The sequence below is a fragment of the Bidens hawaiensis genome, unplaced genomic scaffold (assembly GCF_021521415.1).
Source record: "Bidens hawaiensis isolate Kalapana, Puna unplaced genomic scaffold, B.hawaiensis_p1.1 tig00040574_1, whole genome shotgun sequence".
In the NCBI taxonomy this organism is placed as follows: domain Eukaryota; kingdom Viridiplantae; phylum Streptophyta; class Magnoliopsida; order Asterales; family Asteraceae; genus Bidens; species Bidens hawaiensis.
The window spans coordinates 7,575-79,663 of record NW_027505667.1 but is presented as its reverse complement, the minus strand read 5'-3'; the positions used below and the strand labels follow the sequence as shown (position 1 = coordinate 79,663).

General features: G+C 35.5%; 4 protein-coding genes and 1 pseudogene across 5 annotated transcripts; 2 read left to right on the top strand and 3 right to left on the bottom strand.

The window, feature by feature from the left end:
- Positions 1-7,817: 7,817 nt before the first annotated feature.
- On the bottom strand, positions 7,818-11,344 carry LOC143614614 (NAC domain-containing protein 73-like; annotated as a pseudogene). The gene is made up of 4 exons (XR_013150313.1): positions 10,609-11,344; positions 10,319-10,508; positions 8,012-8,367; positions 7,818-7,963 (listed from the first exon to the last, which is right to left on the bottom strand). The product of XR_013150313.1 is annotated as an NAC domain-containing protein 73-like (transcript).
- Positions 11,345-23,957: 12,613 nt separating this feature from the next.
- On the top strand, positions 23,958-25,714 carry LOC143614617 (NAC domain-containing protein 6-like). Its single transcript, XM_077088003.1, has 3 exons — positions 23,958-24,130; positions 24,230-24,498; positions 24,960-25,714. Exons 1-3 carry the CDS (start codon positions 23,965-23,967, stop codon positions 25,569-25,571), a joined length of 1,047 nt encoding a protein of 348 aa, XP_076944118.1. The 5' UTR covers positions 23,958-23,964; the 3' UTR covers positions 25,572-25,714.
- A 963-nt stretch (positions 25,715-26,677) lies between these two features.
- On the top strand, positions 26,678-28,787 carry LOC143614621 (uncharacterized). The gene is made up of 2 exons (XM_077088006.1): positions 26,678-26,969; positions 28,313-28,787. The coding sequence occupies exons 1-2, from the start codon at positions 26,790-26,792 to the stop codon at positions 28,484-28,486; spliced, it is 354 nt and encodes a 117-aa protein (XP_076944121.1). The 5' UTR covers positions 26,678-26,789; the 3' UTR covers positions 28,487-28,787.
- Positions 28,788-29,676: 889 nt separating this feature from the next.
- On the bottom strand, positions 29,677-32,851 carry LOC143614620 (putative flavin-containing monooxygenase 1). Its single transcript, XM_077088005.1, has 5 exons — positions 32,397-32,851; positions 31,376-31,613; positions 31,126-31,301; positions 30,541-30,899; positions 29,677-30,126 (listed from the first exon to the last, which is right to left on the bottom strand). Exons 1-5 carry the CDS (start codon positions 32,823-32,825, stop codon positions 29,784-29,786), a joined length of 1,545 nt encoding a protein of 514 aa, XP_076944120.1. The 5' UTR covers positions 32,826-32,851; the 3' UTR covers positions 29,677-29,783.
- Positions 32,852-35,017: 2,166 nt separating this feature from the next.
- On the bottom strand, positions 35,018-40,450 carry LOC143614618 (DEAD-box ATP-dependent RNA helicase 53, mitochondrial-like). The gene is made up of 8 exons (XM_077088004.1): positions 40,050-40,450; positions 39,135-39,262; positions 38,640-39,051; positions 37,835-37,932; positions 37,529-37,754; positions 36,449-36,610; positions 35,349-35,791; positions 35,018-35,246 (listed from the first exon to the last, which is right to left on the bottom strand). Exons 1-7 carry the CDS (start codon positions 40,398-40,400, stop codon positions 35,360-35,362), a joined length of 1,809 nt encoding a protein of 602 aa, XP_076944119.1. The 5' UTR covers positions 40,401-40,450; the 3' UTR covers positions 35,018-35,246; positions 35,349-35,359.
- Between the last annotated feature and the right edge of the window lie 31,639 nt (positions 40,451-72,089).

The following is a 72,089-nucleotide window of genomic DNA, read 5'->3' as shown; positions in this document are numbered from 1 at the left end:
CGTTTCCAGAGATAGTGATTTGCTAATACGGTTCCTTTAGCAATGGAACATCTCCTATCTAGGTGTTGTCCATTGAGAAGCGTGTCATGACTTCGCTTATGTATGTACTTTGACTTAGCCCTAGAAGCCGCTTAGATCTATCTCGGTAGATCTCGATTCCCAGAATATAAGCAGCTTCTCCAAGATCTTTCATTGCAAAACTAGATTCCAATATGTGTTTAACTCCCTTAAGCATAGAAATGTTGTTTCCAATGATCAGTATATCATCCACATATAAGATGAGGAATGATATATTGCTCCCACTAGCCTTTATGTAAACACAAGGCTCATCTTCATTTTTGATAAAACCAAACTCTTTGATTTTCTCATCAAAGAGAAGATTCCAGCTTCGAGATGTTTGCTTAAAATCCACTTGCTCCCTATTGCCCGACCTTCAGGGGGTAGCTCAATCAAGTTCCAGACTTGATTGCCATGAATAGATTGCATCTCGGCGTTCATGGCTTCACGCCGTTTCTCAGATTCCGGATCTATGATTGCAGATTTGTAGTTAGTAGTTTCGTCGCTAGACTTGGCTACTAATAAGACTTCTGGACCATCCAGATGCCATAGGTATCTAGGATTTGGTGCGGGAGTCCTACTACTTCTGCGAACGCTCGTGTTCATGTCTGACGTATCAGCAACAACAACTTGTTGATCAGACTACAACTTCCTCAGCGGTTGTTTGTGGTTCTTGAATTTATTCAAGATCGACAATGTAATCTCCAGTTCCTCGATCGAGAAATTCTTTCTTGAGGAAGTGGTCTTTCCTCTTGATAGAAATCATATTTGTATCATGATGAATGAAGTAATAACCGCTTTGGTTGTAGTATTTGACGAATGCGGGAGGCGGTCATAAAGGCGAAACTCCAAAAGGAGTAAGGCAAGTTAGTTCTACACATCATTGATCGATCCATGTTTAGCAAAGTTCGATTCCTCCTCTTGCTCACGCCATTATGTTGGGGTGTGCCAGGTGGAGTTAGCTGTGAAATAATTCCACACTCTTTTAGATGATTGAAGAACTTTGAGCTGAGATAATTTCCACCTCGATCTGATCGAAGTATCTTAATGGTTTTACCAAGTTGGTTTTCCACTTCGTTTTGAAACTCTTTGAACATTTCAAAAGTTTCATGCTTGTGTTTCATAAGATACACATAAGCATATCGACTATAATCGTCGATAAAAGAAACGAAGTATCTTTCACGGTTTCTAGACATGGTTCTGAAAGGTCCACATACATCAGTATGTATGAGTCCTAACAGATCTCTTGCCCGTTCACTTTTATGAGTGAAGGAGTTTTTGGCGAGTTTGCCAGCTAAGCAAGATTCACAATCGTCAAAAGTGTCCGGTCCTGTGGATTCAAGAATCCCTTCGGATTGGAGTTTTTAACTCTTGCCTTGCTTATGTGGCCAAGTCGGAAATGCCAGAAATGTATCGTTGATGCCAGATCTGATACGTTTTGAAAGATTATATACGTTATTATTAGTTTGAACATATATCTCATAAATACCATTTCGAGGTTTAGCCTCAAAATAAAAGACATCATTTAAGTAAGTAGAAATAGCCATGCCATTGAAAACGTACTTAAAACCTTGTTCAAACAACAACGAAACTGAAACGATGTTTCTGGTCAAACCAGTAACATACAAACAATTATTCAAATGAAAAACCAGGTCAGATGGACAAGTAAAATGAAATAATCCAGTTGCCAGAACTGGTACTCTCTTCTCATCTCCAACGATGAGTTCCATGCTGCCTTCATTCAGTTTCCTCTACTTCTCAGGCTCCTGTAAGACATTAACGATGTGGTAACCACATCTGGTATCAATACCCATGTGTTGCCAGAGACAGTGAAAAGTTCAATAACGTATATATGGAAATACCTCGAGAAGAGCCTTCACCATTGGCTCTCTTCATCTTGATCTCAGCAAGGTATTCGGGACAGTTTCGCATCCAGTGTCCCATTTGGTTGCATCGGTAGCACTGGCGCTCCTAAGGGGGCGACGGTGGTATCTTTGTAACCCCTTTGTTAGCATTGGTGGCACGAGGGGCAACAATTGTAACGTTCTTCTTGCCTTTACCCTTATAACCCCGGTTTTTAGGATTAGGCTTCTTGACACCAGCAGGGTGTAGAAAGTCTCAAATTCAGAATCTTTCGCCGCGCGAATTTCTTGAGAAACAAAGTCATAGGCACGATCGGATCATAAGAACTTGATTGGTCCTTGAAGGAATGTTTATCTCAGCCGTCTTGAGCATGTTGTGAAGCTCCGGCACTGTCTTCACCCAGCCATTCATGTTGAAATTCATTACGAACTGGTCGTATGAGCCGGGGAGAGAGTTGAGGATGAAATCAGCTGCTATCTCATCAGGCAGGGGATAATCAAGTTTCTTGAGCTGATCGATGTGCCCCTTCATCTTAAGAACATGCGCACTGACGGGAGACCCTTCTGCCATCTTGCAACTAATGAGTTGTTTCATGGTGCCGAAACGTTCTTAACAGACTTGTTTCTGGAACATGCTCTTGAGTTGCTCAAGCATCTCATAGGCACCAAAGTCTTCCAAGCCTTTAGCAAGCTCAGAAGTCATGGTGGCTAGCATAATACAGGAGACATCAGCCGAGTCATCCTTATACTTCTCAAGAAATTTTCGAGCAACGACTGTGTTGTTTTCAGGCTTGGTTGGAACAGGTCCATCGAGAACATACAGGCGCTTTGCCATGGTGAGAACAAGTCTCAAGTTGCGGTGCCATTCGATAAAGTTGGTAGCGTTCAGTTTATCCTTCTCAAGGATAGTCTTAAGGGCGTAGGGTGAGTTTTCGTTTGACGACATCTGATTAATTAAGCAAAAGTAAATTTAATTAGTATTTTCGACGTTGTAGTCCCATTATTAAGGACCCAATAACATTAATGAAATAGGAGCATGAGAATCCGGCTTCCAGTTATTAAAGGCAGCTGTAGCACACAACATTAATAAGTGGTTAGGCAGACTGACAACGATTGCCAATTGTCAATAGAGCACAACTCTCGGTTATGAGACCTATAGAGACAACGGCTGTCTATATTGATACGTTTAGCCTCATCTTTGCCCACTTTAAGTCTCCAGACAGCTTTAGCACGCAACAGGAAGAGTAAAGTAATAGTGTCCTAGTATAATGTCGTGTGAAAGGGCCGGATGTGTCAACGAAATGCTTTCACCTTGATGGGATAGGCTAGAAAACAAGTGCGGTGCTGTAGCTCCAAACACTCGAAATTTCGCAGTATGCCTCAAGTGTGACTTGTAGTAGGATTGGCATAAACTATTAGTTTTAAATTGGGATTAATTTTAAAATTACCAAATAGAGTAAGAGTCAAATTTTACTATATTTCTTATCGGGACGATTTGATGAACCCTTTCATCTTTCAGGACACTTAGTTTTAAATAACCTATTGAAAACTAAGTTTGTCGCGATACGACTAACCAATTTTAAGTTAATAGAAAACTATTAAGTTATTAGTTTTGGAAATCAAAACGCTTTTAATTTGCAAAACATAATTGGTTAATAAAATGTTTATTTTAAAATTTATTTGGTATTAGGTCGGTGATATTATAATCCTATTATAAACAATCCAAGCAACCACAATAGCAAATAATAATATGTAAATCCGTATGGCCAAAAGGTGACCAGTCTCGCTAGAGCCAATTAGGGAGACTGATCGGGTCAAGGGGTTCACAACACAAAACAACCACAAGGATGGACTTCTTCGTGCATCCCGTCATCTTGCCCGAACTCCCACTAACTCCAAGAAATCCTTGAGCTCGTCCTTAGTTATCTTCGCGTCTTCTTAATTACAAATTTATAATACTAACAATAATATCCTATTACAAATTTGAACCATCCAAATGGCCAAAAGAAAAACGAAAAATAAAATATAACCGTTTACAACTTTTGAACCATCCATATGGCCAAAAACAAGCTCAACAACCAAACACAACCAAACAAACATAGGTCGGGGCCGGATTTACATATTCAAAGAAATAATTTTCGGGTCGTTTTGACTTGGTCAAATAAAATAAACAAAACTTTGACCAAATCTAAAATTACCCGAAAACAAATCTAGATCTATAAACTTTAAACGATTTAAAGTTTAAGATGTAGATCCGGTTTAAACGAACCGAAATCGACTCGTACGTTGTAACCGCGGCTCTGATACTACTGTTGGGTTTCAACGGTGGTTCGGAACGAAAACGGTCAAGTAATTTAAACCTGTTTTAGTTAATTATTTCGTTTTGATAGATATTAATCAATATTAATATATAAATATAAACGAACTATAAAACGCAGTGGAAAACAAAAGATTAAAGCGACCCCGGATCCGGTTACAACATATACGAGCACGATAATGAAATCTCAACCATAGATAAAGTTTAAAGCTTTTATACCTCGGTTATCGAAACCGGGTGAGACACCAAGGTTTAACGAATCGCACTAGATTTGGACACAATCAAGACCCTCCACGGACTCCTGTGACACTGGTGGCAGTGATTGACGGTGGCTCGGCGGCGGCGCTGGCTGCGGGTTGTGTCGGACGGCTGTGGACAGCCACGAACAACAGCAACAAGCTGCGGACAACAGCTGATAGCTGCGCTCAACAGCTCAAACGACAGCAAACGGCCGAATAAATGCCGGCGGTTCGTGGAAGGCGGCACCGGAGGCGGCGGCGCCGGACGACGGTGGCGACAGCTAGGACAGCAACCAAACAATAGCAGATCAATAATAGTGGAGTATAGTAGCTGCAAGTCGCCGGAAATACACTCGCCGGAAAAACGAGCTTGCCGGATTAGAACCAGGTCGCCGGAAAATCGAGATTTAAGGTCTCAACAACACCGGAGCTTATGTTGAGCTGCGGTGGTTCTTGCGGTGACTGGAGAATAACTTGAAGTGGCTGTGTTTGGTGTGCGGTGGCCGGAAATGCTCCGCCGGAAAACCGAGCTACCGGAAAACGGCGCCGTAATTGCGGCTGGAGGTTTTTGGTGATGGCTTAGGGTTTTGGTAAGTGTGTTATATTATCAACAAATATTATTAGGGTTTAAACATTTTAAACCAAGTGGGCTTAAAGCCCAAAATACCAAATCAAAGCCTAGTCCATCAACTTAACATTCTAATTGATTGTGTCGGCCCAGTTAACGTTTAAGTGTGTTTAATATTCGTTACCCTTGGTGTAACTCATACCGGGTCACATTCGGGTCGGTCCGCGTTGACTTGACCCGAACCGACCATTAAATCCAACACTTATATATATATTATTATCTCCTATAATTGTTTTGGTAAATATTATAGAAACTTGATAATATGTTTAATGAGTTAAGCTTCACAAGTGGATATATTTTCAAGATGTAACATTTGTTGATTTTTTTTTAACTATAATGAGAATGGAAGAGCTGAAAATTCAATCCGAAGGATTTTGAGATATCGATCATCATCAAAGGTTAAATTTGTTCGTCTCAAAGTCCTCCATATTTGTTTATAGTCAGCATGTGCTAATTAATGTTATTCATAAAGAAACCGGAAACCAGGTCCTTTCATTGTCTACCCGATGGACCGGAAAAAGTAACAAAGCATTACATATGAAAAAAAAAGAACTCTTTTATTTCTCTATCTTAACTTATTTTGTTATAAAAATAAGTATTACAAACAGTTTTCTGGATTTCCAACTAATACATATCATGCATAGTCGTAGAGAAGACAGTAAATATATAATTATGAATCCACTCATCATGATGTATTGTTTGTTTTCGTTTTGTTCGTTTGCGTAGCATGGAATTCTTAATAAGGTAAAACATAAAATGAACTAAACATCATAAAATACTAATAAACACCTAATTTATTAATTATAAAAGTCCAAATACAAGCTCGGTTTGGGCAAACAAATAAATAACCGAAATTGACAGATGTCACAATATTTCTTACTTTTGAAAATTTCGTCCCCACCACTCACCCGCTCACCAGCATCCATAGCATATACCGACATCATGATTTGATTTATCGACCAATTCGGAGTCACAAACTGCTTCAGTAGCCGTAAAATACATTTTTCTTTTATTGATATGCAACCAACGATTTTCTTTTATTTTCTATGTTTTTTTTGTTTTTTTTTCTAGTAAGTTCTAACCCTACGGGGAACCAATTTTAAAACAATTTATTGCTCTTTCGTTTCTTATTTCCTCTATTTTTTTCTTTTATTTCTTTCGTTGCTTCTTTCCTCTACTCTTTCGTTTTCATTATTAGTTGTCGTTGGTTCAACTGACTCGGTTATAGCTCATGTCGTTGCAGTCGAAGCTCATGTTATCATACCTAGATGTCGTATCACCATGGTCAAGACGGCGCCGATCTTCTTAGTTCCTACAACCGATCGAGTTCTTGCTCTAAGTGACAACCGATCGTGTATCTTCACAAGTTTTGTGCTCCAGTCTGAGTGTCTAATTTCCCACCACTCTGACCGCGGAGAGATATTTAAGACTATAATAGAATATATTATTAGAGTTTTATTATTATTCTGTTACTATAGTTTAGAGATTGTATTTGATTATGTTTGCTTGTATTTATCTCATTATACTCAAATCAATAATAATTATACCTCATTGGGTTTTCATTATTCTACAAAACCAACATAACACCTTAAAACCGGATGTTAAAATTCAAAATATAATACCATACTCTATTTGTTTTGTAGAATAAATTGGATGTTGTTCAATGGTAGAGCACTTTGTGTCCAATGAAACATCGATAAGAGGGTATCTTGTCATTAACACGGTTGTTTTATATATAATGACAACCACCAGGCCCTTTGTGTCCAATGAAAAACCGTTTGCACACAATGGTGGTAAAGAAAGGCCATTAAATAGACTGTTAAATAACCTCTATCTGACCAATTTGTTGCAAAAAGAACACAAAACAATTGTTGAGTTTATACCATAGAAATAAACTGTTAAATAACCTCTCTTTAAAATTGTTAATCCATAGGAATTACAATTTACAATCGAGACTATTGATTCTTCTTTAATTTGATCAGAAACAACTTGTTCGAATAAACCAATTTTCCAAATTGCCCGAGTCGAGTGAATTAAATGGTTTGAACAATGAATTAAAAGATTTGCACGACTCGACTTTTGAACAAGGACTTGAAGATTTGAATCGGGCACCTTTTAACAGTTTGAGGATGATGGCTAAATGGAATTTGTGAATTACTGACATGAATAATTTGAATGGTTTGAAAGGTTGAATTAATCTGATGATGTACTATCAATAACATGAACTAGCATTATGCTAATTCATTGCATAATCAAACTGCCATTGCCGAGCTTGAACTGGACAATGACGATAAAAACAAACGTGGTAAAAATAAGTGAAAAGAGATCATCTCAATCGAGTAATCTTGCGCTTATACCATGTGTGATGAACATGAGGGGATGTTCTTTCTTTCTCATTAACTCAAATGAGTTTACATTGTATTTTATTTATATGCAAACAAAATAAAAGACAACAACATCCAAAGGAACTAAAATATTCATCGAAATAAACTTTATACGAAGGAAGTACAGGACGAACTTGATGCGGGTAACGTTTTATTACATGTTAATTAAATATGTATTGTTATGGATTAAGTAAGAACCCTAACTAGGATTAATCGGTATACATAAGTCTCTAATTATTTTTTAGATTGCTTTGCGTTAACTCACAACATGTGTATATTTGAGACGTAAACTCATTGCCGACTTATTATATGAAGCACTAAGTTCTTCATCTACTTTTGTTTACATATACTCATGGTCCCCACAGAAGATCCATCGCGCAAATTTAATTCACGGGTATGCTCGAGATTTTTGTCAAAAGAAATCGGAGTTGGTCTGAAGTACCCGATGAAAGGGGTATTGTAAGGACTATTAGTACCTTCATGTGCATTTAGACAACTTTGTTTCACAAGAGGAGATTTATTACCATTTTTAACAATGTTGGAACCACATTGTCTAGGTTGTGTTTGGTAGAAAACCTTGGATACAACCAACTCACCTTCTTTTTCATCTTCATTGTTGCCTAAATGATATTGATGCATAACCCAATTTGTTTTTTTCTGGCTTTTTTTTCCTTCCCATAGTTGGTGTAGAGCACAAGTATCTTTTTGTAGCCTTTCAGTTTTGTGTTTAGAAATACCGGTCTCGTCTTTCCTGTTTTGTGCCATCTTGTTTCGCTCCCATCGACTTCTGTATGCACCTTTCTTCTTTTCCGAGTTCCAGTGGTGTATGCTTTTGATGGTCTATGAAAGAAATGTCGTACCAAACCGTCCTGGCTCACTCCTGTATGTCATTAATAAGAGAATTACATTTTCTATAACAAATATCCTAGTCATGGTACATGTAAATCATCTAAGCATTTTGGTTCACAAATTATGGAAGCTTACTTAAGCAATAACTGATTCCTGGTGTTGGTTTTGGAGTTCTAAGTTAATTGTTTAAGCCAAAATAGCCAAAGAAAAAACTTTTTTAATAAAGGCCTAAATTTTCTCTCTTTCCGCTCAAAATTTTTTAATAATTTTAGCGACTCTACAAACATTATACCAAAGGCAACGTTTACTAACTTCGAATAAGTGTATAGAATTGCCTCATGTATCATGGAGAATTGTTTTAAGGGTATATGCAGAAGTGTATGAGGGGAACAATAACACGATCGATAAAAGTAACATCACTAGCTAGCTAGAACGGCCTTACTAAAATTGACGATGATGAAAATATTGTTGAAACGATTGGTCCGATCTGGCCTTAATAACATTTACTACAACAAAAATTTCACTACAGTTAACCAACCCAAGTGTTGTGTTTCCCGCCACTGTGCGTGGGTTTGGCATACTTAAATTATGTTCTTGGTCATTCAGGGATTTTGAACTTCTGTTTATATATAAAATTAGTATACATATATAATGAAACCATCAACTTTATAATGATTAATTTGGTTAGGTTTGTTACGGTGCCGGAGGTAAACCCAAGAAATTGTTTCGTCAACAAAATTAAAAGTTAAAAAACATAGCTAAAAAACCCAATAAAATGATTCAAAAAATAATTGTGGCACTAGCTAGCTATTAGTGTGGTTCAAAAAGCTCGGGCTCAAAGCTCACACAGATTTTGCTCAGAAAAAGCTCACTCGATATATATAGCACCGTTTGAAACTGAGTCGAGCCAGCTTAGCTCGGTTAGAAAGTGAGCTAAACTCGGCTCAGTTTGGCTTGTTTATTTTTAATTTAATATATTTTATTTTTATATATGTATAATATAATGTTGGAAATGTTTACAAAGATGGAATATGCCTCCCAAATCGCTGTTGCCACTTTTTTTCGTCGCTTCGCACATCAGTTCATCCTTGAAATCGCTCAGCTTGCACTCGCATATTAGGGCTAAATCAAGTAAGCAGCTACGTCTTGTTTGTAATTAGTTTTGTTAGTTAGGTTTCATGCTGATCTATGTGATTTTGTATATTGTTGATTATGTTTGTGAAGGTACGACAGTATATTGTCTCGTGCATCTTGTTCGTAAAGGTATGAAGGAGTTTCACATAACTCTTACACAACAAGATCTCGTTTGAATACATTATATGTTTTCAGCCAATCATACATGATTATGTATTATTTTTAACTTAATTTGTATTCAGTTACTCTTTACATATCTTGTATCGGTTGAACTCGTTATGAACCTATTTTGTATTTGGTCGAAAATTATTAATATTATTTTAGACCGAGCCAAATCAAGCTGAGCAAAGTCAGCTCAGTTTAAAACCAAGCCGAGCTCAAGCTCCAGTTTTCAGCTCGGTTTCAAAACCAAGCCCGAGCTAGCCCTGACTCGGCTCGTGAACAGCCCTACTAGCAATAACTTCTAATTAATTCAATGAGTTTTCTTAATGTCTATTTTTCTTTAAATAATAAATATAGATGTTGATAAAGTCGTTTTATTTCTCGGACCGTGAATTAATAAAATTAAACGTACAGAATTTTCTATATTTATGTATCTTTGACGGTGCTAAATTTTTAAACACACGAATTTTGAATTTTGATTTAACTTTTGGCATTACATACATTTAACGTTATTGAACTTATTCTGGACCAGCATCATAAAAATTAATATATGACTGAATATGAACATCACTACGTTTAATCTAGAACAAACTTATATCTATTTGGATGCCGACCCGACACCTAAAACAATATCTCTATCTCAACAGCAAAGTTGTTTAAAAGACTTTAGGTTAAAACATATTTACCTGGTAATTTTTCAGGATGAGTGTAACAAATTCCATTTTCCCCCTCGAGTGTAGGGATGAACTCATCGATTAAAGGATGGAGCATGTTCGCGTCTAAGCGCACCTTCGCTTCCAAATGATCAAGAATTTCTTGATCACTTGGGTCGAACTTCACTCCAGCAGGCAGCCCTGGGAGGTCATGGATTCCAGCCTACCCATTGAAACGGACGTCGAATGCATACTATTGTTAGAATAATAGGACCATAAACACAACTAAAATCATGATTCATGATCATTTAGAGAAAACCAACCTTTTCGAAGTTGTTGATCTGATGACCACAAGAAGGGCAAGACATTGTTTTATCATTAGATGTTGCGACTTTCCTAATGATAACGTCCGATGCCACACTACACCCGTTACACCAGGTCATTGGCTATGTCTCTTGGAGATTTCCGGAGATCAAAATGAATAATGGTAAGGTGTTGAAAGAATATAAAGGGGGAAACTTAACCAAAAGCAAAGTTGGTTGTGAAAAATAGTGTGTAACATGTGGGATGGTGGTACTATTTGTTCTTGAGGATTTGGGAAGGTATATAATTCCTTATGTTGATGAATATTGTATCTTCTTTTTATTTTTTAGTGCTTTGTACTATTTTGTAGATTGCTCATGTTTACCTGCATGTACCACTATGGTCTTGGTTTAAATTATTGTTAGAAAGAAATAATTAATTTCTTTCTTAAGGATTTACACCTTTTCGAGTTTTCATTTTAAGGATATCATTAGCCAAATGTGAGGATTTGATAATATTTGTCAATGTTTTAAAAAACAGGTTTTTTACTCGTACCAGATTATGCTAAACTGTGAGACAAATTTTAGAATTAGAATAGAAAGGTATCTAGGGTTTTCTTAAACTTGAGAGTTAATTTAGTGACTAAAAAGAGTAATGTACACTAGAAATAATGGTAGAAAAACGTTGAGTGCAGATGGGGCAAACAGCAGCTGATCTCTAGCTTTCTCTCACCACAACCATCAGTTGGAATGTCACCTTGAAGTATACATGAAGCTTAAACTTTATCAAAAGGAAAATACATATACGCCTCTCTCCCTCATAAATTAATATGTTATGATTTAAATGATCTACGTTACTTACTATTTAACCAACTAGATTAATGTACAAAGAGCTAATCATGGTATTGCTTAAAAAGGTATAAATCAATATTAATTTATTGATTCATCGTAAATATTAATAATAACTATTATTTATTTATATTATTTCGTTTTTTATTTCATCAAATCTATACCTCAATATAATTGACAACTTAAATATTCTTAGGTGTTGTTCTCTGGTAACCACCACCCCACCCCTCTATGGCATCGCTATATTGTTTCAATTCTAAATAGAGAAATTTTATCGTCATCTACATTAACCGTCCCATTTTTGCTGGATTTCTCCTGAATCGCCGAATGAACACCAGTAAATCTACCACTGGTTTAGACCCGGGTTATATGTTTGTTCATTTAAAATTTAAATGAACGGTTCATGAGCATAAACTAACGTAAATGAACATAATTGAATAAAGGTAAACGAACATATATGAACAAATGTATACAAACACAAACAAACATAAAAGCATATAAATAAACACACTTAAATGAACATAAGCAAACAAATATAAAACATTAAATAGATGATTCAATCAATATTTCATCTTAAAAATAAAAAATAAACAATTATAATCAAACATAAATGGATCAAATATGTCCAAATATATTACAAACTTCCTTACAATAAATTTAAATCCAAAAAATGTATTCACGATATTAGAAACAACAAAATAAACCGTAATACCAAAGCTAAAAGATGGTTATCGATATAACTTATCTTGACGCAGCTAGCCATTTAATCACAATAAACTCATATTCAACATAGTTGCTTGGTGTGTAACCCTTAAAGCATCATATATCATGTAACATTTCAAAAATTTTCATTTTCAGTTTTGAAAATTTAGGAGGTTGAGCGATCAGTTGGTCATTTATCTAAAATAAAAATATAAAAGACTCACGAAGCAAAATGTTGGTGATGACTAATTGGTATGGAATGACACGTGTCAACACCGAATGACACTCATCCTCGCGAAGTGGCATGTGGATGATGACTACTCAACATGGAATGCCACGTGCCAGCACATAATAAATGAGTCATCACAAAGAACGACACATCTCGAATTCTAGTCACACCTCGTGCTTACTCATTAAGTTTCTAACACCATAAATAGAAGACTAGAGTTCATTTTCATTCATCCTAAACTTGAATAGTCGAGTTGAGTTACCAGCAGTAAGAGGTTAAGGAACATAATCAAGTGTTAAGGTTATCGACAAGTCATTATCAGAGAAGTAAAAGGTGAATACACTCAACTTTTTTATAAACTATAAGCACTTTATATGTTGACAAATAATTGAGCAATACACGTAAACACATATAATATAATTGTATTTGAGGTTGTGAAATACTAATATTGAGTTTGTAAAATACATGTTGTCCCCAAAACATAAAAAATAAAATGGGGATGTGATTTATGCACCTTAAACATCGACGAGTGAAAGAAGATAAGAATATTAAAGAAGAAACCCACTTAAGCGAGCTGACCAAACCGAACTTGATGAATTCCTAAAAATTAGGTAAATATTCCAAAGTTAAAATAAAACTAAAACTAATCAAAATAAATAACAAAATCCGAGTTTAATTATAATAAAGAAAATAAAGCTTAAACGAGTGTTCAGTTCGTAGTCGGTCCAAATGTTGTGGTGAGTTCGGATTTAAGTCCCACGCGTCTGAAACTTAGTTATAAACATAAATTGTTGAAAAGTCTGAAGCTAATTCAGATCAATTCTTTGTGAAACTGAAAAGCCCCAAATTAGTTCCAGCATAAACTCTAGATTAAGATTGAACAAACAGAACATGAAATTTACGTGAGGTCGAAGACTCACTCAAAAATAAACCAAATACAACTAGTTATATAGCAGTAAGTGGGTATCGAACACAAGGAGTTTGTGTAAAATGTGTTACTAAGTAGCTTTGCAATTTATCTATATTAAACTAAATACAGAAAATAACTTCAAAGATTTGGTTGTTTGGATTGGATACCAAAAAGAAGTAAAAAACAATTAACGAGTTTCAAATCAATATGAGAAGATATGTCTTCCCTCGGTTTCAGGTTTCTATGAATGTCAAAGTAAATGTTTAAACTGAGATGAACGATAAAATAAAGTTCATGCTTATGTAAACGATTGAGGTAATTGAAGATCAAGTACTTGGATTATACAACGCAAGGTAATCACTCAAAAACCTTATCCAACCATGAATCCCTCCCGATTAATCTTTGCTTAAAGCACCAATAACTGACGGTTTAAAACACGAACTCAATAAACTAACAATCTATCATTCAATTCATAAACACCATAATAATGAAATCAATAAGATCAAACTATTATCTCAGAAATTGCATAAACATTCAATCAAACATTCATAATAAAACCTTACAATCCGAGGGAAAACACAAAAGAATTTAGCCGAGCATGATTCGGTTCACCATCCCTTCGATTATAGTAATCATACAAATCAAAAACAAGTATTCAATGGTTACACAACTCACAATTGATCTATGGCACCTGAAAATCACCCCTAGGTCGTTCTCAATTGGAAGATAATGATACAATACCCAAAAGCCGTCTCAAAAACGAGTTTAAATGGTTTTTACACTTTTCGGCATCAGGCCCACCGTAGCTTACGGTAGCTTCTTTCTGCCTTACGGTGACCATTTTCTTCAAAGGCCACCGTAAGCTACGGTGGAGCTCTTATTCAGTCTCTTGTTTTCCTCATAACTTTCTCGTTTCAAATCCGTTTTCTTCACGGTTTTCGCACACGTTCTCGTAATTTCATCCTCTATCTCCTCCAATATGAAATTATACGAGTAACCGTAGTCAAATAATTCCATGAAATAAACCGATTATATGCATTATTATTACAAGTCTTATATCACTTAAGGGTTGTTCAATGGACCCCCGGTCAGATATCCCTCAATTACTTTGAAACTGATTGAGGGCTTTTCTTCTAGGGTTTATAACAAATCATAAAAACCAAAACTTGCCCGTCATATGAAAGAGAAACTTGTTGATTATGATTAAAGAGACACGTTTGACTTTGTGTGGTCAACACTTGAAGAACACTTAGATAGAGCATAAATTCGTGAAAGGGAAAGAAAGTAGATGAGCTGTGTAGCAGGAATTTACAATAACATGTGTTAGTTTATATAAAAGAAACGTTTATGCTTTGTGTTTATCACTAATTTAGTGATAACCCATTTAAAACTCAAATATTATGAAGATAATGATAAAGTTTGATCTTTATAACATACTTGAAGATAAAACTTGTGAATTTTGAAAGATGATGATAATAGAATGTTCCAGAATTAATAAATAGTATTGTAACCATGATTAGAACAACCAATGGATTAAACGAGCTGATCATCGAACAAGAGAACGAACCAGCTGCTGATGCAGTCTGGCCGCGCTACGCGACGAGGTTTTTGGCTGAACTTTCCCACTTCGTCCAATTTGGCCCCTATAGTTTATAAAATTAATTGTAAGTGCATGATATCTAAGATACGATAACAAGTTATAATAATACTAACACATGAGAAATGAATAAAAAAAAAACTTCCATTAACGGTTCAGGACCCGATATATAGTACAGGTCGGGTACAACGAAAAAGGAAAATAACGAATGTTACATAGTTAATAGCATAGTAGATGTGTGTTGTCGCGGCTTGTTTTCCAAAACAACCTGTCACGTGTCGCGCTCCTATTGGTCAATGTTGACCAATATAAAAGGGTAGAGGAGCAGGCTTTATTTCTCATCGGCTAAATATTGTGGATGTACTCGATAATCCGAGTATACCCAAATACATTCCCGAGTATACCATGATTAGTGAGTGTAAGTGAATGGTGTTGGGAGGTGATGATGAAGTGCTTGCGGTGACTATTAGAATCGTACTAGTGAAGACTGGCGGTTGGGGATGGTATAACCCCATAACCTAAGCCTTACAAGTTTTCATTAAAGGTGGTATTGGATTTATCAGCTGACAATTCGTGTCTTAACAGGTTTAACAGGTAAGAAGCGACGCGCGTAACACAAATATCAAACATGAATATGACTCGTTTAACTACTTTATATGTCATGACTATAAGATAGTTTTAAGTTTTATGTACCAATAAGGGAAAATGATGGAGCCTAGCCTACTAATTTCAATTATCTAAGAAAATAAAAAAAATCACTTATCGTACTTTTTTGATTAACAGGTCTTATCGTGTCTTAAGCAGGTACCCAATTGCCAGCATAGTTGGGTAGCCATGGGAATCAGGGCTGTGTTTGAACGCCTGTGAGCATTGAGACATTAAGTACTCAATCGTGTTAGGAAGCCTAACGATTGGCACGAACATGAAGTAAATGCCAGTAGTGTCAATAGGTAAGCTGATTATATGTGTGCAAAAAGGCATGACTACGCCAACCATGTTCGTGTGGAATGTGCACAGATGTGCTAGGAAGCACATCTACACCAACAGTAGTTCATAGATTGTGCATTGAGGCATGGTATAAGTTTGAAAACACGTTGATGAGCTAAACCCTACGCACATATAGTTGTGGTGGACTTAATGGTTAGAGAATTATCACTATATAGATACAATAAACACTCAAAATTGTGACAAAGTTAGGTTATATTTGTGACATACCACTAGGCTAGCTTGGGTACAAACAATACAAGGGTGTGCTAGGCATGCAAGAGCTTAGAATTTTTTTTTGAAATATGAAGAAGTTAAATGATAAAATGGTTTTTAGGAGAGAGAAAAGTTGTATTATGAAAATATGAGATCCGTCATTTGAAATGGTGGATGTCAACAAACACATAGGCCCTATCAAATCTTGTCTGGTGAGGTGGACGACTACCAGATGTTCTGCCATTTCAAATGGAAGATCACGAATATTTTATTCGTGTTCCGCCATTCGAAATGACGGATTTCAATTTTGGTGATCCGCTAGTTTCACTGGCAGGTCACAATTTCCAAAGTAGGTTACCCTTGTATATAAAAGTGTATTTTGATGGACATCCGTCATTTGAAATGGAAGATGTCATCTTGACATCCGCCATTTCAAATGGCGGATGTGAATAGTGTTTTCTGGCTGATTTGACCACACCAATCTTTTTTCTTTTTATTGTTATTTATTTTCTAATATATAATAACTTTTTTTAAATAACCTTATTTAACAAATAAAAAGTGTATTTAACAAATAATGTTTTTAAAATACGTTTTTCTTTTTATTATTTATTAGTTTCTAAATATCATTATTTAAAAAAATACAGAATTTAATATTAAAAAGATTGTTTTTATTAAAAACACCAACATGTGTAATTTTAATATTTTGATGGACATCTGTCATTTAAGTGGAAGATGTCATCTTAACATTCGCCATTTCAAATGACGGATGTTATTAGTGTACTTTCTAGCTGATTTAACCACTCACTACATTTTTTATTATTACTTAATTTCTAATACATAATAACTTTTTTTAAAAAAAATAGAAAGTTTTTTAACATTAAACACCAATATATGTAATTTTGATAAAATACTTTTTTTTTATTTTTATTATTTATTAGTTTTTGAAATATCGTTATCTTAAAAAATACAAAATTTAATATTAAAAATATTTTTTTTTTAAAAACACTAACATGTGTAATTTTAATATTTGATGGACATCCGTCATTTGAAATGGCGGATGTCAAGATGACATCTTCCATTGCAAATGGCGGATGTCCATCAAAATACACTTTTACATATAGGGTAGCCTACTTTGGAAATTGTGACATGCCACTGAAACTGGCGGATCACCAAAACTGACATCCGCCATTTCAAATGGCGGAACACGAATAAAATATTTGTGATCCGTCATTTGAAATGGCGGAACACCTGGTAGTCGTCCACCTCACCAAGCAAGATCTGACAGGGCCTATATGTTTGTTGACATCCACCATTTCAAATGACGGATCTCCTATTTTTCAAATACAATTTTTCTCTCTCATAAAAACCATTTTATCCTTTAACTTCTTCCTATTTCAAAAATTTTTTCCAAGAGCTTAGGATAGGATAAAGTGAGTTATAAGAAACCCTTTTAGTTTTTACTACATTTTTGTTTTGAAATGTATTACTTGCTGTGAAATAATTGCCCGGTATAGAACGTAATTTCGTTATCTAACTGTGTGAAGCTAGCCATTCCGAGTTGAGATGTTTCAAACTCAATAACGAAAGATAAAATTTGATCACGATGTCTACGGTCTAAGATAAAATTTGATCAGGGTGTCTACGGTCTAACTCGTGGGGTCAACCGGTCAAGTCTTAATTAGTAATATCTTATGACATTTTTATGTTTAACAATTTGATCTTTCAATATTTTCTTAGTAAAATACTGACTCGTTTTAAGGCATCTTTGAAAGCATGGTCTTCATGTTCAACAAACAGAAGAGAAATCAAACATTTTGACTAAGTTAGAGAAGCATGACTACGTTATGCAAACAAAGTTTTGTTTCTTACTCCAAAGAGTAAATTCTTGCACCATTTTACCAATTAGACTGATGGGGGTACCATTGGCGAACCCAAACTAGTAGTTTGTAAACACCGTCATTTGAATCGCGGGTAGTGATGAATTCGGGGAAAAAGAATTGGGTTTGCTAACCTGAAGTTTTACTAGATGAATAATGATTGTTTTGTGTTGATTAGTAAATCAGGTACTTTGGGTAGTTTGGGTACACTGTCGCAACCAATTCAGACGCTTTTAAATAGTTTTGATTAAGAATAAGATGACAAGCCCTTGTTAACGGGTTCAATTTAAGTATGTGTACCCAGGGTGCCTCTAATTACACCCTTATGAATTCAAGATACAACAAAATTATTGGAAAACCAATTACGCAAACTCTTAACATTTTTATAAAAAGACTCGTTACTTTTTTTGTATTAACTTTACATGTTTTATAAAAGTATTCAAAGTCATAACCTTCATTTAGAAACACACTGTTTTAGAAAAATATTTCTCAAGTATATTTTGTAAAAATTTCAGTTTTGCAATTCGTCCTTAATTAAATTGATAATTATTTGTTAATTAAACAAGTTTATTTTTGAAACCTTAGTTTGACATTGGGAAGTAATCTTTTATCTAATATTATTTTCTTGAAATTTTTGGCTTGTCTCTTAATATTTCAATTTTCTTTGAGCTCAGTTTTATAAAATAGATTGAAGTTTAATGACGTTTGAAACTACCCTCAATCACTCGTCCCAATACACAAGTGAGACATTTTGAAACGGAAACAATACTTCGGTATCTGATTTTGAGTCTTTGTCATTAATTTATTTAGCTTTTATTTTGGTACAACTACTATTTGTGCACCCATTGATCACAATGTTTCCTAGTGAACTGTACATGCTATTGGGAGTCCCTCAGTCCCACCTCAAGGTTGTAAAATTTTTCAATAGATGCCACTTCTTTTTCTAAAAAAATCACTAAAATCAAATAATCTTATAATCTCATTAATAATTGATTTCTTCAAGTGGTAGTTATCTTTCAAGATATTTTAATCTTAATACTCTCAACAAAATTAACATATTTAAAAATCATATTAATATTAGTTTAACCAAGGTCGAACCAGCCCATGTGCAATGTGGCTAATCATACAGGGTCCGCTCTCTCTCAAGGGAGCCATAATTGTTAAAAGAAATATATAAATTTTGTGCATAAATTTATATTAAAACTAAAATCTAGAAAATGACTTTTTGATGCAATGAAAATAGTGTTGGTTAACGGAAGAAAAGGCGTGTTCTTTTATATTTATATTAAAAAAATGCATGTGTTATTGAGTTTATATTTTAAAGACCCGTTTTTTTACTCACTTCTAATTTCAGAACTTTTATGGATTTTCGGGACAACTCTAATTGCGACAAATTATAGAAATTAAATACTATATCACATAATATTTGAACACTGTATATCTGATGCATTCTCCTTATAACATTTTATTTATAAAACTATGAAAGCACAAATTACAAAACAAAACTAGGAGGTGATTTGTGCATGTAATTAGAATTATTTTCTATTATTTGATTTGGTCAATAAAACATTGTACTGCTATAAAATAATTTTCTACAATTATTTCCCATAAAGTAACTTCGTGAATGTTTGAAATTAATTTCTTAGTGTATGGCACATGACCAATTCCACAATGATTATGATGGGGAAAGACTTGAATTTGTTGGAAAATTTTTACAATACTTTCAAAGTCCACAAATTTTAGGATAACACTTGACACATGACCAATTCAAAGTGTCATTCAGTCGTCACTTTCCCAGTCCTCTGGGACCTCTACAGAATCTAACGTTAATTAATTGGGTCCTTTCAAAATAGTAGCCATATATCTTTTAACAAAACTTGTGTTTATTTTAATTCATTTATTTTGATGTCATGCTTACCGACGGTTTTGGAAGAGTACAAACAGATTATGTGAAAAGAAATACACATAACTTTACACCTCTTGCTATATCCTGTATTTTATGTTGGATTTAAATAATGTCTTACATAAAAGGTTTTAAGAATAAGTTACTTATGGAAAAAATAATCCTGTCAATTAAGCGTCACGTACCTCCTTTACTAACACTAGTTTGAAAAATACTGTAACGGCCATTTAAAAATTAAGACAAACAGACGTTTGAAGAATACTCAAAAGACCGTTTTGAAAAGTAAAAGACTATGATGTAGCATCTTAGCCTTCAAATAGCAGTTTGAAAAAAATCTTAAATTGTCATTAGAAAAACATTGTAGGATTAGGTCGGGGATACTGTAACCAATGATAATAAAAGGTTATCGTATATCAAAAACTAATTATATGTGGTCATATGTTTATAACATAACTCAAGTTTAACCACATCACAAGAAGTTTGTAAAATAAAAACAGACAACCAATGGTTGATGTCAAACATCGATCACCATAGGCAATAAACAAATAACAGACATATTTATAAAACAAGTAGTATGTTCGAAACTATAGTCCCGCGGTGTATTCTTCATATATCTTAAGTCCAAAAACTCATACCAACTTCCGCAATGTGTACTTCTATGCTGTGAAGATAATAAGATATATACAAGTCTTGGAGAAGTTGAATTGTAGGATAAAATACAATAATGAAAGAATTATACACATAATCTATCTGGCATATCCATGATGTGGTTTCAATCTTTAAGTTTGAGAAATTACACATTTTATCTCCACTATTTACTGAGTGAGGGTAACAAGAATGGTCTTGAAGTGTTAACTAAAACATACAAAAACCTAAAATTTTACTTTTACCACACCCCATAGTCCCCTTGTTGACCCTACTAAGTGTCACATGTCGCCCACTTTGTAATAGACTAATAGTAATAGCACAATCAAGCATCTCTCGTTGGTCTCTTCATCTCCCATCAAAACATACTCAGATGTGGTTAATCAAATAATAAGTTTCATAATTTAATAACTTTTATGTAGTTATAACTTATATTCATTGAAAGGAAAATTGAAACTTTAGCTAAACTGGTATTAGAGAGGAAGTGAAGATTTGGGCTAAAGACTGCAAAGTCTCAAGTTCAAATCTGGTCTCAACCGGGCTTTATCGTAGTCAGCCTTTAAGTGGCGGGTATTCCCGGGAACAAAAGATGGTAGCCTTGGCTACCCAGTTTTGTCTGCAATCGCGGGCATGTCGTCTTCCTAAGTGGTCGGGCTTTATTAGTTAGTCGTTTGAAAAAAGAAAAGAAAGGAAAATACACCCTATAAGATATTAGTTTTTTACGTTGTAATTAGCTGATAAGTGATAACTCTCTAAATATAGAATGAGTTTGATATGACGTATTTAATAGGTGAATCTAAACACAATCAATATATTTATTTTTTTTCAAAAAATCAACATAGATTCACCTAAAATCGGTCCACGTTATGTTTATTGGCAAATATGAATAGTAATAACTATTATACGACTTGTTAATAATTTAAACATCATTACTCCCATTCAAATAAACTGTGTCATATGTAATTTGCATATTTCTTTTATTGATTTTATTCCTTTTCAAACCTTAGTTTATATATTTAGGTTAAGATTGAAGTAAACAAATGGTAAGACTCGGGGATTAGAAAAGTGATTGTGTGATCAATTTATACAATAAGCTGTTTTCGGGTTGATCTGTTTGATAAATTGGTAATATTATGCGATCCATAACATGAATATTTTTGTATGTGTGAGGAATTGCCGACACAATCTGAAACAATAAACTTTTAAGATATAAATTATATCAATAGATTTTTATGTTTTTGTTTTCAAAAGTGTGTGATAAAAAAAATATTTATCAAAATGTTGTTTTATTAAAATATTTACTAAAATGGAGACGTACCAAAAAATTTCAATAAAAAATAGCAAAATTTTGGGTTCAAGTTACACTTTGAACAACAAAATAATAAAAGGGAAGAGAGGGTGGGGGAGTCCGGGTCGGGTTGAGTCATATTTCTCACCTATGGTTGGTTTTTCTCATGAGGGTGTGATACAAATGATCGGGTGTATCAGTGGCCATCAATTGTCCAAATTATCGTTCAAAAAAAATCTAATTTTTTATTTAGTAAAGAAAATAGAAAAAAAAGTCAGTCTCCCCACCAAAGACTGCCATCGATTCAATCTGCTGTTCATCAGTCGACCCTACTGCCATAATCATGGCCATCAGTTGTCTGTGGCCTGTGATCAGATTGTGCGATTTAACCATTTAGTCTTAATCAATGATTCGGTATGAGCAGTTTGCCATTGTATTGAGCCGTGAATCTTGCATAATCTCTTTTAAATGAATGATATTTCTTTTGTTTTATGCTTTTTTATATGCAAAATATAAGTGTTTCCCACTTTTATAAATATTTTTAAAAAATAGCATTTTGATAAATATTTTTGCAATGATACTTTTTTGGAAAAAGAACTAAATATCGGGCTACTAGGTAACATTTATTCTGTGAAAATGATAGACGAAATGGAATAGAAGATTGTGAGGTAGTAAGAAAATAGTGTTTGGTAGGTTAATAAAATGGAATCGATAATTATATATGTATATAACGAATCACATTCTATCTAAACAATTCATTCTCATCCTCGTGTTTTCTTTTTCATTTCATTCATATATCACCGTACTTTCTCGACACCCCCACCCCTGCAACCCCCTTCGCCACCGCCACTACAACCTGATCACCTGAACGCCATCACCACAACCTAATCACCTGTACACCACCACCACCACCACCACCACCACCGGCACAACCATCACAACCACCACCCAAAACCACTACCATCACCACGGTCGCTGCCATCACCATTGTCACTACCGCCACAACCGTCATCGTCGGCACCGTTACAATTGTTGCTGCCACCATCAACTGACCACCACCTCTACCTTCACTGCCGCCATTACCTTATTTTATTTTGGTATTTTTTGTTATTTCGATGAAGTATTTTTGTCATTTATATTTCGTCATGCGTTTTTTCGTGCGTACCATACAAAAGTATTGATTCAATTCATTCTTATATATTAACCAAACAATCAATTGATTAGTAATATCCATTCCATTAAATATAATTTAGGGGGAGAGGGGTGCTCCACTAAACTACCCCCTCTTCTACCAATCCCACAATATCACGTCATTTACCCCGTGCATTATTCTAAACCACTTAGACCATATGCAACACCTCCACTCAACTACCCCAACTATCTCTCCTCTACACACTCACTTTCTCTTCACTCTCCATCGGGTAGTTGTCAATGAATTTGAGTACTCCAAATGAAGTTGAAGGTAACAACGATGGTGTCACTTATAAGTACGGGTATCCGATTCCACTTTACAAATATCCCCCCCCCCCCCCCCTACAATTATATATGTAAAAGAATTAATATTTGTATGGTTTCATGTTCATTAAATGCAATAAAATATCACTATGCAACTGTATAATTAATTGTATTAATGACTTGCCTTTCGGTCTTACTTTTTTGGAAAGTTCCTTTTGAACAAAAAGATAGTCGAAGAGAACTCGTGGGAAAAAGTTATTGAACATTCAACATACATACGTTAGTCAAAATGTTTTACAAATATCTATCTAAAATACTTTTGCAACAAGATATATGAATTTAAAGTTCAAGAAAATAACATAATGTATCTTAACTATTCAAGTACCCATATCAACAAAATAACAGTTTTCTAGAAACAGAATTTTTAAATAAATAAGTAGAATAAAACTATTCAATTAAGTACCTATAATTGTCCTAGAATAAAAACATAACATCAATATTGGAAAATCTTTGCCAGGAAATTACGAAAACCGCGTGACCCCACCATGTCTAATAGACTCATTGCCTTAAGTCTTTGTCGTCTTACAACGACTTCACTCACTTGGTATGTCCCACATTGGCCAAACTTTAACCATTACCTCACCCTTATAAATTATATAAGCTCCAAGTGCCATCTAATATTAAGCATAACTCAAAAACCTCAACCGGAACCATACCATACCATGGATTCAAGTTACTTGGAGCTCCAATTGCCCGGTTTCCGCTTTCACCCTACCGAAGAAGAGTTGCTCGAGTTTTACCTAAAGAATATGGTGTTGAAGAAAAACGCGCATCATGATATCATTGGGTATCTAGACATTTATCGCTACGACCCGTGGGATTTGCCAAGTAAGCTTAACTTCTTTTCGTTTACGCCTTATTACTTAAAATGAAAAAAGTGAAAATATGTATACAAGTGTTAACCTTTTGAATATTTGGATATTATAGAGTTGTCAAGCATAGGCGAAAGGGAGTGGTATTTTTTTGTGCCAAGAGATAGAAAGCATGGGAGTGGAGGGAGACCAAATCGAACCACCGAAAATGGTTTTTGGAAAGCAACTGGGTCTGATCGTAAGATATTTGGGTTGTCCGACCCGAAGAAGCACCTCGGGCTCAAGAAGACTTTGGTGTTTTACAAAGGAAGGGCACCAAGAGGAAGTAAAACGGATTGGGTCATGAACGAATATCGTTTACCCGACAGTTATTCATTTGGCAAGGTATTATATCCGGATTAAGACTGAAATATAACCATTTTCATATATAAGTATACATAACATGGATTTTTAAGGGAATTTTTAGTGTACAACAAAATATTTTTAATTGATCTCATTTGATAATTTACTTAATGGTTTCTTAGAAACATTAAAATATATCGTGTTGATATTGCTACTATCATTTTGTTATCATTAAACATGGTTTTGAATAAAAACTATCATACTATTATTTATAAAATGTTATAAAATAGTAAAGAAAAGGACATGTTACCTTGTGAATCTTTTAAGGTTACCGGATAGGTGGGCAATCTAAAGAAAACATTTAATGTCTATGAAACACTGAAATTAGTAAATTGTATTATTTAAATCAACTAAGTACATTAGTAGTCTTTATTAAAAGGTGATGTGTAACTTTTGAGTGACTTCTATGTAACTAGATTTTAAATTAATGTTCATTTATGTAGGAAATAGTTCTATGTAAGATATATAGAAAGGCCACTTCTATGAAGGTGCTAGAGCAAAGGGCAGCACTAGAAGAAGACACCAAGACACTCAAAGTCTCCTCTCCATTGTCGCCTGAAGAAACCGCCTCGTTCTACACACAATCAGATTACGTGGCATCTCTTATGCCGTCACTAGCAACACCAACGGAATCATGCCACATGGCATCCGAATACGATGAATGTCATCAAGACTTGTTGCTTATGTTAGACGAGAATTTGAAAGAAGAGTCTTCACCACCACATGCACCGTCAGTTGAATCATGCCAAATGGCATTAAAAACCAACGATGCGTTATGTCATGACTTATTTCACATGTTGGATGAAGATGTGAAACAAGAGCCTGATATAGTTATCGATGCGACCAACAGTATTTGTGACAGTAACAATAACAACATTGTTAACATGGTCACGAGTTTAAAATTACCCATAGAAACTGAAAGTTTACACGTTCTGCAACTGCCCAAAACGAACATGGACTGGACGCAAGACGCCTTTTGGCGTCAATTATGTAGTCCATGGTTGTTAGACAATATAATGTTGACTTCTCCTTATGCTAATGTCCTTAATTTCTAGGTTCATAGCAAATATTGACTTAATTGTAGATTATGTATAAACAATAAGTAGAAAATGGAAGGCCAATTTGTGGCTTGACGTTATCTTTCTGTTTGAAGAGGATTGTAATGGTCAATATTAATATGTTATTTCGGAGTTTTAAGATTTGTAATTTGTTAGAAAGGTTTTATTGGCAATCAGTCAATCAGACACTCAAAACTACTAATATATAGTAATTCAAACAAACTAGATAAACATTTAATAAAACAAAAGCAACTAAAAACATTCAGACCGTTAGTTAAATACTAATTACGTAACTTTTTCCAATTATCCCTTCAACTTTTACTTTTTATTTCAAAGCCGATGACCCGTTTCAGAATTACCTTTCAGTTATATTAAATACCTCGTTTAATTGAGGTAAGAACTAGTGATGAGATCGGTATCGTACCGGTACCGACCGATCCAAGTCCTGAAAATCACAAATTTTTTGTAACGGTACCGATACCAAAACTCAAAACTTTGGTACCAATCGGTACCGGTACCGAATTTGCTCATCCCTAGTAATAACCAACAATATTGAATTATATTCACAAGAGTATGGTTGTTCATTACATGAGTGCGAATTGAGCTAGGCTTAACTTGTGCAATGGACTATGGTTTGAGCTCGAAAATTTACGCAAAAATATCTCTTACAAACTGAAATATAAGCTCAAACTCAACCGAAGCCAACTTATGCTCATCATTGTTTGAAAACCCGAACAAGAAACTAAAGTTCAAACTCATTCGATGTGTTCCTTTTATCTGTGTCGAAATGAAAGACAAGGTTTTTTTGGGAAAAAAAATATAGTCGCTATCACAACTCACTGTAACTAACTAAGGCACTTTATTAGGCCGTACTCAAACTTTAAAAAAAGTAGTCAACACGAGTCAAACTCGAACGCTACTAGACTAAATAAGTTCACCAAACGCTCATATCATTCTATCAATTTCCGACACGACACGATAATATTCAAGTTTCTAGTAACCATATCTAGCATTTAAAAAAACGGGTCGTGTTCGGGTTCGGGTTCCGCTGTTGGTAACGTGTAAAGTTAGGTTTTCTCACCAATCCAACATTTCTTGGCGGCTCAAATATTCCAAATTCCAAACTTGCGGTTTTTGCCAAGCTTCCCGATGAATCTTCAAATTGGCTGCTAATTCATCAATCAATTTGGATTGTGATTTAATTCATTAGAGAAGATGTCGTTGAGGATAAAGACTGTGGTAGATAAGTTCGTGGAGGAATTGAAGGAGGCGTTGGATGCAGACATACAAGACAGAATAATGAAGGAAAGAGAGATGCAGAGTTACATTGAAGAGCGTGAGCGAGAAGTCGCTGAACGTGAAGCCGCCTGGAAAGCTGAGCTATCTCGTCGTGAGGTTCGATTACGTTATTAAATTATTGTTAGTATGTAAACCCTAGGTGCTTGAATTTGTATTCATTTTGTTTCATATTTAATAGATTTGGTACATTAGGGCTTTTATTTGTAACATTTCCAATTCCTCAGTATTTGTTCATAGATGATTGATTATACTCAACTTGTGAGAGTACACCAGAAGATCATGTAGGAATATAATGATACATTTTGCCCTAATGTGCTAAGAGTTGAACTTGAGGTAGAAGATAGGGGACACTAAGTGTGCAAACAAGTCGAGCCCAAGCTCCAATAGGCTCACGCTCTTGGGCTCGGCTCGATTCGAGCTGTTTTTTAAAACTCGAGCTTGGGTTGTGAATCGTATTTTCAAGATCGAGCTTGGCTCGCTTATTCTTTCTTAATTAGTTTATATACATTTTAATTATTTTTGTATATTTTGCGAAAAACCTAAACTTGTCTAAGCTTGGATCGAACTCGTGTGCAGTAGCTTATATGAAATAGAGCTCGGCTTGACTTGGGCTCGGCTCGTTTATTATTTCTTAGTAACTGTAGGAATAGAATGATACATTTTGCCCTAATGTGTTTCTGTGTTCAGAGCTGAATTTGGTGTAGGCGATAGGGGACACTAAGTGTGTAAATGAGTCGAGCCCAGGCTCGAGCTCAGCTTGTTTTGACTTACGAGAGCTTGACATTGGCTCATTTCGAGCTCGAGTATTTTTTTAAAACTCGAGCTCAGGTTGGGCACGGTTTGTTTATCTATTATTAATTAGTTTATATACATTTTAATTCTTTTTATATATTTTGAGAAAAATCTAAACGAGTCTAAGCTTGGCTCGGGCTTGTGTGCACTAGCTTAAATGAGCCAAAGCTTGGCCGTGGCGCTGTGCAGTGTGAAATTTTTACATGGATGTCTAAAAGAGTTAAAAACATAAAAATACACAATCGTTCAGGCTCGACAAGCCTAAATGATCTTCCTATACCGAGACTTGAGCTCGGTCTTGAAAATTAAACAAGCTTTTATTTGAAACTCGAGATCCATAAGGCTAGGCTCATTTCGAGTTTTTTAACAATCCGATCTTGAGAAACTTGCGAACAGCTTGGCTCATATGCACCTCTAGGGGACAATTTTTATAAAAGCAGTCTTGATAGATGATCATATGAAACAGTTTAATACATGATAATTATTATGTTAGTATATTAATTAACATTTGTTTAAACCGTGTGCTAGTATAGTCTCGCAAGCCTGGTAAAGCTCGATTTATGAAATTTGGACTCGTTTATTAAATGGGCTTAAATACAGGCTCGAGCTCGTTTTATCTGATTTCTAATGGTGGGTTATGTGGGCAGGCAGAAATTGCTAGACAAGAAGCAAGATTGAAGATGGAGAGAGAAAATCTTGAAAAAGAGAAGAGTGTTCTTATGGGGACAGCATCAAGCCAAGATAATCAAGATGGTGCTCTTGAAATTACTGTAAGTGGTGAGAAGTACCGATGTCTCAGGTTCTCCAAGGCCAAAAAGTGAGGTATTCACACATTAATTAAATGAATTCTTCTTTGTCGGGTTATTCGCTGTGTAAATCTTCAAATATGATTGTGTTTCAACCCGTGCATCAACTTTGTTATGGCGGTTTCATTATTGAATCCTTTGTGCTATTTGGCAGGGGTGTTAAATGGGTTGTGTTTGCGGGCCAAACCTGAACATTACACAAGTATTTTCAGGTTGACACGGACACAATCGGTTTAACTTGATTTTTATATTTAAACACTAGAAAGTTATAGTGTCACTAAAATTGTAAAGTTGTATAAAACATTATGTTAAAATTAAATAGTTTGATAGAATACCTGCTAACCCGCAAGCACTCGACTAGAAACTGCTCAAATCTATTTAAACTGAACCCAATTTTGTGAATTTTGTTAGGTTGTTTTTTTTCGTACTAGAAACTCACACCTCTAATATACGAAAAAGTTTTCTAATAGCTGGAGATCTGTAATGATGTTAACTTTCATAACTTACTGGTGACGTCTTACAAACATATTATTGTTATCGATGAATATTTCAGCCAATGTTACAACTTGTTAATATTGTTTACTTTAGAAAAACACAATTTTGTGACCATCATGGCTTGTGAGTCAAACCTCAAATATGAATTCAGTAAAATAAAAGTTTTGTAAAGGTGAATCTGTTGCATCAACATGTTGTAACAACAATCCCAGGCGGTTTTATAAATGATTTGTAACAACTAAGAAGGTTATTATGCAAGATTTTGGTTAAAGTTATTAGTCTGAAATGATTGTTGAGAGGATTTGGCCGAAAACAAGTTGTAAAAATATTTAGCACGTGGATGGCCGGATGAAATAATTACAAAAGAGATTAACTATAAAAGATCATTGGTCTATCTATCTTTTTTGGATTACTCACTAATCAAGAACACAAAAAGTAAAAAAAGTACAAAGAAAATGTTTACTGGTGCGTATGTTTCTGGTAATCGTGACGGGTATCCTTATACCACACCCGTTTCATAACTTTGAAAATTTTTATTACTAAATTTTCATCTCTGCTCCCATACCCAAATACCCGTCCCAAATGTTTTGGGTTCGGTTGTTATCTGTCTGGTTTGGATTTGTTTTATAGAGCTTCTTGTTCTAGGACACATATATAGAATGTAAAAGTGAACCCATGAATTGGCATGTTCATTTGAACAAAGATAATACCCATGATATAACAATGTAAATGTTTATGATACAAAGCATCTGAATTTGCCTTTCTTTTATTCCCCTTTTGTTCAAGTTGGTCACTATGCGTTTCATCGGTTATCAACCTAAGGGTTGGCATAGTCCATGGGACCATACGGTTCAAAGATGTCCGCCCAAAACCCATTTTTCCTTTTCGGGTTCCAACCCATGTCTTTGCATAGTTGATCATTGTACCATATATCCAAACCAGTTATGCATGACCGCTGATGGTACTCATCCGACGATTTCTTCATGTAGTCATCCCAGTTTGCAATATCTTTCTCCATATCTTTGATGCTAGGTATTTTAACTTTGCCATCAAGTAGCTCTGCTAGCCATCTGCACCTTATTTCTGATGTGAACAGGTTTGAAATGCTCTCCGAGTATCCAATTATTGCTAGTTGTGGTATTCTTGGGTGAATACATTCTCTGATACAATTAGGTAAAACTGTTAATTAGCTAGCATGTTATTTGTGTTTGTAAATCTATGCAATAATTTTACAATTGCGTGTTTGTTGTTTGTTTGTTTGGTTGGTTCGGTCTTGGGTCGTTGGTTAGTGCTATTCGAAATAATGAATTTTTATTCGAGAGATAGCAACTTCATTTATATGAAATTGAGTATTATTATTTTTATTTCATTGAGCGTATAGTTTAGTTTTCTGTAATAACATGAATATCTAATAAAAATATGTTTTGATATATATTTTATTAAAAAAACGAGTTGTATCGAAAAACACGTTTAATTTGGTTACAACTTCGCTTTCAAAGAACACCTATTTTTTTAAAAGTAAAAACTAAAAATAAATTTAAAAATCATTGGATCCAGTTATGAGTATTACTAACCTGTAGAGTGGAACTCTAGAATCTGGTGAAGCTGCAATGAGTTCACCAAAATCTTGTGATGTGAAAATGTTTTTAAGCTTCTGAATCCCTCTAAATCCGGTTGCTAATATCACAATATCTGCCTCTACGGGTTTGTTCTCTCCGTCGATCATGATACCGTCGTTGTAAAAGCTGAAACTAGGTGATCTCTTTGGTAAAATACTTCCTGTTTCAACTTGTTTGAAGAAGTCCTCAGGCAATGCAGCGAGTAAACATGAACGTAAATCTTTAGAGAAGTCTCGCTCTGGTACCATGTTAAATTTAGCAAGCGGAAGCTTCCTTTTGATGTCAGCTTCCACGAGTTTTGAAATCGCCCATCTCTGTTACATATCAAAAGTTGTTTGTAAGTATAAATGTATAATGTAGGTGAAATAAGGTAAGAATATAAGAGCATGCGTAGTGGGTCGTGACCATTTGTCCACCTCACCCTTTCAGATGAAACAGGTAGATTTACACTACTAAAATGGGGTGGGGTGGACCACTTCGGGCTATAGGGAATCATCGCCTCTGCATGATTTTGGCACCCGTGGATAACATGTCACTTACCAATGGTGATAAAACTGTGGCCAACATAGCTAGTAGAAAACCTTCACCGGGCTTATGAACCATAAGCTCGGAGAAGCGATTAAGGTACAAATACGATAATGGAATTCCCCACGGAGTGAAATCCGGAACCTTCCATCGGTCATTCCGATACACAACCGTACATGGATGCTCCGTTCCTGATATTATTAAAAACCGGTTTCATCAAACCCATATATAGTTAGTGCAAATAAGTAAACAAATCATATCTAACCGTTAACGGATGAACACTCCATTGCGATATCAAGCCCTTGTTTCTGGAACCCGACAACCACGACTCGCTTCCCCGTAACAAATTCTTCCGCCTTATCATGATCCATAGCAGAGTATTCCATGGAATGGATTACTTTGCCACAGAACACCTCAGGGCCAGTGGCAGGAGCAAACTCAGGTATATTTGGAACATCTTTGAATCTTCCAACACACAAAATAACAAAATCTGCTTCATATACCTGTTTTAGTGTAATATGTCATCAAATGATTAAATTTAATTTTGATCACTACAAGCGACATATATCGCCTTTGGTGGTTTTTCTAAGGTTGTTATTTTTTCTTACGACACGAAATTCATGGGTTTTGGTTAGTTTCAGGCCGGGACGCTAAAACACTTGGTTAAACGGGTCTGGTTTGGGTCAACTTGGCGGTTACACGGGTTGTCAAACTATTTGTTTTGTTTTTGTTTTGTTATGTTTTTTTTTTTTTGAGGAAAAAAAATGTTTTTAAGTCATAAATCGAACCAATTAGTTGCTTATACTAAATTTGGAAGATAAAAGAAATTAATGTCTCACACGAAGCGAAGTTCGCATGTTTGGGCTTAGTTAAAGCGGAGCTAGGTCAATTTAAGGTCGGGCCAGCGTAGTTTTTTAGGTAAATAGGTAAGGATCAAGCTGACCTAGCCGTTTTGCGGTGTAACCATTTATTCATTAGAGAAAAATGTATTTATGCCAAAAAAAATTAACCTGTTAGCTATTTTATACCAAAAGTAGAAATGAACTAATGTACATTGTTTATGTTTTAAGGTTTAAAATGTAACTTTTTTATACCAAACTATACATTGTTTAACTTTTAAAGTATTAATATGCAAAAAAAATAATAATAATAAAATAAAAAAAGAAAAAAAAAGAACCAAGAGTTTAATGGATCCTGTTTTATTAACCGTGAATACTTGTGTCTGTTCAGGCTCATTTGTCTGACACGATTTTCATGTTTTATTAACAATTTTTGTACATACATACCTTTGTTGAAAGTGGATCATTTTGACTGTTTTCCACCATGACTTTCCATTTCCCATAAGGACCGGTTCCTCGTATTCCGTTCCAGTCGGGCCACGACGAGGACCCTTGGTACTCGATTCCCGTTACGTTGCAACGGAATTGAATATGTTTAAGCAAGTCAAAATGACTAGCAAATGCTTTAAGGTATCCTAAAAGCTCACTTTGGGTAGGAAAATCATTGGTCACATATGAAGGCCAAGGAAAGTCAGCAAACCGATACACCTCTCTAAACGTTTGCAGCCGTGTGGTTCGTATGGTTTTCGCCCATACACCACCAATATCGGCCTGTGACTCGAACACAATAGGGTTCAGGCCTTTGGATAGACAGTATTTGCATGCTACAAGACCACTGATCCCAGCTCCAATGATCACCACTTGTTTCTGATCCATTTGGTAATTATTAAATAAAAGATTGAGGTTTTTGGTGTTTGATTCTTGTTGGGTGATGCAATTCAGGGATTGATTCTGGATTGTTTTAACTTTTAAGAATGGGCAGCTAGGAACAAAACAAAAACATGTTTATATAATGTATTTGATAAGATTTCATGTTTCCAACTGAATTGTTTTGTGTGTCTTTTACCAATTATTAAAATGTACTTTTGTTTTTTTTCAATAATTTTGTAATTAATTAAAGTGTAAATACTTCACCAAATTTGTTTTCAGTTATTTACCTGAGATGTTGAATACAAACTTCATCAAATTTGTGTGCTTTTTGGTTAAGCGGTCTGGTTTATTTAGTTAGTTTGTCGGTTTTCGGTTCAATTCGGTTAATAAACTAAATCACACTTGGGCTAGATTTTTTTTACCTAAAAACATAAAATGATGCATATATACATGAAATGAATGTATAAATACATTAAATAAAGATGTGAATACATGAAATAGAGACAGAAAAAATGAGATGAATGAATAAAAGCTAGAAATATATGAAAATATGAGTGGTTCGATTCAATTAACCAAGGGTGCACAAAGATACTTTCGGTTAATAGTGGTAAAAAAGCCGATAACCAATTTGGGAAAAGGAGGACGCGACGTAGTGTTCACCGCTCACTATGGACGCCACTCAGCTCCCACCTTCTCTACCCATGAGCATAACACTTATCTTACAAAAACTTCACCAAACTTTAAGGTGGTTTGTATTTAAAACATGATGATGATGTAACCTAGGACTTGATGTTTGATAAGTACATTTAAATCATTGAATCTGAAATTATCTTTAAGCCCAAAAAAAACAAAAAACCAGAAAACGTTGTGTTTATTAAACAACATAAATTTAGACATTTTGGCAGCAATATAAAGTTGATAATTCCTGAATATGTTGATGCATAGGTACATAATTGTCTCTTTCAGCTCCTAATTTAAAACCAGAATGATTGAACAACAGCCGGCCATGTCCTAACTGCAACTGCAACTGCAACTGCAACTGCAACATCCATCTTTTACTTTACACCCAATAATAATAATAATAATAATAATAATAATAATAATAATAATAATATGTTATTGGTGTCAAGTTAATAAATTGGGACGACCCACGTGGCTAAATGACATGAAAAAGTTATACCCACCAAAACTGTGATAAATATGATAGTGACATAAATTATGTATATTTTTTTCTTTTTGAACGTCGAAAATTTTCATTAATATAAAGAAAACCAAACATCATATCATAGACATAGGAGCTACAGGCATAAATTATGAATATTAATTTATATATTTTGATAAAGCAGGTAAGTTAAAATGCATAAACTAACAAAATATCATAAGCTAATATGTTAACAACAGTTGACGTAGGTTCTAAACTTGATTTAAGGGGGTTTTTTTTCACAATACGGGTTTCCTTGATTGTGTTTTTGAATGAGTGTAGAGCGTCAAAGTTAATATGGCCGGCTAACATCTCGTCTCATGAAAGCTCACTTGAGTTTTGAAGTTAGTTCTAAACATTAAAATAAAAGAGAGAACAGTTTACGCAGATTCCAACAGTACCACATATGCGCATCAATTTAAGTCTCATTTTTCTACTAAACATCATATCGATCACACGTGCACACATGAAAAGTCAAAATTACTTTAGATTGATTTACGGCAGTGTATTATATGTTTTTCTAAACAGAATCATGTGTTATCTTCAATGAGAGTTACAAACCGCATTTACCGGAAACAGTTGTAACTTGTTACTGCATATTCGGCGATGATATATGCACCCCGGTTAAGTTGCATTAGCATGAACTATTTATCAGGGGGTCTAATAAACAATAATGCGGCAAGAGACCTTCAGCCAGACAGTTTTAGTAAACACGCCTCAACCAAGTGATGAGGGTTCAAACCTCATTATGGGTATTTAGATGGTTTTTGATGATATATAATTAAGAGAATTAAATTTTGAAATATAAGTGAGCATGCGACACAAGTTTCGGTTGACCCTATCAATCATTTCCGAAAAGTGACCACATAAATAAAATTTGCATAATAAACTGACCATCGCTAGTTTCTTATACTAGAAACCGACTATAAACCATAACCGTTTAAATAAGAAAAGAACAGAAACACTTATTAGCACCTAACGAAATAAAACTTAACGAGCACAAACCTTTGATGTAACATTCTACATAAACCATATCAAAATGATTGGGTTCGACCTGATAACAGATTTACATACAGGTCCCCTCCGTTTAATTAGTCGTATGCTTAAAACAACTCATACCTCCGTAATAATAATGGAAACGCCAACCACGTTCACTCTCCGCCATTGTTAAGTCAACATTGGCCCTTCTTATGTGTACAACTTCAAAACACCCCCTTCCGTTTCACCTAAAAATTAATTAATTAATTAATTAATTAATTAATTAATAATAGAATGGATTTATGTTATCAAAAGTCAACTTGGGTCAAACTGAAAGTGTGAATACTCACCTGCATAAAGATTAGAAATCAGAATCATCTCCAAAACTACCAAACCTACCACCACCAGACCGACCTGACCCTGAACCCGATCCCGAACGCTGGCTGCCAAAACCACCTGACCGGCCTCCACCAAAACCACTGGAACGTTCCGAACCAAAATCCCCAAATCCACTGCGACGGCTAGACCGACTCGAATCTTCACCAAAGCCACCACTAGACCGTCCAAACCCACCACCGCCGGATCCCCCAAAACTAGATCTACCAAACCCACCGCCGCCGCCGCTGCCACCTGATCCACCATAACTAGATCTACCAAACCCACCACCACCGCGAGATGAACCAAACCCACTGCTTCGACCACCAAACCCTGAATCACCACCGAATCTACCTCCAAAACCAGACCCACCACCCAGTTCAATTCTGGATGTAGCATCGACAGCAATTGGAGAAAGCTTAAATAAAGGAAAAAAAAAACTAATCAGAAACTGGAGCCCAACACTTCATGTACTTCAATCAGCAAAAATAAGTATTATCATCATTTATCCACTGACAAAATGCAATTCAATAAAACATTCACCAAGTGATAGACATTCATTGTCATCAGTCTTTATCATCTAAAGATACAAGGAACCATTTACTTGCTGAGAGGAGCATTAAAAGCATATACACATATAGATACTGCAAAAACATCTATATAATAATGCAGATGAGAGTTGAGACCGGAAAAATTTGTACCTTGGAGTGTTTATCGATAAATGAATCACATTCAAATTTATTAGAATACTTATCCATTTAGGGTATTTTCATTGTTCACGGTGTTTTGTGAACATTTAGTTGACATGGTTTCAAATTTATCTTATACACTTGATTCGTAATAACATACTTTTATAAACATGTCTTCAACAAATTAGGATGTGTTTCTAAAATATTACAAGTTCATATCGATAGATCTTGAAGAATTCTCAGAAGTCTATTATATAACATAAAGTTCATTATCATCAAATCGAGACCAGAAAAATTGTTAACATAACATGATTCAATTAATCAAGCATAAACCTGCTGAGGTTTAACTGTATATATGAGCAACAAGGAAAATGTTATCATATTACCTCTTTAAATTTGCATCCTACTTCACGCTCATATGATTTAACGTCTCTCCACTGCTGTGAAGAATACATTAATATTGCACTTCCTTTCTTGCCAGCACGACCAGTACGCCCGGACCGATGAACAAATATTTCTGATGAGTTAGGTAGTTCGTAATGTATAACCTAACCACCATAGTAAAAAAAACAAATTATTATAATCGTCAACTTTTAAGCAAAAGTTTCGTTTATGTTACCTGTATTCAATTACACAATAAGGCAATGTCATATATACCCTTAGAAATTTGTTGAATATTATATTTACACGATTAAAAGAAGTGTGCATGTAACCAAAAAAACTGATCCGTAACCAGAATAACCAAACCCAAACATAAAGTGACAGTTTGGTTTTACATCTTCGTAAAACCCAAATTTTCAATTAGGTGACGGTTTTACATGTAATAAAAACCAAAAAGAAAAAAAAAATATAATCGAATTAATTGATTTTATTTCTCTTATTTGTAATGTTAAGTCATTTATAATAATTTAATAAATAATGCATCCGAAATATTTTATCAAAAATTTATACTAGTCAATTGATCATTATTAATAAGTAATAACGACTTAGGCCAAAATTCATTAATTTATGCCAGTTTTTTATTTTATTTTTTTGCCAAAAAAAATTAAAGCTAATAGAAAAACTGAAACAAAAAACGAAAACAAACAAAACTCAAACCGAGAAACCCCCGAAATCGACTAGTTTCCATAAAACCCAAACTGAATTTTCAGTTTATGGTTTGGTTTGGTTTGGTTTGAGCCCAAAACCAACCCATGCAAACCCCTACTTAAAATGTCATACTCAATTTTTTAAAACAGAACTTATAACATGACAATTATACCCTTCTCTCTCTCTCTCTCTCTCTCTCTCTCTCTCTCTCTCTCTCCTTACACTCCAAAATAATCATATCCTAATGCAAGTTTTACAAAAGAGTATAAAAAACATAAATTGAAAAATGGGTATATAATTTTCTTTGATATTATGATTTTATGTTGCCTAAATATGATACTGAAAATCAACCCAAACAAAACAAGCAGAAATTGTACCAGATCAACATTAGGAACATCAAGTCCACGAGCCGCAACATCAGTGGCTACTAAAACATTGAACCGACCATCTCTAAATCCCGAAAGAGTTCTCTCCCTTTGGTTTTGTGAAATGTCTCCGTGCAATGCTTCACATCTGAAACTCTTCTGCAACGCGTACGATAAACGATCAGCATCACGCTTGGTTTGTGTGAAAACTATGCATTTCCCATCATTCGCATGTTCCTGAAACAACACAAATAATATTAAAAAAGGTAAATACCAAAAACATTCGATTATTGTGTTGATAGCTTCTTGAATCATAATGTTATTAGTGGTCCGAGAATTGATGGTCTCTCACGCATTTCTGATGAAATGGAATAAAGTGTGATTCCATCCGCCAGTTTTTGGTCTGAATCACCAACCTACAATACAAGTTTTGAGTCAGTATGCACTTATTATAACAAATAACTAAATGTGTCATATGTGCAAATGAACCGAATGTTCAGTGAACCGTTTTGCGAGAAGTTCATTATGTCTGTTTGTTTGATTAAACAAACGAATATGAAGCAACTTTTGCTCATTTTATAAAACAAATGAACATAATTTTTGTTCATTTAACTAACAGCACGAACATAAACACAGTTTTTGGTCGCTTAAATAAACGCACAAATATGAACAAATGTCTTGTTCATTCATTTACGTTCATAAATTTATGTCTCTTCATGTTTGTTCGCTTATGGTTTGATCATTTATGCCAGTTTATGTCTGTTAATATACATTTGTTTATGTTAGTTCATTCACGTATGTTCACTAATTATGCATTTAGAATGATATCATTATCACCAATGTTAAATTGAAATCAATTTACATTTTCATATTTTAAAACTGTTGGTTTATATATGTTTGTTTAAACTTGAAATGTTTGACGTAATGAAGCTGGTATGTTAAAGAATTTGATTTGGATATCCATGGTTACCTTTTCCGTGTTGGTTTATGTTCGTTAATCTACATTCGTGAACTGTTCATTTAGAGTATTAATTATGAGACGAACATAAACAATCAAAAACAAGCCCCGTTTGGTTCGTTTAAGGCCTATTAACCACCATAACAAAAAGAAAGCTATACTCACAAGATCAATAGTTAAAGGCGACTTTAAATACTTATGGGTAAGTTTGACAATCCAACTCGGCATAGTTGCAGAAAACATCATCGTCTGGCGTTGTTTTGGCAGATATTCCAATATTGTTTCAACATCCTCAGCAAAGCCAACATTAAGCATCTGATCCGCTTCATCAAGAACAGCAAACTTAACTTCCGATAGATTCAACGCACCCCGTTTGAGCAGATCAATAACACGACCGGGGGTACCCACAATGACATCAACACCACGATCAAGAGTGCTCATCTGACGTTGAATCGGTGAACCACCATACACACACAAAGTATCCAAATTGGGTGCAGACTCATAGAACTCCTTTTCAACTTGGCGAGCAAGTTCTCTTGTTGGAGCCATAACAATGGCTAATGGATTCCTCCCTCTTCTGTTATATTTAACCAATATGTGAGTAATTTGTTGACTTTAGAAAGACTTGACAGAGAACAAAAGTATGATTCAATAATTTACCCGTGTTTCTCATTGTATTGAATGATCTTATCCATAATGGGAATGCCAAAAGCCAGAGTCTTTCCGGTTCCAGTTCTAGCTCGACCGATCATGTCACGCCCCTGCATTGCTGGCTCTAATACAGCTCTCTGAAAACAATACCAAAATTATAAACCAATCTTTCTCTAAATTGAACATTTTTAGCAATACATGCTTGATTTTTATCAAAAAATCATGCTTTTGCTTATAATATCATGAATTTTTAAAACTTATCCCCCACTTCAAATTTCCAGCTTCTCAAATCATAATAATTTAGTTGTAAATAAGCTACGCATTTAAACAAATTTCCTAGGCTATTTATATTCATAAAAATTGTAAATTTATTTATATTTTAGCTGTTTAAAAACCTATATACATACAAGTATAAAAAAATATAACACAATTATAACAACAACTTGATTCAAACATTGAACAATTAATGTTGTAATACCTGGAAAAACAAAAATTCTATTATCCTCCACTTCAAATTACCAACTTATCAAATCATTATCTTTTAGTTAGTTATAAATATGTTTTAGAAAAAACACGAATTCAAACAACATTCCTATCCATAATCATAAAAATTGTGAATTTATTTATATTCACTGTTTAGAAACCTGTATACATACAAGTAAAGCATATAAGCCCTAATTATAAATAACAAAAGTAAAACAACACTATCCTAAATTCTAAAAATTGTATCATTCTTTAAAAACTTTCAGCTTCTCTAATTAGAATACTTTAGTTACACTGTTTTAGAAAAACACAGATTCAAACAAAATTCCTATTTATATTAATAAAAACTACAAATTGCCTGTTTAGAAACCTATATGCATACAAGCCCTAATTATAACACAAAAATGCCACTTAAACATTGAACAATTAATGTTGAGATACCTGAATTGGAAATAGCTTTGTGATGCCTTTCTTGGCTAACGCAGTAACAATATCCTGAGAAATCCCAAGCTTAGCGATCTCGAGGCCGTCGGACGAAGCCTTGTCATCGAACGATGGATCGGCGGCAACCGCGTATCCGGCGGACTGCGTTGAGACATCGGACGGCCTGATGTTCATCCATCTGGAGCCGTGGAAGCTTCTGAAAAACCTAAGATTAAGGTTAGTTGATTGAGATTGAGATTGTTGGTGAATTGGTGGTGTAGATGGAACAAAGAGGTGGTGGTTGCAGGTGGTAATAGAAGCCAGATGACTGGTGAGTCTTCTGGATGAAGCTCTGATGAGAGTGTTCATTGTTGATTGCAGATGGTATGCGTGTGGGTTGGAGTGTAAAACCCTAATTTGGTGAAGCAACGAGGGTTTACGAAATGTGACGACGAAAAACGGGGAACTTATTTATTATTATTATTATTATTATTATTATTATTATTATTATTATTATTATTATTATTATTATTATTATTGGCTGATAGTTAAGGCCGGTGGTTACTCCCAAATTACACTTTTGCCCTTTACTATACTCCAATTTATAGAAAATTTTTCTTTAAACGACTGATGGATAAAGTTTGGCCGATGACAAAAGACGATGTTTTATGTGCAATCAATGTGTATGATTGCAGACAGCGGCAGCCCAGGCCTACTATCTCATGCTCCAAGGAAACCCACCCCAAAAGACCTGGCCGGTAAAACTCGATTGAGACTATATTCAAACTTATAACCTTGTGATCTTCAAACCAGATCTTCATTACCCGTCTCTTATGTCAAGCTCGTTGGATTACTCTTTGATAAGTATTTAGTAAAGATGTTATTGTAAATTAGAGGTGTACAAAACCGGATTAGAAGCAAGATAGGGCAGTGATATACATCAGGTTCGGTTTATTAAGCCAGTTAACTGGATCACATATTTACCCGAACCCGAAGAGCCACCATGATCCGAACCACGAGCCTTGATTTTCTAGCATGCAACCACGTTTATCATTTGTTATTATATTATTTTTTTTTATTTAATTTCATATTTTCTTTAAGTCATGTAGTAGTGGATTAGTGGTCAAGATAGTTTCCTATATTTTAGGGGTAGTTATTTTAATTATATGTAAATGTTTCATATGAAAGGAAACAAAGCAGATGTTTATGTTGAAAAGTTTTTCTTGGTTAATTTTGTCTCAATGGAATTTGAGTAAAATTGATTCGTCTATGCTAGCTCGATTTTGGCATCTCGAGTGGTGATCTTAGACACGATTTGTTATCCGGAGTGGTGAATCTGTATCTTCGGTTAAGGATCGTAGCCCGACGGTTTGTTTTCGGTGGTGAATCTGTATCCGAAATCAGTCATTGATCTATCCATCATATATTCAATTTCAGTTGCTACCCGTCACCGGTGATATTACTATCAGGCAGGCTGGTCATGTCGTTTCGGGCCGATTTATAAACCGGTTTACAATTAGTTTGGTAGATTTAAAGGGGAACCGATCTTCAAACTGGCGGTTTGGGTTGTTTTGAAAACCAGTTTGGGTGAAACTGGTTTTGAACCCAAATCGGTTCAGTTTGCCTAAAGCTGGTCCCAAACCGGGTTTTTGTACACCTTTTATTGTAATTTGTAAATAACGATACATCAACTCCAAATTTTGGGCTTTTAGAAATGGAAACGGTACACATTGAAAGTATGGGCCGTAGCCCGTATGGCTGATATTTTATATTTTAAAATTTGGGTTTAGGAAGTAAAGGCTAATGTGAACCTTTTGAAGAATTTGAGACCGGTGGTGATTATCACATTTGAAGCCCGTTTATTAATTTGAAAGGCAAAATACATATTCATTTGGGGACAAATTACACTACTCAAATTTTGTGTTAGAAAGTCTTCACAATTCACATTTACTACTTTTCACTACATGTAAAGTCTCTTGTCAAGTTACCGAGACTAGAGAAAATTTGAGGCTGAAATTCCGGTGAGGAAGCTTTGGGGACGACAAATCCAAAATGTAATGGGTGGCATAGGAGGAGAGCGTTACGACTCCAAAAGACAAGGGTGGACTAGGTATTAGCTTACTAATATTTGGTTGCTTGTTAAATGGTGGTGAAGGTTCAAGAACGAAAATAAAAGCTTATTGCAATTTCTAATATAGATATTCGGGAAATTAGCGTTAATTTGCAATATATTAGCCACGCGTGTAAGCTCCCCTTTTCTTCGCCTTCTCCATGCGTGATATTTTTGGATTTTTTTAAGAGCGTGCACAAAAACAATGCTAAAAATATATTGTTTCAAGCTATCTTCCAAACGACATGTTGGTGCATTTGGAGGGTTCAAAATGATTACCCATCTAATACAAAAGCATTACCGAACCAAGAGGTATAGAAGAAATCAACAAAACCGGTTACTCATGGTTGATGATCATATCAAATTAGTGATGCCATTTCAACGTAGATATCATATACTTGCTAATTTCTTTTGGTGTTTCAATTTTTAGTTGCTTCTATCACCTTGCTAGTTGCCATTGTTCAAAATAAAGTGAAAAAGTTTTAAACTTTTAAAACATGAGTACTATAAAGATGCATGAAAATGGTAAAACACTAAAACAATTGTAAGAGAATATGTTGGGGGCACCGGGTGATTCATCCTCTAATTATGTTGACACTACGAAACAGAAACATTGTTGCTCACCATCGAAAAAAAGAATTTCTCCATATGACCAAGTTTTGGGGTGACTTTAAGTATTGTTACGAGGTGTGCATAAGGATTGGTAAGAAGAGTGCGAGTGACTTGCTTCTACTACCTAAAGAGGGTAATGCATTCCCTCAAAGGGTTATAAATTGTATTTCTTGTTATAAAACCATAAATAGTATATGATATGATAATGAAGCATAATGCTATGATAGTTTGTCTATTTATGCTTACCTAAGTTATTAGCATCTCTTCAAGTTGCTTTGAGGCTTCAGAATAAAAACCAAAGTTGTGTGAATGGATGACCGATCAAAGTTTCACCTTGTTTTGTATGGTTACATGGTCAATAAAAATATGTATTCCTTTTGGTGTCTATATTAGCACATTGTGACATCTCAGTGAGTATCACCTCACCTGCAACTTGACTTAAACCGACCTTTTTTAGATTCAACCTAAATCAATGAATTTCATGGTTGTGTCATACTTTCGTATTTATTGAAATCTATAGGGTATGTTTGGTATGATGTAATGGAATGGACATGGAAAAGAAATTGACAAAGGAATGAAATAGACCATTACTATTTCATTGTCATGTTTGGTTACCATGTAGGAATGTAATGATCATCCCTTTACCACTACCACTAGTAACAATAATAAATAGTATTAATAATATGAACATTCGTATTGATCAGTTCTTCATGTATATAATAGAAAACATGAATATTATGATAAACCTACAACTAAAACATACCTGTCACAGCAGAGAGAGAGGCCACAGCTAATGAGAACGATCCAGACGACATGACAGTTAGCTTGGTCGGGTTCCCCTTTAGGATGTATATTAGTGATGGAGATTAGGGTTCTTGAGAAACCGAATAATATAGAGGGAGAGAGGCTCACGAATTTATGTGAGGGTTTAGGGTTAAGTTATCTGATGTTAATTAATCTCTCCATATTTATATACATCCAAGGGGAAACACTTGATTAGCAAGAAAGGGTAATTTGGTCCATCAACAAAATACTTAGCTAATATAATAATAAGGTATAATTAATTAACTTTGATCTATTATAATATAAATGATCATGTAGGCCATACATAAATATACATATCCATATATTTATTCTTACATTCTCTCACTTGGCCAAATAATCATTTATTATGAGCATTAGATTAGTCTGCAGATTTTAACACTCATTTTAGCTTTAAACTTAAACTGGAGCAGAGAAATACAGTCATTGAATTGAACATCAGCTCAAGACTCCCATTAATCATACTGCAGTCCTTGTTTAAAATCTAAGTAGTTATGATCAAAATTATATAAGTAAGCCCTTCAAATATTTGATTTGTATAATAATTTGTCTATATGTCATTACGCATGCAGAACATATTAAGAGATATACAAAATCAAAACTGAGGAAATTTTATTAAATAAAATGTAAATAAGTACAATATGCAATTAAATAAGGTTTTCAGTAAATCCCATATTAGCAACATGTTCTTCAAAAACTTTAGGTGGGAGACCTTTAGTCATCGGATCCACTAGCATATTATGTGTACTAATATACTCAATACAAAGCTTATTTTCCTCAACTCGTTCACGCACGAACAAATACTTTGTATCAAGATATACCCCGAAGTGGACTTCTTGTCATCTTTGCATTTAGCAAAGTCAGAATCAGAATAACCTACCACTTCTAAATTATCACTTCTTCTATAAGTCAGTTTGTAGTCTTTCGTCCTTTGAAGATATCGAAGCACCTTCTTAGCTGCTTTCCAGTGTTCAAGGCCAGGATTAGTCTGATAACGACCTAACATTCCAGAAATATAAGCAATATCTGGGCGAGTACAAACTTGTGCATACATAAGGCTCCCGACTACTGATGCATAAGGTATCAATCTCATTTTCTCCTTTTCAACCTCTGTTTTCGGACATTGGAATGCCCCGAAATGTCTCCTTTAACTACAGGAGCTGCAGTTGGGTTACAATGTTGTATTTTGTAACGAGTAAGGACACGGTCAATGTAGGCCCTTTGAGATAATCCTAAGATCCCTCTGTGTCTGTTTCGGTGAATTTCGATGCCAATAACATAAGAAGCATCTCCGAGACCCTTCATGTCGAAGTTATGCGAGAGTAATCGCTTCGACTCATGCAACATGTCTAAACTATTACTTGCCAATAGAATATCATCTACATAAAGGACAAGTATAGTAAACTTACTCCCACTCATTTTGAGGTAGGTGCATTGATCCACTTGATTCTTTGCAAAACCTTGTTTCTTCATGACTTCATCAAACTTAGGTACCATTGACGTGATGCTTGTTTCAACCCATATATTGACTTCTTAAGCTTACAGACTAGATGTTCTTGACTTTCAGGTTTAAAACCTTCAGGTTGTTTCATGTACACCTCTTCGTCTAAAGTGTCGTTAAGGAAAGCGGTTTTCACGTCCATCTGATGCAGCTCTAAGTCAAAGTGAGCTACTATTGCCATAACGATCCTTAATGAATCTTTTCGAGAGACAGGTGAAAAAGTCTCTTGATAGTCAATTCCCTCTTTCTGAGTGTAGCCCTTTGCAACCAATCTCGCTTTATAGCGTTCAACGTTCCCTTTTGGATCAAGTTTTGTTTTGAACACCCATTTACATCTTACGGGTTTGACACCGTTGGGAAATTCTACCAAATCCGTTATTTTTCCTCATGGAATCAAGCTCATCAATAATCGCTTTATTCCATTCAGAAAACTGATCACTGCTCATGGCTTCATTATAAGAGTGGGTCTTCTAGACCTGGATGACCTCATGAGTTGATTAGCGGGTTCGGCATTGTCTTGGTTTTGAATGTTTGATGTGCCTTCAATTTCTGTTATAACGGGTTTTGAGTGTGGAGAAGGTGGTGCAGAAGGTTCAATTGCATGGGGTACAAGAGGAATAGCCGTAGTTATAGTAATCGACGAGTCTCCCCCCGCATCTTGTATTTCTTGCAATTCTTCATAAGGGTTAGTACTTCTCCCACTGATCTTGTAATCCTCCAGGAACACGGCACGCTTGGTTTCTACGATACGAGTGACATGGGAAGGACAATAGAAACGATAACCCTTTGAATTTTCAGGATACCCGATAAAGAAGCAGGTAACAGTTTTAGGGTCAAGTTTCTTTAGGAAATGGTTACAAAGTTTTGCTTCAGCAATACAACCCCATACTTTCATATAATTAAGACTCAGTTTCCTTACTGTCCAAAGTTCATAAGGAGTTTTAAGGACAGACTTAGAAGGAACTCTATTGAGTATATGAACAGCTGCTTTTAAGGCTTCAGTTCAGAGAAATAGAGGTAAATTAGTGTTGGCTAACATACTGCGTACCATATCCATAAGGGTTTGATTTCTCCGTTCAGCGACACCATTTTGCTGAGGAGTACCTGGTATGGTATATTGGTTCACGATCCCATGGCCCTTACAAAACTCATAAAATGGACCAAGGGTCTGACCCACATCAGTATGTCTTCCATAATATTCACCTCCTCTATCTGATCTGACAACTTTTATTTGACGATCTAATTGTTTTTCAACTTCAGTTTTAGAATCTTTAAAAGTTGTTACAGATTCAAATTTTTCTTTAATGAGATACAAGTACATATATCTGGAATAATCATCAATGAAAGTGATAAATGAAGTATGTCCAGTTAGCAATGGGGTAAGGACCACTAATATCAGTATGAATGAGTTCTAATAAATTAGAGCTCCTAGTGGCGCCTTTCTTATTTGCTAATGTCATTTTTGCCTTTAAGACATTTGACACATGTTCCAAAATCGGTGAAATCGAGATGGGGTAAGACTTCATTCCTCACGAGGCGGGCTAACCGGTCTCGTGAGATGTGGCCTAAACGTTGATGCCACAACATAGAAGAAGTTTCTAAGTCTCGTTTCTCTTTAATCTTTGTGAGTGATTCATTAATATTATATGATAACAAAGATTTAGAAAAATTATCATCTAGTTCTAATCTATAAAGACCACCATCCAAAAAGCCATAACCAAACACTTGAGAATTTAAAGAAATAGTAAGTTTGCCACAACCATGAGAAACATCAAAACCGTCCATGTCTAAATTTGGTCCTGATACAAGATTCCGAGTAATCTCAGGAATATATAAGGTATCATAAAGTTTAATACATAAACCATTTTTCCTTATTAATTGTAAAGTTCTCACAGCCTTGACTTCAAGTTCTTTATCATTCCCCAGTCTTAGTGTTCTTTGGTTTCTTTCCAGCTTCCGGATTGAAAGGAATCCCTGAGTAGAATTGGTTACATGAACCATAGAACCAGAATCAAACCACCATGTATTAGCAGGAACAGTTAAATTATAGGACTCAAGTATCATAAAGAGATCATTACCTTTTTTAGCCAGCCACTCCTTAAGTCTGAACAGTCTTTCTGCTTATGAATGTACTTCTTACAGAACTTGCAGAAAGGCTTTCCAGTGGAGTTCTGCCTGTATTATTCTTCTGAACTTTAGCAAACTCCTTTCTTGGATTAGTGTTCTTCCTCTTCTTGGAACTGGTGGCAAGGTAAGCAACTTCAGGTTTGTCCATCTTCATACGCTTTTCCTCTTGCATGCACATAGCAATAAGCTCACTCATGGTCCATTTGTCCTTTTGGGTGTTGTAATTGATCTTGAAAGCTTCATAGGCAGGTGGAAGAGAGGTCATGATGAAGTGTACTAGAAAACCGTCGCTGATATCCATGTCTAATCCCTTCAGCTTATGGGCCATGTCGTTCATCATCATAATGTGCCCACAAATGCCACTCCTTCCATCGTACTTAGTAGTCAACAGTTTGTGAATAAGAGTACTAGCATGCGCCTTAGACGTTCCCTTGAATTGTTCCTCCACATAAGCCAGATAGGTTTTAGCATTTTTAGAGTCTGGAATAGATCCTCTTATGGGCATGCTAATGGAGTTTTTCATAAGCATTAGAGACATGCGGTTGCATCTCTTACATTTTTTGAAAAGTGAGTGCTCAGTAGGAGTGCTGTTAGCGGTTAGTTCCGGAGGTTGATCCTCGTTTAGAGCAAAGTCGAAATCCAGGAAGGCAAGATTAAGCATAAAAGAGTCCTTCCAGGCAGCAAAGTTATCTCCAGTTAATGATATGATTCCACCATTTGGAGCTGTTATTGGAATTTATATGAGAATGTTAAGATACTAAACTAGTAGGAACTTAGAGTGAGCTAGGGGCAATTTAAACCAATGCAGGCATAAATAAGAACCATTTAAATTATGAAGTTGTGATAATTAATATCTATTATTAACATCAAATAATAGATTAATGTAATTAATAAAATTCTACTTAAATAAAAGATAAATCACCTTTGGGCAGAATTAAATTTTACTTAAGTATATGTGCAAAACAGTTGTAACACATCACCTTTGGTCAGAAGTGAAACAACCATTTTATTTATGCACGAGTTAGTTTTGCTTTGATATAGATGTATCGCATCACCTTTGGGCAGAAGTGATACATTTAAATCATGTTTAAGCTAAACTAACATAGCTTGTATTTAGACTTGAATGATATGTTAGATGTATCACATCACCTTTGGGCAGAAGTGTACATCATCATTCATTCAAGTTAAGCTTTTTATATGTTTTGTAAAAGTAATCAATATGAATTTTAAGTATTTATAAAACATTAGTACAATTAATAGCAAACAAGATATTACCTCCGGAAGCTATGATTAATTACCCGTCAAGAAGTATACGGCAAAAATAAGGCTAGCAGGAAGAGCAAGAATCTAGAGGCGGAATACCTAAAGCTCAAGGAGGGGCATAATTCAGCCGTTTTAAGGCATTAAAACTTGTTCTTGAGTTTCAATGATTCGTCTTTGAGGCGGCACTTTTCAAGAACACCTAAATTATGCTCCACGTTTAGCTTCTGGTATTCCACTCCGAGATCTTGCTATTCCTGCTAGCCTTATTGCTCTGTCTACTTCTTGGCGGGTAATTAATCACAGCTTCAACCTTCACTTGGAGTATTCATGTTTGTTAGCTTCAGAACAAAACTGTTGATAGACAATGTGCCTTAGGGTGGAGTGAATGAAGGGTATTGTTTATTAGCTTTGTAGAACAAATAAACAAACAACATAGACAAAGAATCACCACCTTTATTCACTTCACAGATTGTGATAAGATAATGTGAATTTTTTTTTGGGGGGGGGACCTACTTTAAGTTTTTATTAATTAATAATAATAACTTCATGGTTGATTTGGTAGTTTTGTGTTTAACAGGTGGTAAATAAACCAATTTGTTAATTAATCACTTGGTAAAAACCAATGCTTAAGAGCATCTTAACCTATTTCCTAAAAATATGTGAGTGAAAATTGTAAATTATAGGATATGGTTTTCCGAAAGTGATTGAGAGTGAATGAAAAATAAATGATAATGATTAAAGTATAAATAAATGTGTGTTATTTAATTAAAAAAGAGAGAGAGAAACTATAATTATTTTTAGTATAATTATATGATATATATTATATGGATATATGATAAATAACTGAATGTGATTATGTAAATGCTCTAATATATTAGGTAGAATGGAACAACTACATACTTCATATGAAATGAAACAGTTAAGATATATTGTGTGGCTTTCTTACCGGCAATCAAGTAGCCAAATGCGTAGTTTAAAATGCAGATTAGTCAAAGATAAAAGCCTTTGATATTAAGTAGAAAGTCAAGGTAGCCAAATGCATAGTTTAGAATGCAGATTAGTGGTTGAGGGTGAAAGACTGAAAGGTTATTCGATTGTATGTTTTAATTTTCTTTTTTTACTTGGTTTTTTATATCTTTAATGAATTTCACTTTTCGTAATTACTATTGTATGAGTATCAAGGCGGTGTAAACACACACAGAATATGGCATCGACTTGACCTGTTGCAACACGCGTGCAAGATTACTAGTTATGCATTGATTATATATAAATATTTCCTTCACTTTTAATTGTTTTCGAGTTAATTTTATATAATATTAGTTCTAATTGATTCATAGTAGGGTTTAAAGGGTTCAATAAAAACAAGCTAATATGGAGAATTTATCTTAAATATTAGTGTCGTGTATTAAATGTGTATTGTATCATTATATAGTTTATTACTTTGCAATATAATAATAAAATGGTTACATGTTACGTAAACTCAAATATATTAAACTTAATGATTCTTTATTTGTTTTAATGATGTGTGATCCATAACAAAATGAAGTCATGAGATTGTCACAAGTTGGTTTGTTTATACGTCTCTAATGGACCAACAAAGTAATTTATGGGCTTCAAAGAAAACAAACGAAATAAAACATTGGATTGGAACTGATGTTTTCTTTGCCGGCTATTCACAAAATATAAGAGGAATATTTTTATTCTGATGGAGATTTTATTCTATGTTCTACTGCGAGAAAGAAAGTTATCGCATAAACACGTCAAACAAGTCACGGTCAAAATCGGAAAAAGAGAATTAAAGAAGCAAGCACGCTAGCTACTCAATTAATTAAACCCGAAAGCTAGGAGAAAAGACGCACATTAATTATCATACAATCCCATATTAGATGTTGAGCTTGTCTTTCCCCATTGCTAGCTTGTGTTACTCCTTTTCAACATTAGATAGTTGTTTGTAACATCCCGAAATTTCTAAGAATAATATTTAATACATTATTTATTTATGGTGGAAAAGTTTACTTAAGTTAGTAGAGAAATAAAATAATAACGATGGATGGATAAGTAGGCTAATTAGATGAATAAATTATAGACCAAAAAGGAAAGATGAGTCTAAGGTCCATGGGCTTAAAGGAGTACAAATACCCCTTAAAACCCTAATCATTTCCATTTCTATACATCTCCACACCATAGCCTACACCATCAAAACACACACTTAACTCAATTCCCATTTTTGAGAAAACCACCCACAAAGACACAAAGATTCCCGGAGATCTAGCCGTCGGATTGGTCTCAAATTTTAACTGAATGTTCATGGTATATAAATGAAGATTTCTAATGAACAGATTTTCAATCAGAAGTCGGGAACTCCGGTTTTTATTAGCAAAACCGCAGCAGCTCAAAAATGAAGATTTCAGCGACTGTTTAGCTTTTCCGGCGATTGTAGCGGCGGTTTTCGATGAAGGTGAGCTGATGGATTTGTAGATCGGGGCGAGATGGTTCCGTGGCCGCTTGAATCACTCAAATCCGAGTTCGTTTGATATGGTTTTGGTCTATTTGAGTGATTCGAACAAAAACATCACAGGTACGTTTTTGTTAAAAATGTTTACTTTTCATGTACGGATTTACATAAAAATTGATAGGATGATAGATCGGTTCATGACTATTGATAAATTTATGAACTTGATAGTACACGGGTTAGTTGGCTCGTTTCGGGTAAAACGAGTAGTGTTTGGTTTGCGAAAAGGACGGGTCAACGAAGTCGGTTTTGCATGAAACTTGGTAGGATAGTAAATCGGACCCTATTATGTGAGAAAGATGTAAACTTTAACATTAATAAGTTGTTTGGAATGAAAAAACGGGTAAATGGGGTAAGATGCCGGTTTTCCGGCGATGACGACGCCGGAAAGACGACGCCGGAAAAGCGTATACAAGGATGAAAAGAATATTAAAACCCTAACCCTAATTCGTTATGTGAAACTAACGAATTAAAGGTAATTCGTTAACGGACTAGCCTTAGTTCGTGAACTGATTCGTTAATGAAGGAATGACGAACTAGCTCCGATTCGTTAAATAATTCGTTATGATGATTCGTTAAGGGAGAACAACGAACTAGCTTCAATTCAGTTAAGCCAGTTCGTTATAAAAGATCAGTTTGTTATAAAGAGTCCAGTTCGCTATAAGGGTTAATTCGTTATAAAGGCCAATTCGTTATGTGGCCATTCGTTAAAGACTAGGATAACGAATTAGATAATGTAAGATAGCGAATCAGGTGCCAGTTCGCTATATTCTGAATAACGAATTAGAAGTTTGAAAGAATGACAGAAAGGTCCTTGGACTTAGAATAAATGGTTTAATTACATATTAGCCCCTGGACTTTATTAATTTATGAAAGATACCTTTAAAGGTTAACGTGTAACGATTAACTAACCGGGTAATGACTCAATGGAGTAAAATCGGCTTAGACACTTAAGATTAGTTAAGTAAGCAGTAAGAAGGGCTAGAACAATATTTAATATTGTATCTATTAAACAGTTAGTCACGCAGAGCAGAGGAAGTGAATAACCTTAAACGGCGGACACAACCGAGATCAGGTGAGTTTCTAGCCCCATTTTCCTTGTTATGTTTTCGGGGTTGTGTGCATACTCGATGTGATAGTTAATACACTTACCTTAAATGGTAAGTGTATGCCATGTATGATTTATATGTTATTTATGTATATCTTGAATGTGAATGAAAGCTTGTCGGTACGTGAACGATCTTCGGATATTACACGTATTGACAAGGGAGGTATGTGTATGATAGTTGAATGTGTATGATAGATATATGTGCGACATATGAATATGCATGAATGATTAAAGAAAGTATATGTATGTTACGGGTATGTAAAGATATTATGCTCGAAGATGAAGAAGTAAGGAATTAGACCCTAATAATATATGAGATAGAGAAGAAAGGGATCAGACCCTAATAATATCTGAGATAGAGAAGTAAAAAGGGATCAGACCCTAATAATATCTGAGATAGACAAGAAAGGGATCAGACCCTAATAATATCTGAGATAGACAAAGGAAAGAGAGATCAGACCCTAATAATATCTGAGATAGACAAGAAAGGGATCAGACCCTAATAATATCTGAGATAGACAAAGGAAAGAGGGATCAGACCCTAATAATATCTGAGATAGACAAGAAAGGGATCAGACCCTAATAATATCTGAGATAGACAAAGGAAAGAGGGATCATACCCTAATAATATCTGAGATAGAATGAACAGTAATTATATAGAATGAAAGTAATAAAGTATGTACATATGTATGAAATTATGTAATGGAAGTAAGATAGTAAAGTAATCATTATGTATCTTCGGATGCATGATTGAAGGTAAGAGTATGTATTATATGGTATATGATTAACTAGAACTCACTCAACGTAGCTGACTTTTAGTATGCACGCAGGTGAGTAGAATAAGACAACTGGCTTGAGCGGAGACACATGGCAGAAGAATAAGAGTCTGGCATCTGAAGACTGATGATGTTTTATACTTATTGTTTAAATTTGAAAATCAAGAATGTTTTAAAACAAGTTATGGTTTATTATTGTTATGTTATTGAAAGTTTTATATTCCGCGCAAAATTTTAATTTACTCAGATATTTAGAACTGTGTTTATAAGTAAATCCAACGTCTAAATGTGAGGCATCGGTAACGAGGCCTTACATTGTTTTAAGCATTAAAATCTGCAACATATATAAAATACATTAAAAATTAAAAAATCGTGTAACAATTTATATGCATCATAGAAAAAGGGTTATGCGCTCAAGCTTGTTCTTGAACATCAATAGTTCAGCTTTGAGGCGACGTAATTCAAGAACAGCTAAATGAAGCTCCTCCTGGAGCTTCAGGCGTTTCACTTTCAAATTCTTTATCTTCCTTAGTGCCTTGTTTTCGCTCTGTATTCTTCTTGGCGAGTAACTAATCACAACTACAGCACTCATGTTTGTTAGCTTCAGAACAGAACTGCTGATAGATTATAATGTGTCTTAGGGTGAGTGAATGAAGGGTATTATTTATTAGCTTTATAGAACAAACAAAGACAAATAATGGAATCTATATATCACAAATAATTGGAGATGACATGTTCGATCAGTACTTGTTGGTCCGTCCAATAATTGTTTATTATTATTATTATTATTATTATTATTATTATTATTATTATTATTATTATTATTATATAGAGTTTGGTGCCGCAAAGCCCGATTGAGCCACTTTGCGACACCCTATTGATAGTTTCATTTTGTTTCGGCCGTAATAATCGTTAGAAAATCTACTAAATGTGAATTTTGTTTTTGTTCTTTTTTTATTATTTTGTTTTAGTTACGGTATCGCGTCGAGCACGACGAAAACTGATCGAATTTGCATAAACCCAAAACGTTTTGTTTTAGTTCCAGTATCGTAACGAAAACCGACCGGATGCTGATTTTTGTTTTTTAGTTCCAGTATCATAAGGAACATGACGAAAACCGACTGAATTCGCGTACACATCAACGCCCGGGATCAATAATGGTCGGGTTTTAAAAATGATCGAGTATTAGACCGATGTCACGCCATTGGTCCCCCCCCCCATTATCATAACTTTTTGTTTTATTTTTGTCTTAGTTCCGATACAATAACACACGTAACTGTAACCGACCGAATTCCTGTCGACTTACCGTATCAACGCTTGTGCTTTACCACCGCCCGTGTTTTACTGACGTTGTGCAGGGAAAAACACTAGTTGTTGTTGTTGTTATTATTATTATTATTATTATTATTATTATTATTTACACAAAACCAATAATTGTTTGTTAATTTGGTTTTGTTTAGTTTTATAAAACTGAAAATTATGGCTTATGTAACATCCTAAATATTATAATATTAAATAAAGAAAATTTGGATAAGTTGTCGTGTGTTAAATAATATTAACTAGCATCTAATAAGGAAAATATCATGGACTTTGACTAATTAAGGTGGATTAATGGGAAAGGGCCTTAGGTCCATGGGCTTTAATGGATATAAATATCCCCTTAAGCCATCCTACAACCCTAATCCTCATTCCATCTTTCCATATTTTCCTACACACTCAAAAACACACACATACACCTACACCATATATACGGCCGAGAGAGAGAGAGAGTGAGATCCGAGTCCAAACGAACACTAGTTGGTGAGTAGATCGTTACTACACGAGATATATACAAGATTGAGAGTTCGTAAACAAACTAACCAAGATCAAACAAACACGTAAAGGTATGTCTTTTACCTTAAAGTTCACGTTTTTATAAACGTTTAGCCTTGAAACTTAGAACGAGATTAGATCGGGTGTAAATGAAACGTAAAGTTGTAAACTTGATGCTAGGACGGACCTAATGAACCAATAAACATGTACAGTTCGTTTAAGATAAACAGTAGATCTAGTATTAAACGTTTTTTGCCTTAAAGGTCCAAACTTAATGCGCTTTCGGGTCGTGTTTTATCCAAAAATGGCCACGAGAACATTTACGGGAATTATTAGCATCATATCAAAGTATTTCGCGTTAAAAACTGGGATGTTTATGGGGTTAGAACCAAACCCGAAACTGCTGATGTACAACTTCACCTGCAAGCAAGTTCGCTTGCAAGCAAGTTCGCCGACCAACTTCGCCGGACACTAAGTTCGCCGGACGTTAAGTTCGCTAGACACAAGTTCGCATGCTGTTAACTTCGTTGGTGATAGTTCGCCACTGATAAGTTCGCTTATGTTAAGTTCGCTTAAAATGTTAAGTAAAAGTAATCCAGTACTAGACCACGAATCAGGCTAACGAATTTGGCTTAATTCACTACAACGATTGAGTAGGTGAATAAAATAATAACTTAAAACCCTAATGGAAAATGCGTTAAGACAGTTAACGAAAATAAAATTTTTCCAAGCTTTGCCCCTTGGACCCGCTAGGGGCTGCCGCCCCTAGAACCCCGCTGCCAGGGGCACTGCCCCGGACCCCCGTCTGTAGAGAGTTATAATTAAACCAGAAAGACGATATGGGTAGTGATAGTTAATTGATACGTGTAATTGTTATACAGTTAGTCGTGCACAGCTCAAGAAAGGGATTACCATAAACGTTGAATGTAACCGCATTCAGGTGAGTTTCTAGCCCCATTTCCTTGTTATGTTTTCGGGGCTGTGTGCATACTCGATGTGATAATTAATACACTTACCTTAAATGGTAAGCGTATGCCATGTATGATTTATGTGATAGATATTATGCTATGATTGTGAATGAAAGCTTGTCGGTACGTGAACGATCTTCGGATATTGCACGTATTGACAAGGGAGGTACGTATATGAAATATGAATGTGTATGATATATATATATATATATATATATATATATATATATATGTACAACATATGAGTATGTATGAACGATTAAAGAGAGTATATGTATGTTACGGGTATGCAAAGACAGAATGTACGAAGATGAAGAAGTAAGGGATCAGACCATAATAATATCTGAGATAGAGAAGTAAAGAGGGATCAGACCCTACTAATATCTGAGATAGAGAAGAAAGGGATCAGACCCTAATAATATCTGAGATAGAGAAGTAAAGAGGGATCAGACCCTACTAATATCTGAGATAGACAAGAAAGGGATCAGACCCTAATAATATCTGAGATAGAAAAAGGAAATAGGGATCAGACCCTAATAATATCTGAGATAGAAAAGAAAGAGATCAGACCCTAATAATATTTGAGATAGTATGCGCAGTAAACATAAAGTATGAAAGTAATAAAGTATGTACGTATGTATGAAAGTATGAAATAAAAGTAGATTAGTAAAGTAATTATTATGTATCTTCGGATGCATGATTGAAGGTAAGTGAATGTATTGTATGATGTATGATTAACTAGAACTCACTTAGCGTAGCTGGCTTTTAGTATGCACGCAGGCGAGTAGAATGAGACAGCTGGCTTGAGCGGGGACACATGGCAGGAGAACAATAGTTTGGCATCTGAAGACGCATGTTATTTTATGTTTAATGTTTTAATATTGAAAGACAAGGAATGTTTTAAGACATGTTTATGTTTTGATAAGTAATGTTTTATGAAAGTTTTATATTCCGCGTAAAGTTTTAATTAACTCTGATATTTAGAACCGTGTTTATGAGTAAATCCAACGTCCAAATGTGAGGCACCGGTAACGGGGCCTTACAGCTTATATACCTCGTTGAATAAAATCGAATCGAGCCACACCAAATTATTGTATTCATCGTCACACCAAAAATTTTCAGTGTACTGTTCACGAAAAATTTTAGTCTCAGGAAATTTAGTTTTCTGGTTTGACGCGTTTTCGGGAACTGTTTAAGCCGTAAACACATACACCCATAAGTTTATGAACAGTTAATAATGATTAATCTGAATTCTTAGGGATTGTTTGTTTATCCAAGATTTGATTATTTTCAAAGTAATTCCTTTATTAAGTTTACAGAATTCGAAATATCTTGGTCTAAATCTTAATCAAAAAATTTAGTAAAACATTATAACAATCCAGATATTGAACCAGATTTTCGAAAAACTGTTATGAACACGAATAATCATTAATTTACTAGATTTCGAAAACTGTTAGTTTATATCATACGCGATTTTTAAAACCGAAAAATTATTAGGGTTTGTATATTTTCAGATTTTAATCAAAACAGTAAATAAATAAAACGAATTAATAAAAAACCAAAAATTCTTAGGGTTTATCAGGTTTTAGTCCATGTCTTCCGGTTTAGATCTTGAGTTAATGGAAGACATGAAGAACTGATTAATCAACATCGCTCTGATACCACATGTTGATCAGTTCTTCATGTATATAATAGAAAACATGAATATTATTATAAACCTACAACTAAAACATACCTGTAACAGCAGAGAGAGAGGCCACGGCTGATGAGAACGATCCAGACGACATGGCAGTCAGCTTGGTCGGGTTCCCCTTTAGGATGTATATTAGTGATGGGATTAGGGTTCTTAGGTAACCGAATAATATAGAGGGAGAGAGGCTCACAAATTTATGTGAGGGTTTAGGGTTAAGTTATATGATGTTAATTAGTCTCTCCATATTTATATACATCCAAGGGGAAACCCTTGATTAGCAAGAAAGGGTAATTTGGTCAATCAACAATTACCTAGCTAATATAATAATAAGGTATAATTAATTAACTTTGATCTATTATAATATAAATGATCATGTATGTAACATCACGGAAATTTCGGGCCAAAAATGTCAACTTTCCATAGTATAAGGATCAATTCTGCCAATTTCCTAACTCCGAGGTGAAAAGTGAAAAATCTGTTTTTCGTCCTATCGCGCTACGCGATGGGGACAAAAGACCAGCCCATCGCGATACGCGAAGGGGCTTGGTCAAAGCTTCTAGAAGGGTCAACAGCGATACGCGATCGCTGTTGAACCAATGTCAACGCGTACCGCGATGACGTGGTTTGACACGTTGTGACACGTGTGACACGCGACACACAGTGGCATCATCTGCCGCCACGTGTCACCACGTGGCAACACGTCCGCCACATGTTACCACGTGGTAGGTCTAGTGTGTGACTGGCCAGGCCTACGTCGCGCTACGCGACGGGCCAGCCAAGGAACCTATCGAGTACCGTGATGGGATCCAAAATCTTGCCTATAAATAGCAAGGTCCGGGTCTTCATAATCCACACCAAAATTTACTCATATTACTCTCTCTCTAATATCTCTCTACACCTCGAAGTTCGTGCCATCGATCCACCACGAAAACCGTGCCCGATTCCTCGATTCCCGCGCCATACCTCGATATTCGTACCACTTCCCGACGACGTTCCAAACAAGAAGGTGGTGCTGTTTTTACATCCCGACGATTATCTCGAAGTGCGTGCCGTGAAGTGCTAGTGCCTCGAGAAGCATGCAAAGTGAGAAGAAAGATTGTACGAGGAAGGAGTGTTGATCAAGCGGCGTCGGAGTGCTGCCCGAGTATCTAGGGATTTTAAGCCAAGTAAAGGTAGGCATAATGCCCGATTAAAATATTAATAAAATATTATAAAGGCTTAATACCTTAAGTCGAAATTATACTCGATATCTCAAAGAAAATAAATAACAAAGAAAAGAAAAGAAAGAAAGAAAAAGATATATATATATATATATATATATATATATATATATATATTTGTATGTTTGCCCGAGTATCTAAGGATGATCATGAAGTCCATCTTCGAACCTTACTTGAAATTCTTAGAACCGAGAATTTGTAGGCCAAGTTCTCGAAATGCGAGTTCTGGTTACACGAGGTGCAATTTCTTGGTCATATCATCAACGTCAACGGAATTCAAGTGGACTCCGCTAAGATTGAAGCTATCTCTAAGTGGGAGATTCCAATGTCGCCAACCGAGATTCGAAGTTTCTTAGGATTTGGCGGCTACTATCGAAGATTCATTGAAAACTTTTCCTGAATCGCTGTTCCCTTAACCTCCTTAACACGTAAGAACATCAAATATGAATGGGGAACAAAGCAACAAGAGGCGTTCGATATACTTAAACAAAAGCTTACCCAAGCTCCTAACTGGCCTTGCCAGAAGGTATTGAAGATTTCGTTGTCTTTTGAAATGCGTCTCATTCCGGCTTAGGATGTGTACTAATGCAAACAAGAAAGTTATCGCTTACGCCTCTCGTCAACTAAAGGTGCACGAAAAGAACTATACAACTCACGATCTAGAGTTAGGCGCCATAATCTTCGCACTTAAGATATGGAGGCACTATCTCTATGGAGTAAGATTTATCGTGTAAACTGATCACAAGAGCTTGAAACACATCTTTGATCAAAAAGAGCTCAACATGCGCTAACGACGCCGGATGGAGACTCTCAACGACTACGATTGTGAGATTGTTTACCATGAAGGCAAAGCCAACGTCGTGGCCGATGCCTTAACTCGCAAAGAACATGAGAAGCCCAAAAGAGTTCGAGCGTTGCGCCTAGAACTTCAAATCGATCTTTTCGAACAAATCACATCCGAGCAAACTCAAGCAATCAACAAAAACCAAATCTCCGATGAAAAATGTAACGGCACCATTGACTCGCTAGTCAAGGGTGACGATGGTATCCTTAGACTTGGCAATAGGATTTAGGTACCAATCGTTGGAGGATTGCGTGAAAAGATCTTAAACGAAGCCCATAAGTCCAAATACATGATGCATCCCGGAAGCAATAAAATGTACCATAACCTCAAAGCAAATTATTGGTGGAACGGAATGAAAAGGGATGTCGCTTCGCATGTTGCGAAATGTCTTACTTGTTTGAAAGTCAAGGCTGAACTTCCCGTATGGAAGTGGGAGTTAATCAAACTCCCTAAAACGACTCGACAACATAATGCTAATGGGTAATTGTGGACCGCTTAACAAATTCCGCACATTTTATACCTATCAATGAGTCATACTCAATGGATATATTAGCACACATTTATGTAAACAACATTGTTGCTTTGCATGGACTACCGCTATCTATAATCTCCGATCGAGACAGGCGTTTCACGTCTCAATTTTGGAAAAGATTCCAACAAGCACTCGGTACGAAGCTTAACCTTAGCACCGCCTATCACCCACAAACTGATGGGCAAAGCAAAAGGACAATTCAAACGTTGGAAGATATGCTCCGCGCATGTGTGATAGACTTAGGTGGAAGTTGGGACGACCACTTACCCCTAATGGAATTTTTGTATAACAATAGTTATCACACGAGCATTCAAGCCGCACCATTTGAGGCGTTATATGGTCGAAAATGTAGGACGCCCGTGTGCTGGTCTGAAACCGGAGATAATCAATTATCTGGACCCGAAATAGTCCAAGAAACCACCGACAAAGTTATTCAAATCCAAGAACGACTTAAGACGGCACGTGATCGCCAAAATATTTACGCCGATGTCCGTCGTAAGCCGTTAGAATTTAATGTTGGTGACAAAGTGCTTTTGAAAGTTTCGCCATGGAAAGGCGCAGTCCGCTTCGCCAAGAAAGGAAAGTTAAGTCCTCGATTCGTTGGACCCTTCGAGGTACTCGAACGAATTGGTACCGTCGCATATCGTTTGCGACTGCCCTAGGAAATGGATGGGATACACGATGTATTCCATATCTCAAATTTGCGAGAGTGTCTAGCCGATGAATCTCTAGCGATGCCGTTAAAAGATGTTGAAATCAATGAGAACTTAATATTCGTAGAACGACCAATCCAAATCGAAGATTCAAAATTAAAGAAACTTAAAAGACGAACTTTGAAAATTGTGAAAGTAAAATGGGATTCCCGACGAGGACCCGAGTATACTCGGGAACTCGAGTCCGAAATGAGGAAGAAATACCCCCCACTTATTCTCGTGAAGCAATCTCGAGGACGAGATTTATTTCAAGGTGGGGAGGATGTAACATCACGGAAATTTCGGGCCAAAGATATCAACTTTCCAAAGTATAGGGATCAATTATGCGAATTTCCTAACTCCGAGGTGAAAAGTGAAAAATCTGTTTTTCGTTCTATCGCGCTACGCGATGGGGACAAAAGACCAGCCCATCGCGATACGCGAAGGGGCTTGGTCAAAGCTTCTGGAAGGGTCAACAGCGATACGCGATCGCTGTTGAACCAACGTCATCGCGTACCGCGATGACGTGGTCTGACACATTTGGACACGTGTGCCACGCGGAACAAGGTGGCATCATCTGCCGCCACGTGTCACCACGTGGCAACACATCCGTCACGTGTCGCCACGCGGCGTAGCGCCTGCCACGTGTCATCACGTGGCAGGTCTAGTGTGTGACTGGCTAGGCCTAAGTCGCGCTACGCGACGGTCCAGCCAAGGAACCCATCGCGTACCGCAATGGGATCCAAAATCTTGCCTATAAATAGCAACGTCCGGGACTTCATAATCCACACCAAAATTTACACATATTACTCTCTCTCTAACATCTCTCTACACCTCGAAGTTCGTGCCATCGATCCACCTCGAAAACCGTGCCCGATTCCTCGATTCCCGCGCCATACCTCGATATTCGTACCACTCCCCGACGATGTTCTAAACATGAAGGTGGTGCTGTTTTTACATCCCGACGATCATCTCGAAGTGTGTGCTGTGAAGTGTTGGTGCCTCGAGAAGCGTGCCAAAGCGAGAAGAAAGATTGTACGAGGAAGGAGTGTTGATCAAGCGACGTCGGAGTACTACCCGAGTATCTAGGGATCTTTAGCCAATTAAAGGTAGGCATAATGCCTGGTTAAAATATTAATAATTATTATAAAGGCTTAATACCCTAAGTCGAAATTATACTCGATATCTCAAAGAAAATAAATATAAAAGAAAAGAAAAGAAAGAAAGAAAAAGGTAGATATATATATATATATATGTGTGTGTGTGTATGTTATAAATATTCTTTGTTATTAAATATTATTTAAGCATAATGAGTATTCTTAAATAATAAAGAAAGGAGTACGTTTCTTAAAGAAGAAGGACGTGCCTGGTTTTTATAATAAACTAAAGGTTTATAAATATTACTTTTTAACTAAAGGTTTTAAAGTGAAAGATTATTGAACTAAAGGTTCATCGAGATAAATAAGACTAAAGGTCTTAAGCCGGATTGTATACCCGACTAACGAATGGTTATACTCGTACTATAGGTGCGAGATAGCAAGGGAAAGACCCTCGGACGGTTTTGAAGCCGATCCCAAAGCGAAAAGGTGAATACGCCCCACTTTTATAAACTTGTTTTCAAACAAACAAATATGTTATGTGTAAAACTTTACATGAGATTGAATATCTCTAAAAACATTGTAAATAGTAAAAGCCTAGCCCTCAGGCTGTAGTATACGTTTGTCTGGATCCTTACATATGTGGTTAAATGCGGTGGGCACATAGCACCACGCCTGGTCACGACCTCCAGCCAAGATGGGCCGAACCAAAGTATGTTCGAGTGAGAATGACCTTGTGTATATTTATGGTACCTAAGTACGTCGAAACGCTGCGGTGTTTTGCTGGGGTGACCTAGTGCAGAGACTCGAGTTTATAATGATGTTGTTTTAACTTTGTCATTCCTAAGCCAAGATGGGCCGAGGCTTGCGTAACCCTCGAGGGGTGACAAAGTAAAAGAAAATATTTTTAGCGTCAGCATATTCACCAGTAATCATTGCTGATGTATTTTTATAACATTTTGCAGGTAACCTAGAATAGACTTGAAGGACGAAGGGCTCAAGAATCCGGTGGCTCAAATATTTTGTTTAATTATTAAAATATGATGTTTTTGTTAAACTTATAAACAAGTAAATCTAAACGAGACTTTTGTCTCGTCTTTTTGTAATATAAATATTTTAACTTTAAATCCACATGTCTTATAAAGTCTTCCGCTAATAACCCGTAACTCTGATTTATATAAAATGTGGTACCAACTTTGAGTCGCACTCCTAGGCCTAAGATGGGGGTGTGACAATGTAGGCCATACATAAATATACATATCCATATTTTAATTCTTACAAAACCAGCCAATGTTTTTATCATAAGTCATAATTATTAGTAATTCAATCACACAAAGTAGAACACGATTCTCGTGAATCTTACCAAACCATGGCCCTTCAGTGAAAGGATAATCAAGTAACCAAACTTTTATTGTGAAGTAGGATGCGCATAATGTATGAATGAAAGTAATGCAAGTGACACAACGATGTAGCGAGGAAAAACTCTTGATCCTTCTAGGACCTTTGACAAAAAACCTAGGGAAGAGCAAGAAACCTCGGGAAGCTATGATTAATTACCTCGGGAAGCCATGATTAATTACCCGTCAAGAAGTATACGGCAAAAATAAGGCGATCAAGAAGAGCAAGAATCTAGAGGCGGAATACCTAAAGCTCAAGGAGGGGCATAATTCAGCCGTTTTAAGGCATTAAAACTTGTTCTTGAGTTTCAATGATTCGTCTTTGAGGCGGCACATTTCAAGAACACATAATTTGTGCTCCACGTTTAGCTTCGGGTATTCCACTCCGAGATCTTGCTATTCCTGCTATCCTTATTGCTCTGTCTACTTCTTGGCGGGTAATTAATCAGAGCTTCAGCCTTCACTTGGAGTATTCATGTTTGTTAGCTTCAGAACAAAACTGTTGATAGATAATGTGTCTTAGGGTGGAATGAATGAAGGGTATTGTTTATTAGCTTTGTAGAAGAAATAAACAAACAACAGAGACAAAGAATCACCACCTTTATTCACTTCACAGATTGTGATAAGATAATGTTCACGTTAAAAGGGTTTGGGGTGAACTACTTTTAAGTTTTTATTAATCAATAATAATAACTTCATGGTTGATTTGGTAGGTTTGTGTTTAATAGGCGGTAAATAAACCAATTTGTTAATTAATCACTTGGTAAAAACCAATGCTTAAGAGCATTCTTAACCTATTTTCTAAAAATATGTGACTGAAATTTGTAAATTATAGGATATGGTTTTTCGAAAGTGATTGAGAGTGAAGGAAAAATAAATGATATTGATTAAAGTATAAATAAATGTGTATTATTTAATTAAAAAAGAGAGAGAAACTATAGTTATCTTTAGTATAATTATATGATATATAAATATATATATATATATATATATATATATGGATATATGGTAAATAACTGAATGTGATTATGTGAATGCTCTAATATATTAGGTAGAATGGAACAACTACATACTTCATATGAAATGAAACAGTTAAGATATATTGTGTGGCTTTCTTACCGGTAGTCAAGTAGCCAAATGCGTAGTTTAAAATGCAGATTAGTCAAAGATAAAAGCCTTTTGTATTAAGTGGAAAGTCAAGGTAGACAAATTCATAGTTTAAAATGCAGATTAGTGGTTGAGGGTGAAAGACGGAAAGGTTATTCGATTGTATGTTTTAATTTTCTTTTTTTACTTGGTTGTTTATATCTTTAATGAATTTCACTTTTCGTAATTACTATTGTATGAGTATCTAGGCAGTGTAAACACACACAGAATATGGCATCGACTTGACCTGTTGCAACGCGCGTGCAAGATTACAAGTTATGCATTGATTATATATAAATATTTCCTTCATTTTTAATTGTTTTCGAGTTAATTTTTATATAATATTAGTTCTAACTGATTCATAGTAGGGTTTAAAGGATTCAATTAAAAACAAGCTAACATGGAGAATTTATCTTAAATATTAGTGTCGTGTATTAAATGTGTATTGTATCATTATATAGTTTATTACTTTGCAATATAATAGTAAAATGGTTACATGTTACGTAAACTCAAATATATTGAACTTAATGATTCTTTATTTGTTTTAATGATGTGTGATCCATAACTAAATGAAGTCATGAGATTGTCACAAGTTGGTTTGTTTATACGTCTCTAATAGACCAACAAAGTAATTTATGGGCTTCAAAGAAAATAAACGAACTAAAACATTGGATTGGAACTGATTTTTTCTTTGCCGGCTATTCACAAAATATAAGAGGAATATTTTATTCTGATGGAGATTTTATTCTATGTTCGTCTGCGAGAAAGGAAGTTATCGCATAAACACGTCAAATAAGACGGTCAAATTCGGAAAAAGAGAATTAAAGAAGCAAGCACGCTAGCTACTCAATTAATTAAACCCGAAAGCTAGGAGAAAAGATGCACATTAACTATCCTACAATCCCAGATTAGATGTTGAACTTGTCTTTCCCCATTGCTAGCTTGTGTTACTCCTTTTCAACATTAGATAGTTGTTTTAAGCATTAAAATCTGCAACATATATAAAATACATTAAAAATTAAAAAATCGTGTAACAAATTATATGCATCATAGAAAACGGGTTATGCGCTCAAGCTTGTTCTTGAACATCAATACTTTGGCTTTGAGGCGACGTAATTCAAGAACAGCTAAATGAAGCTCCTCCTGGAGCTTCAGGCGTTTCACTTTCAAATTCTTTATCTTCCTTCTAAGTGCCTTGTTTTCGCTCTGTATTCTTCTTGGCGAGTAACTAATCACAACTTGAGCACTCATGTTTGTTAGCTTCAGAACAAAACTGCTGATAGATTATAATGTGTCTTAGGGTGAGTGAATGAAGGGTATTATTTATTAGCTTTATAGAACAAACAAAGACAAATAATGGAATCTATATATCCTAAATAATTGGAGATGACTTGTTCGATCAGTACTTGTTGGTCCGTCCAATAATTGTTTATTATTATTATTATATAGAGTTTGGTGCCGCAAAGCCCGATTGAGCCACTTTGCGGCACCCTATTGATAGTTTCATTTTGTTTCGTCCGTAATAATCGTTAGAAAATCTACTGAATGTGAATTTTGTTTTTGTTCTTTTTTCATTATTTTGTTCTAGTTACGGTACCGCGTCTAACACGACGAAAACTGATCGAATTTCCATAAACTCAACGCGTTTTGTTTTAGTTCCAGTATCGTAACGAAAACCGACCGGATGCTGGTTCCAGTACCGTAATGAAAATGACAAAAATAGACTGAATTTGCGTAGACTCAACCACCTCAACGCCCGTGATCAATAATGGTCGGGTTTTAAAAATGATCGAGTTTACCGATGTAAGGCCCCGTTCCCGGTGCCTCACATTTGGACGTTGGATTTACTCATAAACACAATTCTACAAATCAGAGTTCATTAAAAACTTTCACAGAAACATTAACTTTAATCATTCAATACAAAACATTAATCTTTTCTTTAACGTCATAACATAAAAAGTTATATTTAAAACATCGTTTCTTCCATCTTCAGATGCCAGCCGTTCAATCCATGCCATGTGCCATCCTCATGCTAGCTTGTTAAACCTATTTACCTGCGTGCATACTAAAAGTCAGCTACGCTGAGTGAGTTCTAGTTAATCAGGTGACATCCAATACATACACATATCATACATACATACATATCTTAACCTTGTATAAATATCCATAAGAGGAACGTCACATAATATCTATTAAAAGAATCATGGCTAATGCCCATGCTATATATTTTCCATAGAATGATACTCTGTATAAGTTCTCCATAGAATGACACTCTGTATACTTCCATAGAAGTAACATCTTATATAGTTCCATAGAAGGAACATCCTATATATTTCCATAGAAGGAACACTATGCTTTCCATTAAAGGAACACTATGTTTTCCATAAAAGGAACACTATGTTTTCCATTAAAGGAACAATGTACTTTCCATCAAAGGAACAATATGCTTTCCATTAAAGGAACACTTTATATATTATCCGTAAAGGGAACTCTATACATAATTTATTATTTAATATCCATATAAGGAGACAATCACTATTCTTGGCAATACATGCAATATCCGAAGATCTTTCACGTATCGACAAGCAATCATCTTTACATTACATACAATATTCATATCTTATTCATTAACCTGGCAGTACGTGCAGTATCCGGAGATCGTTCACGTACCGACAAGCTTTCATTCTCATTCAAGACATATATAGATAACATATAAATCTTAAATGGCATACACTTACCAATTAAAGTAAGTGTATTAACTATCACATCGAGTATGCACACAGCCCCGAAAACGTAACAAGGAATGGGGCTAGAAACTCAGCTGAATGCGGTTACGTTCAGCGTTTATGGTAATCCCTTTCTTGAATGGTGCACGACTAACTGTATAACAATTACACGTATCAGTTAACTATCACTACCCATATCGTCTTTCAAGTTCAATTATTACCCACAACGAACGGGGTCCGGGTGCAGCGCCCCGGGCTGGGGTTAAGCTGCCAGGTCAGCTTGAAAAAATTTTATTTCCATTAACTACCTTAACACATTTTACATTAGGATTTTAATTTATTTTCTAATTCGTTAACTCATTCCTCATAACGAATTAAGTCTGATTCGCTATCCGATTCGTTACCTTGTGTTTTTGAGCGGACATAAATGTAAGCCAACATTCATGTTAAGCGAACTTAACTTAAGCGAACTTATCATTAAGCGAATTTAACATTCGGCGAACTTAGCATTTAAACGAACTTCTCATCAGGCGAACTTTTATGGGTGCGAACTTATCATTCAACAAAGTTGATCAGTAGGCGAACTTGCTTGTAGTGAAGTTAACAGCAGCGAACTTGCTTGTAGCGAAGTTAACAGCAGCGAACTTTCTTGTAGCGAAGTTAACAGCAGCAAACTTGCTTGCAAGCGAACTTAGCTGCAGCGAACTTGCTTGCAGGCGAAGTTGTCGCAGCGAGCTGCTGCTGCTCGGGTTAGTTTATCAACCAAAACACGCGTTTTACATCCCTTAATCCGCTCGTTTATGGTTCGGCTTTAATCCCAGACATTCCCTAGTCCGATTGTGGCCCAAACTTGACCCGTTTGTGATATAAAGTATGAACCTTTAATGCTAACATTTAATACTAGATCTAGGGTTCATTTTAGACGATTCGCACATGTTGCAGGTCCATTAAGTTCGTTTTATCATCAAGTTTACATCTTTATGGTTCATTTCTACCCAATCTACTCTACGTTTAAGTTTCAAGGCTAAATGTTCATAAAACGTAAACTTTAATATGAAGAACATACCTTTGTGTGTTCGTTTGTTCTCGGTTAGCTTGCTTATGAACCTTAAACCTCGGATCTATCTATATCTAACATTGAATCTCGCTCCTTCTTCTCTTTCTTTCTCTCGGCCGATATGTAGCTAGTGTTTCTTTTGGGTGTATGTAGAGATTATGGAAAGATGGAATGAGAAGCTAGGGTTTTAGGATGGTTTAAGGGGTATTTATATCCCTTAAAGCATATTGACCTAAGGCCCATCCCACCATCTTAATCCATTTAATTACCCAAGTCCATAATTCTTTCTTTATTTAATATTAATTAAATATTAACACTCGTTTTTAAATCATAGACCTCTTTTATTTCTCATTACAAAATTCGGGATGTTACAAGTCTTCCCTCCTTAAAGAGGTTTCGTCCCCGAAACCTAACTTATTCCTTGTAAAAGGAAAACTACCTATATTCGCACACTTTATTGAATCGCCTTGCTTCCTGGGTTATCCTTATTACTCCTGACTTGCAGTCATCGAGTGGTGATCATGTGTTTTAGCTATTAAGGTAGGTTGTCCATGAGGTTCTCGATGTCTCAAGTCTCGTCTCGTCTTCCCAAGGAACCTTGTTTTATATAATAGTGCCAATGCCTAAGATGACGCTCTAACACAACACAACTATTTATCATGACCAACATGCATCCAAGACAATTATCATGACCGGTCTAAACTTTTAAAATAAACACATAAAAAACACGCGTAGCCCTGCTTGCGGTGCGCACATATGATGTATATATGTGTGAACCCTCGGGTGGGCAAAAGTGAAATTGCACTAATTTTGACGTTATTTTACTAATCTCGTGAAAATAACGTTAAAAGTGACGGACGGTTAATCAGGCATCATGTAGTGGCTTTGATAGCCGAAAGACAAGGGTACATGCACCGATCAGCCGGTCCCGATGATTGAGTGCTATGTGCCTTATGTCCAAGGCTTGATGCAAAACTATTATCGAGCCGGGGGTCTCACCGGAAGCAGCCTCTCTATCCTTATGGGGTAGAGGTAAGGCTGCCTACATCTTACCCTCCTCAGACCCTACCATAGCTTTGCTATTGGTGGGATATACTGAGTACGATGATGATGATGATGATGATATTTAATAAAATGATTTTTTAAACTGAGCCTGAGCTTGCCCTAGCTCAGCTTGTGAACAGCCTTATATTGACATTATAACCTAATGTCTCACACTTTTTGATTTGATGAAGACAAATAAATACAATTGAATAGGATTAACACAGTAGAATCACTTTCAACCTCATTTGTATTATCAAAGGTATCTATTGGAATGTATATCGTATCAGGGTTTCTAGTATTGACCCTACGGTCTCATTAAGTTTATTAAGGTTTCCTTGTAATGTCTATAGTAATGCAATAAAGAATTTTATAGTGTCATCAATATCTGAGATGGATATATAATAAAATGTGTGTACTTTTGTTGTTGTGTTTACTCAGCTTGAAGCAGAGTTCTTTACAGAGTATGGTGAGGCAAGCAGGTACCAAGTTCAAGAAGTTATAGGCAAAGGAAGTTATGGTGTTGTGGGGTCTGCGATTGATACTCATACAGGCGAAAAGGTTGCAATCAAGAAGATTAATGATGTTTTTGAACATGTATCTGATGCCACATGGATCCTTAGAGAAATCAAACTCCTTCGCTTGCTCAAACATCCTGATGTTGTACAAATTAAACATATTATGCTTCCGCCTTCTAGAAGAGAGTTTAAGGATATTTATGTTGTTTTTGAACTAATGGAATGTGATCTTCACCAAGTTATCAAGGCCAATGATGATTTGACACCTCAGCATCATCGGTATTTCTTGTACCAGCTTCTTCGAGGCCTAAAATATATTCACACAGGTCTTTTTCTTCATATGATTGTGTGCAGGTTTCTAATAGTTATTAATATTATTACTTAAATTATAGAAGGAACATCTTATATATTTCCATAGAAGGAACACTATGCTTTCCATTAAAGCAACACTATGTTTTCCACTAAAGGAACACTATGCTATCCATTAAAGGAACACTGTACTTTCCATCAAAGGAACAATATGCTTTCCATTAACGGAACACTTTATATATTTTTCGTAAAGGGAACTCTATACATAATTTATTATTTAATATCCATATAAGGAGACAATCACTATTCTTCGCAATACATGCAATATCCGAAGATCGTTCACGTATCGACAAGCAATCATCTTTACATTACATACAATATTCATATCTACTTTATTAACCTAACAGTACGTGCAATATCCGAAGATCGTTCACGTACCGACAAGCTTTCATTCTCATTCAAAACATATATAGATAACATATAAATCTTACATGGCATACACTTACCAATTAAGGTAAGTGTATTAACTATCACATCGAGTATGCACACAACCCCGAAAATGTAACAAGGAATGGGGCTAGAAACTCAGCTGAATGCGGTTATGTTCAGCGTTTATGGTAATCCCTTTCTTGAGTGGTTCACGACTAACTGTATAACAATTACACGTATCAGTTAACTATCACTACCCATATCGTCTTTCTAGTTCAATTATTACCCACAACGAACGGGGTCCGGGGGCAGCGCCCCTGGCTGGGGTTAAGCTGCCAGGTCAGCTTAGAAAAATTTTATTTCCATTAACTGCCTTAACACATTTTCCGTTAGGATTTTAATTTATTTTCTAATTCGTTAACTCATTCCTAATAACGAATTAAGTCTGATTCGCTATCCGATTTGTTACCCTGTGTTTATGAGCGGACATAAATGTAAGCCAACATTCATGTTAAGCGAACTTAACTTAAGCGAACTTATCATTAAGCGAATTTAACATTCGGCGAACTTAGCATTTAAACGAACTTATCATCAGGCGAACTTGTATGAGGTGAACTTTTATGGGTGCGAACTTATCATTTAACGAAGTTGATCAGTAGGCGAACTTGCTTGTTGCGAAGTTAACAGCGGCGAACTTGCTTGTAGCGAAGTTAACAGCATCGAACTTGCTTGTAGCGAAGTTAACAGCAATGAACTCGCTTGCAAGCGAGCTTAGCTGCAGCGAACTTGCTTGCAGGCGAAGTTGTCGCAACGAGCTGCTGCTTCTTGGGTTAGTTTATCAACCAAAACACGCGTTTTACATCCCTTAATCCGCTCGTTTATGGTTCGGCTTTAATGCCAGCCATTCCCTGGTCCGATTGTGGCCCAAACTTGACCCGTTTGTGATTTAAAGTATGAACCTTTAATGCTAATGTTTAATACTAGATCTAGGTTTCATTTTAGACGATTCGCACATGTTGCAGGTCCATTAAGTTCGTTTTATCATCAAGTTTACATCTTTATGGTTCATTTCTACTCGATCTACTCTACGTATAAGTTTCAAGGCTAAATGTTCATAAAAACGTAAACTTTAATATGAAGAACATACCTTTATTTGTTCGTTTGGTCTCGGTTAGCTTGGTTATGAACCTTAAACCTCGGATCTAATCTAACCTTGAATCTCGCTCCTTCTCTTTCTTTCTCTCGGCCGATATGTAGCTAGTGTTTCTATTGGGTGTGTGTAGATATTATGGAAAGATGGAATGAGAAGTTAGGGTTTTAGGATGATTTAAGGGGTATTTATATCCCTTAAAGCCCATGGACCTAAGGCCCATCCCACCATCTTAATCCATTTAATTACCCAAGTTCATATTTCTTTCTTTATTTAACATTAATTAAATATTAACACTCGTTTTTAAATCATAGACCTCTTTTATTTATCATTACAAAATTCGGAATGTTACAAGCGACCGATGTCACGCCATTGGTCCCCCCAAATTTTTATAACTTTTTGTTTTATTTTTGTTTTAGTTCCGAGACAATAACACACGTAACTGTAACCGACCGAATTCGTGTCGACTTACGGTATCAACGCTTGTGTTTTACCACTGCCCGTGTTTTACTAACGTTGTGCCGGGAAAAACACTAGTTGTTGTTGTTATTATTATTATTATTTACACAAAACCAATAATTGTTTGTAATTTGGTT

Excerpts from the sequence above, each read along its gene's own strand:
- LOC143614617 (XM_077088003.1), top strand. The coding sequence starts at position 23,965 with ATGGATTCAAGTTACTTGGAGCTCCAATTGCCCGGTTTCCGCTTTCAC. Across the intron at positions 24,131-24,229 it reads CGACCCGTGGGATTTGCCAA|AGTTGTCAAGCATAGGCGAA; the intron begins GTAAGCTTAACT and ends TGGATATTATAG. Across the intron at positions 24,499-24,959 it reads ACAGTTATTCATTTGGCAAG|GAAATAGTTCTATGTAAGAT; the intron begins GTATTATATCCG and ends TCATTTATGTAG.
- LOC143614621 (XM_077088006.1), top strand. The coding sequence starts at position 26,790 with ATGTCGTTGAGGATAAAGACTGTGGTAGATAAGTTCGTGGAGGAATTG. Across the intron at positions 26,970-28,312 it reads CTGAGCTATCTCGTCGTGAG|GCAGAAATTGCTAGACAAGA; the intron begins GTTCGATTACGT and ends TTATGTGGGCAG.
- LOC143614620 (XM_077088005.1), bottom strand. The coding sequence starts at position 32,825 with ATGGATCAGAAACAAGTGGTGATCATTGGAGCTGGGATCAGTGGTCTT. Across the intron at positions 30,900-31,125 it reads CCACAGTTTTATCACCATTG|AGATGGGCGATTTCAAAACT; the intron begins GTAAGTGACATG and ends GATATGTAACAG. Across the intron at positions 30,127-30,540 it reads TCTAGAGTTCCACTCTACAG|AGAATGTATTCACCCAAGAA; the intron begins GTTAGTAATACT and ends TAATTGTATCAG.
- LOC143614618 (XM_077088004.1), bottom strand. The coding sequence starts at position 40,400 with ATGAACACTCTCATCAGAGCTTCATCCAGAAGACTCACCAGTCATCTG. Across the intron at positions 39,263-40,049 it reads CAAAGCTATTTCCAATTCAG|AGAGCTGTATTAGAGCCAGC; the intron begins GTATCTCAACAT and ends TATTGTTTTCAG. Across the intron at positions 37,933-38,639 it reads CGCCTTTAACTATTGATCTT|GTTGGTGATTCAGACCAAAA; the intron begins GTGAGTATAGCT and ends CTTGTATTGTAG.